This window comes from Arabidopsis lyrata, assembly GCF_000004255.2.
Source record: "Arabidopsis lyrata subsp. lyrata unplaced genomic scaffold ARALYscaffold_4, whole genome shotgun sequence".
NCBI classification, from domain to species: domain Eukaryota; kingdom Viridiplantae; phylum Streptophyta; class Magnoliopsida; order Brassicales; family Brassicaceae; genus Arabidopsis; species Arabidopsis lyrata.
The window spans coordinates 7,059,629-7,114,321 of NW_003302552.1; the positions used below are offsets into that span (position 1 = coordinate 7,059,629).

The 54,693-nt window shown below is 35.9% G+C and overlaps 3 protein-coding genes and 1 long non-coding RNA gene across 8 annotated transcripts; 1 reads left to right on the forward strand and 3 right to left on the reverse strand.

The window, feature by feature from the left end:
* Window positions 1–18,415: 18,415 nt before the first annotated feature.
* LOC9316874 (uroporphyrinogen-III synthase, chloroplastic) lies at window positions 18,416–21,645 on the reverse strand. Its single transcript, XM_021027162.1, has 9 exons — window positions 21,316–21,645; window positions 21,139–21,226; window positions 20,808–20,874; window positions 20,375–20,493; window positions 19,897–19,992; window positions 19,375–19,430; window positions 19,122–19,207; window positions 18,841–18,975; window positions 18,416–18,718 (listed from the first exon to the last, which is right to left on the reverse strand). The coding sequence occupies exons 1-9, from the start codon at window positions 21,514–21,516 to the stop codon at window positions 18,649–18,651; spliced, it is 918 nt and encodes a 305-aa protein (XP_020882821.1). The 5' UTR covers window positions 21,517–21,645; the 3' UTR covers window positions 18,416–18,648.
* Window positions 21,646–26,171: 4,526 nt separating this feature from the next.
* On the reverse strand, window positions 26,172–28,372 carry LOC9316875 (probable inactive heme oxygenase 2, chloroplastic). Of its 5 annotated transcripts, none has more exons than XR_002332371.1 (5): window positions 27,830–28,372; window positions 27,514–27,737; window positions 26,804–26,911; window positions 26,551–26,696; window positions 26,172–26,429 (listed from the first exon to the last, which is right to left on the reverse strand). XR_002332371.1 is itself a non-coding variant. In XM_021027163.1 (4 exons), the coding sequence occupies exons 1-4, from the start codon at window positions 28,269–28,271 to the stop codon at window positions 26,604–26,606; spliced, it is 867 nt and encodes a 288-aa protein (XP_020882822.1). In that variant the 5' UTR covers window positions 28,272–28,372; the 3' UTR covers window positions 26,514–26,603. The 5 variants fall into 5 exon arrangements, 1 of the variants encoding a protein (XP_020882822.1); XR_002332369.1 differs by having other exon boundaries at window positions 26,172–26,452; XR_002332370.1 differs by having other exon boundaries at window positions 26,172–26,464.
* Window positions 28,373–28,415: 43 nt separating this feature from the next.
* Window positions 28,416–29,348, forward strand: LOC110228887. The gene is made up of 2 exons (XR_002332372.1): window positions 28,416–28,524; window positions 28,724–29,348. It is a non-coding gene; the product is annotated as an uncharacterized LOC110228887 (long non-coding RNA).
* Window positions 29,349–40,236: 10,888 nt separating this feature from the next.
* On the reverse strand, window positions 40,237–44,554 carry LOC9316876 (patatin-like protein 2). Its single transcript, XM_002880763.2, has 6 exons — window positions 44,163–44,554; window positions 41,694–42,062; window positions 41,450–41,611; window positions 41,064–41,366; window positions 40,699–40,871; window positions 40,237–40,594 (listed from the first exon to the last, which is right to left on the reverse strand). Exons 1-6 carry the CDS (start codon window positions 44,292–44,294, stop codon window positions 40,456–40,458), a joined length of 1,278 nt encoding a protein of 425 aa, XP_002880809.1. The 5' UTR covers window positions 44,295–44,554; the 3' UTR covers window positions 40,237–40,455.
* Between the last annotated feature and the right edge of the window lie 10,139 nt (window positions 44,555–54,693).

A 54,693-nucleotide genomic window follows, 5' to 3' on the forward strand; every position in this document is an offset into this window, starting at 1 on the left:
ATTATGAATTCAATAGTTTGGGTCGTTTATGGGTTGCCCGGAGGAATAATGTTCAAGTGACACCGGTTTACATGAGCGGTCAGCTTGTAGCGTGTTCAATTTTGACGGATGGTGCCTCAGTGAAGGTTGTTGTCTCTTTTGTTTATGCAGCTAACCTACCAGAGGATAGGAAAGAGCTGTGAGAAGATCTTAAATATCACTTTGATACTCCACTGATCGAGAATAAGCCTTGGATAATCATGAGAGACTTCAACGAAATTCTTGACGGTGAAAAGCATTCAAATTATGAAAACTCTCCTTCTAATCCTTGTGGGATGCAGGATTTCCAAGAGACAGTGAGGTATTATTCTATTATGGACATGAACTCTCACGGTCCTCTGTTCACTTGGTGTAACAAGCGTGAAGAAGAGTTGATATGTAAAAAATTGGATCGGGTATTGGTTTATGAGGATTGGGTTCGTTTATTTCCAGTCTTATAGTGTTTCTGAAGCTGGAGGTTGTCATGTTCATCTTCGACGTCGGACTAAAATAGCAGCAGCTACTCGTCGTCCTCGTGGTCTTTTCAAATTTTTGAATGTTACCATGTCCTTACCGGAATTCCTGCCTACAGTTCAAGAATTCTGGGACAGTATGTGTGTTCTTCATCATTCCACCTCTCCTATTTTCAGATTTTCCAAAAATCTTAAAACCCTTAAAGCCAATTTTGCGTTCTCTGGGACGTAGGAAGCTAAACCAATTGTCGACTAGAGTAGACAAAGCATATGAGGCTCTATGCGACAAGCAACAAGCCACACTTGCAAATCCATCTACGACGCTGATGGAGGAGGAAGCCGAAGCTTATAAGAGTTGGGATCATGTAGCAGAGCTTGAAGAAGGATTTCTGAAACATAAATCAAAGCTTTATTGGCTTCAAGTGGGAGACAAAAATAACAAGTAGATTCATAATGCAGTTGATAGTAATATTTTAACTAAGATCAATTATCCTTAAAGTACTATCATGTCATTGCAGTATTTAAGGTGTCAATCCAAATAGGTGTGATGCTAGCAATCAAGATGCAATCAGATATCACAGAGTCAAGCCAAGCAATAACAGGTTTTGATGTTGTTAACAACTCTAGTGTTCATGAAGATAACAGAAATTCTAACAATAACAGGCAATATACTCGACCAACACAGCTTGATGCCAAACACTGGGTGTGGTCGAGTATCAGGTCGAGTAACTTAACAGAAACTGTAAACTGGGTACTCGACTGCACAGTTTGTTACCAAACTACTGGGTGTGGTCGAGTACTTCAAATGAAACAGGCTAGAAATGATAAAACTAAGCAACAAGTGACAAGATCAAGCAATCAAAAGCGATGTAAACAAAGAAATCAATTAGAAGAGAAATTCCCGAGGATGGGGTAATCGAGTAGTGAAGTCTCCTTAATCTAACAGGTGGTTAACATGCTCAACAAACTATCCATAGACAACAAGTTCAATAACCAAATCAAAGTGCCACCGCAACAGAGATCCTCAAGCAAAGCTAGTCCCAGACTCAATCACCAATGACGAGAGCTAACCTAACATGCATTACGAATCAACAAGTTAAAGTCAAAACGCTCTCTGTAACCAATAGTTAAAGTCAAAACGCTCTCTGTAACCAATACCTTGGTACAGAGCCACGAATCTCTGGAATTAGTGGTTCAGACATTACATCGAACACCTTGTGGGTGCGGAAATGTCTGGGCTCAAATTCCAGTTGATCAGAAAGAAATTAGCATTAAGAACAACTAATCCATAAGGGATCTACCAATCAAACTCAACCACCTATCGGATTAAAGATTCTAAACTATCCTAACTCATCCTCAAGAACCCTTATCACTACTCAAAATTCATAACCAAGAACACAAACCCAGAAATGCATAAAAACTTCATATTAGCAAGATCTCAACAAGATGAACAACTTTGTAGAAGAAATCAAAAGCAAATACTCAATAGATTAAGAGAAATCTGGATTAAAAAGATGAAGAATACACTAATTGTTCTGCAAAATAAAACTTAGACAAAATAAAACTTAGTCTGAAAATTATGAGAAACAACCTTTTTATAGCAAATACTAGGAAACCCTAAATCACAAGACGACAAAGTATTAAGGCGGTTTACGGAGATACTCGACCCTTGTGATCGAGTAGAGAGGTTGAATAAAGTTGGCGCCTTTGCGATTTCTTGCTCTGGGCATGTTGTGATCGAGCACTTGGGTCCAGTATGTGCTCGAGTTCTGCTTCATCTTCTTTTCTTCCTTATGCTCAATGTCTGGTTGAGTTGGGATCTGAGAAGACTCTGAAGCTTATGATCAAGTGGCTGCGGGGAGGTGGTGATCGAGTGTCTGGTCGAGTGATCTGAGGGAAGCTTGCTGGGAGTACTCGACTAACACGATCGAGTGGCTGATCGAGTGATCCAGATACACAAGGACGCCGGGTTGCTCGACCACACGGTCGAGTATGATGATAGAGGATGCGATCAAGTGTTGATGGCAGGTTGTGGTCGAGCATCTGCTTCAGTGTTGTGGTCGAGCATCAGCTTCAGTGGCCAGGATGATCGTACTCGACCTCGTGGCCGAGTATATTGATTGGTTCCGGTCCACTTCCTCCAACTTGCTCACCAATAGCTCCAAATCACCTGAAAACAACACAAATATGCAACATACATGCAAAACTATCCTAAACGTGTAAAGTGATGACAAATCATGAGAAATGGTATGAAACAGTGGTGAAATGATGCTAAAGTGACGACAAATGAATGTTCAAAACAAGTAAAATATAGACATATCAGCAGTCAAAGCAAGATTAGCTCATAATGCTATTTGAGAGATAAGATGCCATGAAGGTTCTAAAGCTACAACTCAAGATGACATTAAGACTGAAGCTGTGAGGTTCTTTGAGGAGTCCTTAACACACAAACCAGCGGACTATGAGGGTTTCCCTGCGGATCAGATTGAAGAGTTGCTGGATTTTCAATGTTCAATATCAGAACAGGACTCGTTGGTAAGTCCGGTTACAGAGGCATAGATTTGAACTGTGCTTTTCAAGATATCCGGGAATAAAGCCCCTTGACCGGATGGTTACACAACTGCGTTTTTCAAGCAAACCTGGCCTATCTTGGGGAAAGATTTTGTCACAGCGATTCAGTCTTTTTTCCAAAAGAGTTTCTTACCTAAAGGGATTGATACTACGACTCTGGCCCTTATTCCAAAAAAGAATGATGCTATAGAGATGAAAGATTATCGTCCCATATCATGTTGCTATGGTATGTACAAGGTAATATCGAAAAGTCTTGCTAGTAGATTGAAGAAAATTCTACCTTCTTCAATAGCTCCAAACTAATCTGCGTGGACCGACTTATGATGGAAAATTTGTTGTTAGCTTTAGAATTAGTTAATGATTACAATAAAGATTCAATCTCTCGACGGTGTACTGTAAAGATCAACATATCCAAGGCTTTTGACACGGTGCAATGACCTTTCTTGCTGACTGTTCTTAAGGCTATAAATCTTCCAGAAAACTTTGTTCGCTGGATTGAGCTCTGAATTGGTACTGCTTCCTTCTCTGTTCAAATCAATGGGGAGTTGGCTGGTTTTTTCCGAAGTAATAGGGGTTTGAGATAAGGCTGCTCTCTATCTCCATATCTTTTCGTCATTTGCATGAACACTCTTTCCAAAATGCTTGATAAAGCGGCTGAGGATCGGGAAATTGGCTATCATCATCGGTGTAAAAGCATGAGACTCACTCACTTGTTGATGTGATCCTAGAAAGCTCCAAGGACATGGAATGTAGAAATGAGCTTGGACCCGTTGAGCAGCACGAAACAAAGAAGCAGCTTGAACCTGAGGAGTAGCATGAACCCGGGGATGAGCTTGTAGCTGCGGATGTTCTATTGGAGAAACCGATCAAACCACCTTGGCTTGGAGAAAGAGATAAGCCAATTGGATTCAACAATGGGAGAGTGATCCAATTGTACTCTTTTCCCCTTGTTGAGTTTTGTTCCAATGGGTTTTCTCAACAAAGTTTTAATGAGGCAATTGTCTCACTCAATCTTGGCCCATTTGTTGAATCAGAAGCCCAAGGACTCTTTTGCAATAAAAGCCCACGTCCAAGAGAAGGAGAAGAGTCATTATACATTTTCAATTCAAATTTTGTCTTTAATTTCTTTTTCATTTTCGAGACAGCCTTGTGAGTCTGTTCTAGGCTTGTTAGCTTTTTATCTATTTAAACAACTATGTATCTCTCTCTGAGACTTATCTATCTTTTTATCAAAAATCTCTTTAAATTAGATCAGTCTCTCTTGGTGTGTAATAACCTTGGGAAATCATGTTCCTCTTTTGGTGTGTCATATCCAGAAAAGGACCAGTGGTATATCAGAGGCTTTCCACAACCTCTATATGACCTTTCGTTCCACCGTTCACTTGACTCGACCGAACACTCGAGTCAGACCCGATCCACCATTGTCCGATCTTCACTCGACCATTCACTCCATTCGACCACTTGACTCGACTGAACACTCGAGTCAGACCCCATCAAAAACTTGTTGTTGGTGTCTAGTAACTAGTCACAGCTTCCAATGTTGCATAAAACTTTCACTAAGCGTAAAAATCATTTGGAATCTGAATTAAACATTTTAGGCTGCGAAAATGTGTTTAAACATCATCCTAACGAGTTATTTGATTCTTCACGCACATTTGATGGGTTTTCTTTAGTGTTTGTGAAAGCTCATGAAAAACAGGTTAAAGATGCCACTTCAAGCACTAGGAAGAGTTACGATTTTGCAAATCAATTTGATTATGGATTGAAAGAGTACATGGGTCAGGCTAGGTCAAAAATGAAAGCAAGAAAAGAGAGTGAAGCAAAGACTCATCTCTTTGGAGTTTGGAACTGGAAGTACCTAAAGAAAACAACTGCCATTGCAAAAGGATACTCCACTCTAAAATATTACTTTGCTAATGTTTACTTTTGATCTATCTTGTTTTTTGTATCTACACTATTTCCTTTTGATGTAGGAGACTTGGATTTGAGATCAAATCCCTTTCAGGTGGAGGGGGATGATATGATTATGCACGAGTAAGGAGCTGAAGAAAAACTTGAAAATGAGCTTGACCACGCACCATTCAACCCGATCGAACTTGCTATTGAAAATGAGCTCGGCCACAAACCATTCAAGTCGATCGAGCTTGCTGTTGAACATGAGCTCGAGCATACGTCATTCAACTCGATCGAGCTTGATACTACACACAGAATCAACTTGATAAAGGAGCTCGAGCTTGGACCGGATGAAGCACTGATCATACAAACAGGTCCTATGACTTGTTCTAGAGCCAAGAAGTTCAAGCAAGCCATTGAAGGGCTACTTAACAAATGATCTAAGCCACGTGATTTAGAAGTTCTCTCACCGAGTTTCTTTGTGAGAACTGGAGTTGGAGTTGTTTGGTTGTTGGATAAGAAACCCATTACATATTTCAGGATGATCTTTGAAGTTGGAGAAAGACTCCCGTGTTTTATTCAAATCAAGGAGAACCCACCAGACGCATTACTTGAGCAGAGAATCATCCCCAAGGTAAGTGCCTATGTTCTCAAAAATGCTTTTAATCCAGATCACACATATATGATTCGCTTGTCGTTGTCAAAAGAGCCAAATGTAGGTTTTAAAGCAGCCTTGAAGCACATGGGAAGTACTGAAAGGAGAGAGGAATACACTCGATTCAAGCCACCTAAACTACACCAAAGTACTGAAAGGAGAGAGGAAGACAATCGGTTTAAACCCCTTGATTTAGACCAAGATCAATGATAATAGGATTTTGTCTCTCTAACAAGTATCAATTCCTAATACACATGCCATTGTAGTATATTAGGTTATCAATCCAATCTCAGTGTGACTGCAAGCATTCAAGATATGAAACAGAAAGCAAATAAGTCAAGCCAATTGTGAAAGGGTTTTGTGTGTTTCTATTGATCCTAAGCAACCAATTTAACATGCAAATACCGAATTTAAAAGCATAAAAAGAGAACTAAACAGCAAGTAAACAAGAACAAGAAGTAAACTAAAGACCAGAAACTATCATGCAAAAGCTTTGGAAAAGAAACTAACAACCTAACAATGCAGAGAAGCGCTCTAGGCCTAACAGGTCGAGTAGAACACAAAGACTAACAGAAACAAGATTTAAACAATCAATAGAGATAAAAGGTCCTGAGGAATGGGGTAATCGATTATGGCAGTCTCCTTAGTCTACCTAGGTGGTTAACAAACTCAATCAAGCTATCCCTAGACAATAGATTCGAATACAAATCAATCCACTCTCGTGTCAGAGATTCTCAAGCTAAATCACTTTCATACTCAATTCTCATTGAAGAAATATAACCTAGCAGGCATTATGATTCAATCTAATAAAGTCAATAAGCATTCTAAACATCCAATCTCTTGGGCTAGAGTATACAAATCTCTGGAATAGTTGGTTCAGACATTTCATCAAACACCTTTTGGGTGTGGAAATGTCTGAGATCAACTTCCAATTGATCAGAGAGGAAATAGCATTAAGATCTACTAAACCAGAAAGGAAATCAAGCAATTCTACACTTAACCACCTAAATATACTAAGGATTCCACACCTAATCTATCCCATCCTCAAGAACCCTAATCCACTACTCAAGAACACTGAAGAACATCATGCATAAAAACCTAGAAAACGTTTCAAACCCAGAAATCATTGAAAAGCAAGTATGTTATAGATAAGAGACAGATCTACAACTTTGATGAAGAAAAGAAATCCAAAAACTCAAAGGATCAACAGGAAAAACGATTACAAAAACTAGGGTTTATGAGAGAACAGCGGAATATCTGCTGTGTAAAAAGGAATATCCGCTGGACAATAGCATGTACCCCTATTTATAGGAAATACTCGGTTGCCCTAATTGGCTACAGGACAAAATAGAGAATCGGTGGAGGCCAACTCGACGTGACGTCGAGCCTGCGTGGTCGAGTCCGTGTCCAGACTGCTTCCTGACGTCCTACTCGACGTGTCGTCGAGTCCATGTGGTCGAGGGGGAGTGATTCTTCAAAGGGTGCTCCTTGATGGTGTCCTACTCGACCTCACGTCGAGTTGGTGTGGTCGAGTCCAACCCTTGGTGGTTTCTGAGCGCCTGCTCGACCTCGTGTCGAGTCCAACCAGTTTTCTGCATATGTCTCCATTAAAACCACCATAATTCTTGCATCAAAGCTCTTATTTGCTTGAAATCACCTCCGTTGGAAAGGTAACTCAATTTCCTATAACTTGTATGAAGAGCTCTGAAGCTAAATCGCAATTCAAGACGTCCATCTGAGTCGATCTTTGAGGGACTTCAGACTGGCTCTGAATCATCAATTATCTTCTTTGCATCCATTAAGTCCCAAATAAGCTCCAAATACCTGAAACACATCCAATATGCAATATGCTATGCCATGCAATGCAAATCGTACTAAGTGATGAAAATGATATGAAAAGGACTATGGATGCAATGAAAAAGAGATGAAACTTAGCTAAATGTACGAGAAAAGTGTGCTTAAAAGCGGTAAAATACAGAGACATCAACTCCCCCAAACTTAGCTCTTGCTTGCCCTCAAGCAAACAAATAGAACTAAGCTGGAGAAGAGGTTTGAAAGTGGAGACTCAGAACCAAAACATGCATATAGAGTAAGTGAATTCAATGTCCAGGTTGCTAATTCTAGAGTGAAAGGATGACTGATCTCTACTTAAAAACATTAGCCATCTCCTTCACATCTCAACCTAACCTCTGCCTTAATCAATTCAAGCATTCAAATCTGCACATTCCCTTTAACATTTATTAAGTAGGAACCGTGAATCATACTATGCAATGGATATGAACACATTTGGCTAAAGGGTAAAGGTTTTAGAGACAAAGATGGTCCCTTAAAGATCTGGTTTATATCGCAACAGGGGATCTCTCAAGAATGATTGAGCTTTAGTAGAATGCTAAAGGTGAGTATCAAGTTAGGCATACAAGGATAAGACCCCATCTACCCAGAATGTAATCAATATCAACCCAAATAGAGGTCCTATTTCTAATCCCAGAATCATGAACTTAACTCTACCCTTTTGCATTCAAAGCATTTACAGACCTTACTCAAATCATCCCTTTTCTTTTCTTTGCTTTCTATCCTAGGAGAAGCTTTCTTACTGCTCTGTCTAGCGGATCGGGTTTCTTTAACAACTAGGGTTCCCTTTTCTTTCTTCTTATAAACACAAGGCTTTTGCCCAATCTCTTTAAGCTATTTACAGAACCCTTTTTCCTTTACTTTAGCACACCCAAATCCTTTACTAGACTTCTCTTACTTTAGCTACTTCTCCTTAGGACTCTTTTCCCTTTTCTTTTCTTTCAATGATGAACACAACCTTTTCTTTCTTTTAAACACAACCCAAACCCATAATTAAGCACCCACCTAGTCCTATCTGGTCCAGATAACGTGAACCAGAACTACATGAGATACTATCCTTGTCGTTACAGACCCAACACTTTCTACCAAGCTCAATCGGAATAAGGCCTCACATACACACACAAATGATAAATGGCTTGAAAGAAGGTTAAGGCTAAGGGTGGGGAATAACTGCTCCAAAGATGGGAGTCAGCTACTTGGACTAGCAAGAGTGATCAAAAGGTAAAAGAAAGTCCAAGTATTTTAAGGTATCCATGAGTTTATAGCACAATGCACAGCATGATAATTATAAGTCAAAATTCAAGTTCAAATAGATAGGGAATGGCATCAGATCAAAGTGAGATTCGACTAAAAACAAGAAAGTCAAGCGTTGAATTCAAAAGATGGTGCGGTCTTACTTCAAGTTCAGTCGATTGTGCATTAGAGAATTAACAACCAGGGCACTGAGTTCTACTTAGTGAATAGGCATATTTACAAGGTTATAATCATCATAATCTCCGATGCAAATGCATGATGCAACAGCCCTAAGTGAAAGCATACTAAAACAATCCTAAAATGACAATGCAAGCTATATGAACACTCTGTTTTTGTGAAATCATTTTCGAAAAATTTCAAATTTTTATGGTTTTTCTATGCCTTAGATGCAATGATGCAAAATTTGAAATAAGAAAACAAAACGCAATGTCAAATACTCCCTGAGCCCTCCCCCAAACTTAAATTACACAGTCCTCTGTGTAACAAGCATTTGGAAGAGAGTACTCAGGGCAAACCAACAGAGAAACAAAATGAAATGTCGTATATACAATGGTGAATTGGAGTTGTTACCTCATGGATGGGTGAAGAAGGAGGTGATTGACCTGGTACTGGTGGGCTTCATGGGCTAACTCGACGTCTCATCGAGCAGGTACGTCGAGTAGGGCTTCGGTTTTGGTTTGGAGTGACACCAAGGGGCAAGCTCGACTTGTAGTCGAGTAGGGCACATCGAGTCTGCTCCTTCTCTATTCCTCTGACTCCAATTCGAATAATTCCTGAAAATCACAGACACTACAAAAACACATTAAAAATAACAAGAGATAAAGAGCTATTTATAAAGATAAACATGGGAATTCCTCCCAAGTGAGCTTGTTTAAAGTCTTTAGCTTGACTTCTCACACTGAATGAGCTTAGGGTGGATTGTAGAGAGCAAATGAGGTCTCCTCTGTCCTGCAGGTGGATGAATCATCTGGCTTAGCAGGCTCTCTTGATAAATCTGAAGTTGAGTACTCAATGGCCCTTTTCTCATAGTAAGCTTCTTGTTGAGCAACTGGATAGTCTTCTTCTATAGACCATACTGAAGTGAATTCACTCCCCTTTTTGCTGACCAGAGTGGATACTTCATCAGTTGGGACGTCCTTGATTGGGAGTGGTACTTGGTTGGCTATCCCATGGAGCTTCTTGATTTGATCCTTCAGCTCTCTCACAGTGCCTATTAGCTCCCTTATGGCTTTATTCTGCCATTTGGACCTCTCCTTGAGTTTTAACCAGCCATCTGGAGCAGAATTGCTAGATTCTAGTAGCTTATCACGATGTTTGGTCGAGCTAGAGTTCTCCAGACGAGTTGTAGGCTTGCTCAAATGTATACTCGAGTCAGCTGGTTGAGCATGTGTTGAGCTTGCTTCATATGCTGTCTTAACCACTGTTTTTGACCCAATCAAGCCTTTAAAGACCTCTGACCCTACTACTTCCTTGTGTGAATCTAGTGATTTACCACAGCTCAAAGTTTCAGTGAGAAGATATCCTGCTTCACCACTCTTAGTCAAAGAAGTTTGTTGGTGATCTTCCTCAGCAACCTCCTCTAGCTGTTCATCAGCTAGGCAATCCATTACCTTGACTACGAAGGTCTGTCCTTCAATTGTTGGCTTCCTCGTGGCATCATTGATGTCAAACTTCATTTTGAAATCATTTCCCAGATTAAGATCAATCTTCCCATTCTTAACATCTATGACAGCTCCAGCAGTGGCTAAGAAGGGCCTTCCTAAGATTAAAGGATCTTTTGGTTCATCCATTTCTAGCACTATGAAGTCTGTAGGGATTTTAGCATTTCCAATCTTAATAGGCAAATCTTCTAATAACCCATGAGGAAATCTGACAGACTCATCAGCCAGGATCAAGGAGATGTTGCAAGGTTTATACTTGCTGAAACCCAGTCTCTTGGCCACAGAGAGAGGCATGAGACTTTTAAAAGCACCTAGATCGCAGAGGCAGTTACTGAAGGCTAAAGTGCCTAGAGAGCAAGGTAGAGTAAACGAACCAGGATCTCCCAATTTCTTGGGAATGATCTTCGTTGGGATGATTTCACTGCACTCATGACTCTCCATAACCATCCCTTGCACTTCCTTAATTCTCTCCATTACCATGTCTTTAAAGAACTTGTGAGAGTCTGGTATCAGCTTATAAGCGTCGATGAGAGGCATCCTGACTTCAATCTCTTTGATGTGCCTAGCAAACATTGCTCTGTACTTCTCAATTATATCCCTCTTGAATCTTCCTGGGAATGGTATTTTGGGCTTGTAGGGTGGTGGAATGAAAGCTTTCTTCTTACCCTTATCAACAGTTGGTTTTTCGATTTGGGGACTCTTAGCTTGATCCCTAGGTACACTATCCGGGTCAAGCCTAGTGGTGTCTTCTACTTGAGTTTCATGCTGAATGAAATCCTCCCCCTCTTGAATCTCACTGTCCTCAGTGACAGGAGCTATGCTAGGTCGAGTTTGCAGCTCTCGACCACTGCGAAGGTGAATAGCATTAACATGACCTTTCTGATGCTGAATAGCTTTCCCTGGCAGTTGCCCTGGATTCTGAGGTGCAGAAGTAGAGGCAACTTGGCTCTCCATGTACTTAATCCGGGAGTTTAGAGCCTCAATCTTGACATTGAGATCATTGAAGGTGCAGTCTACTTTGTTGTGAATCTCAGCCATTTTCTTATCACCAGCTGCTTGACCGTGTAGAATCTGCTGAAGCATTTGTTTCATCTCTTGATCTTGTGCAGGTGGAGCTTGTTGGGGTTGCTGTGCAAAACCGGGTGGTGGATTATATTGTTGATAACCGCCATTAAACTGCTGCTTTGGGACAAAGCCTTGATTGTATGGTATGAATGGCTTGGACTGGTTCTGTTGTTGTTGAGGGTAAACCTGATCCTGATGGTTCGCAACATTCGTGCTCCGGTAAGAAAGATTAGGATGAGCAGGCGTGTAGGGGTTGTAGCCCTTGTTGTAGCCACCTTGGTTCTGAATGTAGCTGACTTCTGCAGCCTGAGTATTCTCCCCCTCTTGGAGTTGATAGTGCTCTTCTTCAGTGATATAGTGGACTTGCTTCTGTTGAGTAAGCAGAAATTTATCCAGCTTATCGTTAAGAGCCTGAATCATCTCCTTACTATGCTTCGCATCCGAATCTTCGATACCTCTGTTGGAGCGATCAAAATCTTCATTATAATTACCGTCGGACTGAGCTAAGTTCTCAACCAATTCCCAACCTTCTTCAACATCCTTATTCAAGAAATTCCCATTTGAAGCAGTGTCCAGGACCATTCTGAACTTGGGCAGAGCTCCTCTGTAGAGTGTACTGAGCAAAGAAGCTTTCTTGAAACCGTGATGTGGACATTGTGTAGTGTAGCCTTTGAATCTCTCCCAGGCCTCACAAAAGGATTCAGACTGTTTCTGGGTGAAACTGGAGATTTCATTCCTTAGCCTTGCAGTTCTTGAATTTGAGAAGAACTTTGTCAAGAAGGCCGTCTTACAATCGTCCCAAGATGTTATGGAGTCAGAAGGTAGTGTCTTCTCCCATTGGTGTGCTTTGTCTCCCAGCGAGAAGGGAAACAGACGCAGCTTGAAACCGTCTTCACTAACACCATTTATCTTGGTGAGGCTGCAGAGCCTGTCAAAGTTATCCAAGTGGTCTAAGGGATCCTCCATAGGCAACCCATGAAACTTGTTTCCTTGTATCATTGAGATCAATCCACTCTTGATCTCGAAATTGTTGTTCTGGACAGGAGGTGGAACGATGCCCTGTCTCTGTTGATGGTTTCTTGGTGCATCCCCAGCACCAATGTTCCTTGGTATCCCAATGCCTTGATTGTCTTGTTCTTGTGGTTCCATGGCTACTGGATTGTGCAGTTCACAACCGTCACGGGCTCTACGTTCTTTCAACTCACGGGCTAACTGGTTGATGTTGTCTTTGTAGCTGATGAGGTTGCTGGAGCCTTTAGAACGAGTTTGCATACAAAGTGGTTAGACTCGATGTGGCAGTCTCGACGTGAGGTCGAGATGGTACCTGGAGCACAAAAACAAGCAGATGAAATGAAGAGTTAGGAACCAAGGTAAAGAAAGAACTTGATCTTAAACGTTTCTGAAATCTTAAATGGAACAATGCAACACAGGACTGGCAACGGCGCCAAATTGATAATAGGATTTTGTCTCTCTAACAAGTATCAATTCCTAATACACATGCCATTGTAGTATATTAGGTTATCAATCCAATCTCAGTGTGACTGCAAGCATTCAAGATATAAAACAGAAAGCAAATAAGTCAAGCCAATTGTGAAAGGGTTTTGTGTGTTTCTATTGATCCTAAGCAACCAATTTAACATGCAAATACCGAATTCAAAAGCATAAAAAGAGAACTAAACAGCAAGTAAACAAGAACAAGAAGTAAACTAAAGACCAGAAACTATCATGCAAAAGCTTTGGAAAAGAAACTAACAACCTAACAATGCAGAGAAGCGCTCTAGGCCTAACAGGTCGAGTAGAACACAAAGACTAACAGAAACAAGATTTAAACAATCAATAGAGATAAAAGGTCCTGAGGAATGGGGTAATCGATTATGGCAGTCTCCTTAGTCTACCTAGGTGGTTAACAAACTCAATCAAGCTATCCCTAGACAATAGATTCGAATACAAATCAATCCACTCTCGTGACAGAGATTCTCAAGCTAAATCACTTTCATACTCAATTCTCATTGAAGAAATATAACCTAGCAGGCATTATGATTCAATCTAATAAAGTCAATAAGCATTCTAAACATCCAATCTCTTGGGCTAGAGTATGCAAATCTCTGGAATAGTTGGTTCAGACATTTCATCAAACACCTTTTGGGTGTGGAAATGTCTGAGATCAACTTCCAATTGATCAGAGAGGAAATAGCATTAAGATCTACTAAACCAGAAGGGAAATCAAGCAATTCTACACTTAACCACCTAAATATACTAAGGATTCCACACCTAATCTATCCCATCCTCAAGAACCCTAATCCACTACTCAAGAACACTGAAGAACATCATGCATAAAAACCCAGAAAACGTTTCAAACCCAGAAATCATTGAAAAGCAAGTATGTTATAGATAAGAGACAGATCTACAACTTTGATGAAGAAAATAAATGCAAAAACTCAAAGGATCAACAGGAAAAACGATTACAAAAACTAGGGTTTATGAGAGAACAACGGAATATCTGCTGGGTAAAAAGGAATATCCGCTGGACAATAGCATGTACCCCTATTTATAGGAAATACTAGGTTGCCCTAATTGGCTACAGGACAATATAGAGAGTCGGTGGAGGCCAACTCGACGTGACGTCGAGCCTGCGTGGTCGAGTCCGTGTCCAGACTGCTTCCTGACGTCCTACTCGACGTGTCGTCGAGTCCATGTGGTCGAGGGGGAGTGATTCTTCAAAGGGTGCTCCTTGATGGTGTCCTACTCGACCTCACGTCGAGTTGTTGTGGTCGAGTCCAACCCTTGGTGGTTTCTGAGCGCCTGCTCGACCTCCTGTCGAGTCCAACCAGTTTTCTGCATATGTCTCCATTAAAACCACCATAATTCTTGCATCAAAGCTCTAATTTGCTTGAAATCACCTCCGTTGAAAAGGTAACTCAATTTCCTATAACTTGTAGGAAGAGCTCTGAAGCTAAATCGCAATGTAAGACGTCCATCAGAGTCGATATTTGAGGGACTTCAGACTGGCTCTAAATCATCAATTCTCTTCTTTGCATCCATTAAGTCCCAAATAAGCTCCAAATACCTGAAACACATCCAATATGCAATATGCTATGCCATGCAATGCAAATCGTACTAAGTGATGAAAATGATATGAAAAGGACTATGGATGCAATGAAAAAGAGATGAAACTTAGCTAAATGTACGAGAAAAGTGTGCTTAAAAGCGGTAAAATACAGAGACATCAATCAACATCAAGACATCAGCAGTTTCATACTGATCAACGAAGGACCACCAACTGAAATATACAAGACAAAGCTAAAACCAACGATGCGTAGACCTTTCAAAGCATTCAGACTTATCCAAAACCAAGATTATACAATTGATCTCCAAGGTAAGCATAATTTGAGTTCAAGTTTTGAGTTTCTGACTTGGTTCTTTCAAATGCAGAAAAATCAGATTTGAGGTTAAATCCTTTTCAAGTGGGAGAGAATGATGTGATCCTAGAAAGAACCAAGGACTTGGAATGTAGAAATGAGCTTGGACCCGTGGAGCAGCACGAAGTAAGGAAGCAGCTTGAACCTAAGGAGCAACATGAACCCGAGGATGAGCTTGTAGCTGCGTATGTTCTATTGAAGAAGCTGATCAAACCACCTTGGCTTGGAGAAAGAGATAAGCCAATTGGATTCAACAATGGGAGAGTGATCCAATTGTACTCTTTTTCTCTAGTTGAGTTTTGTCCTAATGGGTTTTCTCAACAAAGTTTTTAATGAGGCAATTGTATCACTCCATCATGGCCCATTTGTTGAATCAGAAGCCCAAGGACTTTTTCAATAATAGCCCACGTCCAAGAGAAGGAGAAGAGTCATTCTATCTTTTCAATTCAAATTCTGTCTTTAATTTCTTTGTCATTTTCGAGATAGCCTTGTGAGTCTGTTCCATGCTTGTTCTCATTTTTCTCTATTTAAACAACTTTGTATCTCTCTCTGAGACTTATCTATCTTTTTATCAAAATCTCTTTAAGTTAGATCAGTCTCTCTTGGTGTGTAATATCCTTGAGAAATCTTGTTCCTCCTTTGGTGTGTCATATCCAGAGAAGGACCAGTGGTATATCAGAGGCTTTCTGCAACTTCTATGTGACCTTTGGTTCCACCGTTCACTTGACTCGACCAGTACTTGACTCGACCGAACACTCGAGTCATAACCGATCCACCATCGTCCGATCTTCACTCGACCGTTCATGATATAAGACTCGGTTAGGAGACTTATAAGAGCGCAGGAACTGACTCGAGTGGCGGGCTCGACCGACTAACTCGACGTGAGGTCGAGATGAATGTTTTGAAGCGTGGACGAGTGAATACGAGGAGGATCGATGGGAAACTTAAGCTGGCTGTAGCGCACTCTCTTAAGTTTCAGTGGGTGAGTTTATACGACAAGACTCAAAGGTATGAGGCCTGAAGTCGATGCGGAATCAAACAAGCTGGCTGTGACGCTCTCTCTTGTGAGATCAAAAGGATGGATGTGAAGTGGATCGATGGCACCACAGAGATGATGGAAGGATCTCTGATACAGCAAGGCAAACTCGATCTTAGGTGAATCACACAACCTAAGAACAAGCAATAGTCTCTACAAGGCGACGGCTTGAGAGGAAGAAAGTTCTACTTTATTGATATGAGAAAAAAAGCGTGAATGTTACAAAGCTGCAGGGGAACCTTATAAAGGGGTTCGTCAGCTAGCCCTAGGGCGACTCAAATAACCAAAAACGACACAGCAACAGGACTTATTGGAAATTAAAAGAAAAAGGAAAAGTACTTAAACAACAAAAATGGAAAATAAGCAAAAATAAGCTAACTACGTTGCTCACTTGCTGGGGCTCGTTCCCTGGTTTCTTGGGATGCTTAAACCACTAGGAGAACTCATTCTTACCTGCACAAATCATAAATATTGAAAATACCTGATTTTGGCTTGAAGTGAGCTTGCTTGAGGCTGAAGTGGTCTTGTCTGGGTCTGGTCCGTCCAGCTTGATTTCCTTGATGGTTTCCTCCTCTTGGAGTCCTTTAAGCTCTACTTGATGAAGATCTTCAAGAGTTTCCACGTGATTACCTTCAAGCTTGTCTTCTTGTTCTACTTGAAGCTTGTTGGATCCATTGCTTGTCTTGGACGTATCTTGCAGCTCTGAAGTGTTCTTTGTTGAAATCTTGATGTTTTTAGCTCCTACACCTGCCAATGAAATAGACTTACAATGGGTTTCGGTTGGAGTTGCTTCCTTGAGGCTGAGACGTGCAAAGTCCTCTGTTAGGTCCAATTCGGGTGCACTTGAGCTTTCTGGAGAAGTCGTAGATACTTGAGTGTTTCTGGACATCTCTCCAAGTTCCATGGTGCTGAGTAGAGTCTCTACAGCCTTGTTAAACCCTTCCTTGAGCCTTCTTGCCTTAGAACGAGTCATTGGTCCATCCTTAACTTCGGGAATGTTTGGTTTGTCTTGGTTTGATTCACAGCTTAGGTCGATGACCTCATCAGTTCACTCCACTCGACCACTTGACTCGACTGAATACTCGAGTCAGACCCCATTTGATCTACCACTTGCTTTCTGTGCTTTGTCTCAGTTGCTGCAATCCTATCCCAATCACTCAACCTATTTTGGAGTCTACGATCCGTAGGAGATTCGTATCACTTGTGTTTTGTAAATGATATCTTAGTTTTTTTTCAGATGGGAGTGCATGACCTATAGCGGGTATCCTACAAGTTTTTGATAAGTTCGCAAAAGTCTCGAGTCTAAGAATCGGCTTAGAGAAATCGACTTTGTTCATGGCAGGTTGTTCACTTCCTCATATAGATGATATAATCCAGCGTTTTTCATTTGAAGCGGGGTCTCTTCCAGTGCGGTATCTCGGCCTCCCTCTTCTCACTAAAAGTATGACTCGTTCTGATTATCTCCCCCCTCATTGAGAAAATAAGAACTCGCATAACTTCTTGGACGGGTGGGTTTCTATCTTTTGCGGGAAGACTACAACTGATAAAATCTGTCCTCTCAAGCATCACTAGCTTTTGGCTTTCAGCTTTTAGGTTGCCAAGTAAGTGTATTAAGGAACTCGAAAGTCTTTTCTCTTCTTTCTTGTGGTCTGGTGTAGAACTAAGCTTAAAAAGCGAAAGTGGCTTGGTTGGATGTTTGTAAGCCAATAAAGGAAGGTAGGCTGGGGTTAATATTACTATCAGAACTAACACTGTGAGTACACTGAAGCTTATTTGGCGACTTGTCTCAGCTAAGGACTCTCTTTGGCCTTGGCTTTACGAGAAGCTTCTGTCTGGAAGCAAGCTAACTTGAAAGATGCGACAGATCCAGAGCCTCTCACTCGCTCGGTTCTATCCAACTCTTCTCCCCCTCGGATCTCGGAATGTCATATTGATGCTTCCTGGCATTCGAAGGTTACCCTAAGTGGACATGGTTGGGTTTTAGTCGACCAAGACCGTATTGTTCATCTTGGCCTAAAGAGTTCGAGAAGAAGTCTCTCACCGCTTCACGCGGAAATTGATTCCTTACTTTGGGAATGTATGATCTCGCTAGGCATTACCACTGGCGCCTTCGCATCCGATTGCTCTGACATGATTTCTCTCCTCGACAACCAAGACGTTTGGCCAACTTTTGCAGCAGAAATGGCCTCTTTCCGGTCCCTCGTTTGTTTTTTCCCTTCTTTTAATATTAGATTTCTTCCTCGTACTTCTAATACTCGAGCAGACTGTTTAGCCAAAAATGCTCGGGCTCGAAACAATCTCTTTTCCCATGTAAGTTTGTCGGTTCCTGATTGGCTCTCTCTAACGGAGAGTCTCTTTCCGATATTTTAATAGAAATGGTGTTTGATGAAAAAAAAAAAAGACGGGTTACCAGGTGTAATCCATTTTCGTCCTGAATTTTGAATACTAAACACATGTTTTGGGTCCTAGTAATTCATAAATGATGGTACTAAACATAATAATTTTGAATTAGCTGCATCTACATAAAATTGATTTTTATTTTCATGTCTTTCGTTTTATGATGTTAGCATTCAAATAATAAGTGTATCCTGTTCTACTGTTCTACAGAAGCTATCTGAGATATCTTACAAGGGCTTGAGTATTTCTCAACACAATCATTTGGTTTCTTTTTTCATGTCCTCTAAATTACATGAACTGTCCAAATTCAAAGTCCTCCAGAGTAAAATCTATGAGAGAATGGCACAAGTGTGATTCAATTCCTGCCGCTAGAGTTACTTGAATCTGCGTGAGCACCTAGAGCTTCCATGATGCTCTCGACCCACCTGCCACACACACACAAAACCATGGAAAATCCAGGTGGCGATAGATCTCAATTCGATCGGTTATGTGACAAGAGGACTGACTCAATTCACATGTTCCACCATATGAAAAGATCATGATTTACCCTTCAAGTCCTGGTTGTTCTGGGTAGTACACGTTTTTTAGTCCTAGACGTTTTGCAGCTGAAGCAGTTGTCTCTCCAATGCAGGCAACGTAATTGCTCCATTGCTCCTCGTTTTGAATCAGATTCAGCCAGGCCCTGTCAAAATCAAGTAAGCGATGGAACAAACCCACTTGACCATGTTAGAAGAGATTATATGAATGACGTATTACTGCACCAATGACGGGTGATCAAAGAACAGACAGATGATGAGTTGCGATAGGATGACAATTGTTAGCGCTTACCGAACTGCAGAAGGTGAACCTACAGAAAGAACAGGAGCAGACACAGCCTGTTGCAGAAGCACCGTATCAACACTCTGCACCGGAACCTAGCAATAGAAAAAAAAAAAGAAACTGACCATTACAGTATCTTCAAATAAGCACATACCAAGGACTAAAACGTGTGAGCCCATATAAAAATGATGACCAAGTCAAATAATATATGCAATGAGTTACTTTTTATAGGGCTTGTCTAGTAAGTGTAACGACGGCTTACTGTTGTGTATGTATTCAGCCTGACAACTTCAAACCCACGTTTGGACAACCCTTCCACTAAGATTCATATATCCAACAGGAAGCAGAGTAAGCTGGTCAGTCATGGACTTTTACATCTCAAAAACTATTAACATAAGCTAATTTTACATAGATTTAGTCAGTTGTCCATGTGCCAAGGATTAATCCACACATCTATATGGAAAAGGACAGTGCAAAAGTTACAATGCTTATCAACTTTTAGACTACTATCACTTTGGACATAAAAGCCAAAGTAAAAAATTGTAATTTTCAAATCTATTTTCTCCATATCTAACAGTTTTACTGCATCTCCATCAATGATTTTATAAATTGGTGAAGATCTCTATTTTAATGCAAGAATTAACATGGAATTATCCAACTGCCTAATAAAACTGTACATGATATGACTTATCTATTGTATTTATATTATTCAGTCCTAATATTTTTCATCCATGTGGTCAACACAATAAGCTCTATTGAATTGAGAAAACCTAACAACACACACCAATAACATTGCCTGCTTTTAGAGAAGCCGGGTATAAGACAGAGGACCTTTTGCCAACTTTCTCTGGAAGCTCCGAAGCCAAGACTTTACCCGTTGCTGAAATAATGAAACAAAGAGAATGAACCAGCCATGCCTGTAACTTTGTATGTACGACCACTCATCCATTACCTATTCTTATATTGGCTTGATGAAAGCAAACACATAAACAAAAATACATAAACATTGATGAGAGAATGCCATGGAGAACAAATGTAGCTTGGATCATTAATAATAATTCATCATATCATAAACCTAAATATGATCTTTTATGCTCTCTGATCCATGGAAACAAACTATGAAAAGGGTTATAGATCACATCATCCATAGCCATACACAAGCATATAAACCAATGATAATGTAAATTCGTACACTATTAAATGCTTGAAGATGCACAAATGGAGTGTATAGAAACTGAGTCTAAAATAGATAGTTATGGAACCTTTTGATGGTGTAAATGCAACATGAAGCAATCCTTCTGCCGATTGCATTGCCTCTTCAAATACCCTGGCTGTTCCTGCTCCTACGACACCTATTTGCACTTTTGGGGAGCTAGCCGTCCTAAGGAAATGAGACCAATGAGGTTTAGCTCATGGGAAAAAGGGTAATTTGGAACAAGTTTTCAAACTTCTAAAGATAATACAAAATGTTTATGAATTTGTATGTAAACCTCACTATTTACAGAGTTGTATTAGAAATATGAATGAAGATTACATATATATCTGAATACCTAAATAAAAAAGCTAGACTAGTCCCATTGCCTAGCAATAACAATAACAATGACAGCTCAAGGAGTGAACTCACTAGCAACACATTCCATAACTTTGTTCTGACAAACATTTCAAATTGCACAAAATTTCACAACCAGGGCTTACTTCCAGGCCTCGAGAAAGACAGAACCTGCTTCTGGAGATGTTATGATGATCCAGTCAAAGCTCTTATCTAGCGAAATAAGACGAAAACACGATATATCAGAATACCAAAAATATGCAGTGCTATACAATTCTGGAGCCTTTTCTTAATTGCTATAACAATCTTGAATTCTGAGTAAACATAACCATCCCACAACATTTACTAAGCATAACATAGCAATAAGACGAAGCAAGAGTTTTATTCTCCATTATCAATAATCCCCAAAATGTAGTAAAGATGTCACTACTAGTTCTTAACAAACAATTTTTAGAGTCAAGCTAAATCAGAAATCACCACTTAATACAGAAGCAAGCCTATCGAAATCAGGTCCTCGCGCATGTTGAATCAAGGGAAGCTCTAAAGATGATATCCCATGTTTCTCCTGCCATTTCAACAGAGATTCAGTACAATTTCCATAGTGAAAGAACAAAATTGCATGATCCCAAATCTAATTCACTGTAAAATGCATACCAAAGCTTTGATGATTTGATTGTTCTTGCCTAATTCTCGGGTAACGACGACCTGAGGAATCGAATTGGAGCTACTAACGGAGGAAGAAGATGAAGAGAGAGACGGGGAAATTGAATTTCGAATTAGGGCAGGACAAGCGAAAACTCGTTTGCTTAGAGATAATGGAGGTTGAAGAGAGCAGTGAGAAAGGAGCAATGCCATTAGAAATAGTTCTGTGAGGTAGAGAGAGAGAGATGTTGTCGCACGGAAGCGCCGGTGAAAATGGAATCGTCGTCGCTTTTTTCCGGTGGTTTGTGAAAAACCAAAATCCTCCAAATGGATAATAATCTCATTGCCCCTGTGCTCAAATCATTCTCTACTTAGCCCCCAATATAAAAAATTTGTGTTTAATTAGTTATTTTATTTCAGAAAAATAGTAAAAGATAAATAAAACTGGACTTTTCGATTTATTTACTGATCCAACCTGATTTTGGATCTAGGTCCACATATTTTGGGTCGGATTTCGGATCTTTTAATTCCCAAATCGAGAAATACAAACCCTAACTCCCTGACGCCATTCTTTCATCTTCTTCGTTTTCTCTCCATCAGAGACTGTGAATCTCCGAATCTCTCTAACTCTAACTCTTTCGATCTCGTTTCGTCTCCTTCTTCTTCTCTCTTCTCTCTCGATACTCTTTCGTCGTCTTCTTCTTCCCTCTTCACTCGTTTCTATTGATCCAAAGATCGTCCTTTCTCTTCTTCTCCGTGAAATCCACCGTGAGAACTTCGACGTGTCTTCTCTTGGTAAGATTTCATTAGTTAGATCACTCATTTCGATTGATTTTGTTGGGTTTAATTAGGTTTTGATTTGTTCCGATTTCTTCTTCTCTGTGAGGGTTTGATATGTAGTTCTCTTTGATTTTTTTTGAAACAGATGCATTTTTGATTGAATTTCATTTGTTAGATCCCTAATTTCGATTGATTGTGTTGGGTTTAATTAGGTTTTGATTTCTTCTGAGAACTTCTCCTCTTCTCTGTGAGGGTTTTACAATTTGGATTTGAATTACAATTCGGATTTGAAATTGCCTCTGTTAATAACCATTGTGACTAGTTGTATGATTACAATTCGGATTTGATCAATTTGTTCCATGTAGATGGTTTATGAAATGAGTTAAAAACTAAAGATTATGAGATTGTTTATCCTTTGAATGTTTGATATTGAATATCATGTGTTGTTGTAGGGACTAAGGAGAATGGCTACTACTAGAGGAGGAGGATCTAGTTCTAGAAGGGAAAGATTATCTTCTCCTAGAAGATCCAAAAGACTAAAACAATCTGATCCAAACCAATCAGAGCAAAGAAGGAGGAAGAGAACGAAAAAGCGAGGGAATTGGAGCAAGAGAAGATGAGTGAATTGGAGCAAGAGAAGGCAAGGGAATTGGAGCAAGTGAAGACGAGGGAGATGGACAAGAGAAGGCGAAGGAGGTGGAGCAAAAGAAGGCGAAGGAGATTGAGCAAGAGAAGGCGAGGCATGATAAGATACAATTATTTTCTGATTTTGATGTATGTGTTTAGGCGAGGCAGCAGGTTTCTGATTTTGATGTATAAATCTAAGTGTTTAGGTACAACTGGTACGATCAGGTACAACTATGTTTCTGGGTTTATGTTTTTTGGTTAAAAAACCTATCTAATTATGTATGTATCTTTGAATCTGAATCTTAATATTTTTATGTATGAATCTATGTATTGAATATAATCTAAGAGTTTTGAACCAAAAAAAAAAAATATTAATTTTCAAAAAATCTGACAAATATGTAGGTTGTAAGGGTTTTTATTTATTAAAAAAAAACAGTTAAATATCTGAAAATATCTGAAAGAATCTAAAAATATCACAAAATATCTAAAAAAATCTGACAAATAGCTTACCTGGCGCCGTTATTTTGAAAAAAAATAATTAAAAATAGCACAAATTTGTTCTTAGTTGTACAGTTGTATCCGCATGCACATTTTTGCTCATAGTTGTACAATATAGAGAATTTAGTAAATCTAGTTGTTATCAACTCTAGTTTAATTTTTGTAGGTGGAACCGATGGTATTGTCTCATAAAAATACCATTACTATGTATCTATGTATTTATATTTATAAAAATACAAGTGTTTCAAAAATTTATAAAATTTTAGTTCAAAACTACAAAGTAACCATGAAAGTATAAGGTTGTTAGTGTATGAATGTGGGATTTTGTGTAAGAATTTCATTATTTTAGAAAAATTTGAAATTTTTTGTCAAAAACTTGTTGTGTAGTTTCATTACCATCGTGTATGCATTTTTTTAGGTTTTTCAATTTGGTTTTAATTTTTCATATTATAAAATTGGCCAAGGCAATAGACCTTAGTTGTACTTGTTGTACTTAGTTGTACCAAGACTGAACAACTTAATTTGCACAGCTACGACAAAGCAATCAACCATAGTTGTACCTGCTAAAACTTAGTTGTACAACACAAAACATATAAGTTTCATAAACAAAACCAATACAAACAATATCGTTGTTAAATTATCCTAATAAATAGCACTCATAAAACTTAGTTGTACAACACAGAACATATAAGTTTCATAAACAAAACCAATACAAACAATATCGTTTTTTAAATTATCCTAATAAATAGCACTCATAAATCAACCTTGGTCACCCGCATCGTCTCCATCAACGTCACCATCATTGGTAAACCACCTGCATCGTCTCCATCAAAGCGTATGACTGAATTCATTTTCATTGTCCCTGAAAATGAAAGAGAGAAAAATTACATATAATTTCACAACTTTCGTAGCAGCATCAACATAGTTGTACACATTTGTCCCAGTTGCATCAAACTTAGGGTTTCCGTAAATATTCTATTTAGTTGTACCTAATAGTTTCAGTTGTCCCAAATCTGCAATCCTAAAATATTTTAACAAATAACCCTATTCAAGCTACGAATTCAACTTTTCTCAACCATACTACACTAAGAAAACAAGTATACTTACCTTACAATATGGTGGGAATAGAGGAAGAAGAAGAGAAGATATATGTCTTTGGAGATGCATAATCGTAAGCTTTAATGGTAAGCTTCAATGGTGGATGAAGAAGAAGAAGAAAAAGAAAAGAGGAGATAAGAATTTGGAGATGCTTGAATCGTAAGAAGAAGAAGAATTCGCTTTTAGTTTGGAGATGCTTGAATCGTAAGAAGAAGAAGATACAAATCTTTTAATGGTGGATGGAGAAGAAGAAGAAGAAGTAGAAGAAGAAGAAGAACGTTGGAGTTGCTAAAGAAGAACGTCGGAGCTGTTGAAGAAGAAGATCGGAGCTGCTGAAGATGAAGAAGAGGAAGAAGAAAAAGAAGAAGATGAGAAGATTTATGTCGTGGAAGGTGGGTTGATTTGATTGGTTGATTTGTTAGGTTTAGATTTTAATGAGAGAAGAGAGAGAATATTTATGATTGGTTGAATAAAAAATTTGTTGGTATTAAATTAAATGTAGAATTAATAGATAAAAGGAAGGATAAAGGGTAAAATTGGTTTATGAAAAAATTGGGAAGAAGAGGGGTAGTGAGAATAAAGAGGGGTTTTTCAAAGAATGATTCTCCCCGAAGGAGCCAATGAGATTAAAATCCAATCCAAATGAAGAAGATGAATACTTTTATCTCCACGTGCGTTTTAGTGTCTTTTATAAAAAAAAAAAAAAAAAATTTACTGAGCCCAATTTTAGTTACACACTCTTTTTTAATTTCTTCAAGTGACGTTTTTGGTTAATGTTTTTTTGGTAGTCTAGTTCTACAAACAAAAAGCACAAAGCTAAAGTTTCATGGAATTTTGTTTTTGTTTTGAGGCTTCAAATTCACTCAAGTATTTGCTCTCAATTTATTATGGAGGTTGTTCACCCTATCGAGTTCTTTATGGGTCTCTACTCTTGGGACGTAAATTCTGCTTCGACAAGTTCTTGGATTGGAAAGAATTACTTAAAGTACGGGAACAAGCCTCATCATTTCCGTATCGATGTAACATCATTTAGTTTAATGTTTGACTAAAGTTTGGTTCTTGATATTTTAGGTGATATACGCCCTTAGATATTGGGATTCAGAGGAATGCCACAAATGATGACGTTGTGAACTGATCGAATTGGTGTGTTAGCAGTTTCAGAATCTCACTCAAAAAATCATGTCGCTTCTCTTTGTCACAAAGCTTTGGTTGGTAACAATTTCCTATGGAAGCACTCTTGATGGGGATTATCGAGACTCTTTCTCATCTACAAATATCATGCGTAACAAAGTATCGTGGATCTGTGTCGTCTAATTCACTCAAGCTTTTTCTCGGTTTTCTTTTGTTACTTGGCTTGCCATCAAAGATAGACTCTACCGGCATTTGAATGAAAGAATGGGGTTGGGACTAGAGTTGTGTATTTTGTGGGGAACAAGACTAAACTAGAAACCATTTTCTCGGCTCTTCTTTGAACCCGGACTAGTCGGAAACTCTCACATACATATAAACCATATGCACCTTTAAGGAGAGGAATGAGAGGAAGTAACAACATAATGGACTCTCACCTCCCAGCTAAAAAGTATCATCCAAAAGGCAATCCGAAACTAGATTATTTCACTGACATTCAAAAGCACTCACAAACTGAAAGGTCTTCCCTGTAGATGGTTTGATGTCCACCCTTCTTGAAGTCTAGGATCTGTTTCATGCAACCAATTCACACATGAAAGCTCTGCTTTATATATTTTTTTCCAATTTTATTGCTTTTGGTCCAATTCAAAGTTTTTTTTCACTCTTTTTGGTTTGGTAAATAATTCATTCTGTTGATTCATAACTGATTTATATTCAGAGAATTAGAAGCAATGATAAGTGTTCAAATCCCCAAAATTTAAGTTAAAACTGAGGAACAACAAAATCTTCACATGTTTACCAGAAAAGGAACAACAATATCTCATATCAATCCTCAGACAAAGGCCACAAGCCCACAAGTCCACAACCTTTGGCTACATTTTTCAATTAGTAATTCGGTTGCTTTTCTTTACCGCTGACTTAAACCAACAAATAACAGAAAGTTGCTCTTTCAGCCATGGAGGCTGGTGGTCATCAGCTTCAGTTCCAGCACTGTCCTGAATTAGCGAGAGCACAATGCCTGTGGTAATGCCTGTGGTAAGCCAATGCCTGAGGAGATTTGATTTCCAGTGAAGAGACAGTCGACAAAAGAAAGTTTTGAAATTATTCCAGACTTACCATAGTTAACACAGATCTGGTGCTAGGAATTGTTAATTTTTAAACCGAGATTTTTACAAGATGATCAAGCGAACTATCTGCCCCATATACTTAAACGCCTTTGCTGTTTCCTTCAAGCATTTGTTCTTCTCGTCCCGAGTCCAGTGCTTCATTTCCCAAAAGCATCACGTCAGATCAGATCAAAGGCATTAAGAGAACATTAGATTTAGCAACTGGAGGAATGAAGAGTTAAAATTTTCATTGACAATCTCACCTCCCCAAGCACGTTAAGCTTCTCACGGACGCCTTTAAGCAAGTCTTGTGCATCCCCTTCCCACCTATTGAAGTCCAGCTCCTTTCCTTCCAGAAGCTTCTCAGATACCTTAATGAATCAATTGATTGGTTACATTTGAAAACCGCGCATACAAGGGTGACTAAACAATTATGACAGTCCAAATCATGGGATATATTGATAAAAGTAAGAACCAGAACATGTTTCCATTTGTTTATGCAACAGAACCAACACAAAGAATCGTACCATTATGACAAATCTAAAAAATAAAGACGAAAGCATAGTTCAGCCATTGCTTAATACCACGTTAACCTAACTAAACAGTCGGTTAACAAGTTTGTTTGGGACAAGCTCGAACAAACTAATGGAGCAAGCTTGGTGTTGGTTCAGGATCTCATTGTTATTTATCACGGTTCTATTTGTTTTTTCTTCTGTGATTGTAAGTTGAGTCTCAATGAAGAAGAAGGGAAATCTTTTCACATTCTACCATTCTCAGTCTTATCACAACTCTCTCATACCCACCATAACCCGCAAAAATCCCGACAAACCCGACTCTCATGAATCCACTTATATCTAAAGCTAATCTATAACTCTATCAAACTAGCTGTTACCATTCAATAGGCTAGATGTGACTTTATGCAGTTGAAAAACTCTTCTACGTTACTCTATGATCACTTACCAAAGAAACTAACCTGTCTTACAATAACTTGACCACCAGCAATATGTGAAAAGTAGATACTGTAGAAATGAGAAAGAAACAAAGGTGCACTTTGCCCTGCTTGTTCTTCCAAATACTTTGCATAAGAAACTCCTATATTACTTGGTTCTGGTATAACCAAATCTTGTCCTCTAAACCATTGTAGATCCTTCTCAAGACTTTCACATCTCTCTAATCCTGTTCTCCTGAAGTAAGCATCTGCACATTTGCCAAAAACCCATTAACCCAAATTCATTACCAAAGTAGGGATCATAAAACTGTCAAATTCGAGACAAAAGTAGGGTTCTTACAAGAAACATTCTCAGATTCGTCCACAATTCGTTCAATAGTATCGAAGACAAGCTTGCTATCAACTAAGTACTTAAGAAAGCCTTCTTTGCTCGGTTTCCATGTCTCTTCCTTTACTTCATCTTCTTCTTCTTCTTGTTCAGTTTTATCACCAGAAAGATCCAGTTTTTTTCCATTAACATTGCGTAATCTCATGGCGACGAATCTCATTTCCTCAGTTATACCAATGTTTTCTCCTGGGTACTGTTTCCTGTACCTTGTTCTCTTCCTCTGTGAGGTCTTTTGCTGTGATGGTGTTGATGACGAACGACATAGATTGAGAAGATGATTATGTGGGTTTCTCTGAGTCGAAATTTCGGATGGGAAAGAGAGAGAGGTGTGAAGATGAGATAATTTATGAGGTGTAGAGAGTAATGGAGTTGGCCTGAGAAGAGAAGAAGCCATGGATTTCGACGACCAAGATAGACAGACACTCTGCCTTTACTTTGATTTCTCGCTTTTTCAGCAAAACGTTGGAAAAGGAAAAACCCTTAATTTTGTTATTAATTACATGTCATGCCATTACTAATAGTAGCTAAAATTTGTTTCGTAAATACTCGAGAATATTTGGGATATGTGTGTTTCGGGTTTGATGTTGCAGTCTCTGCGGAAGCGGTCAAGTGGGTAGATATGTGTGTTTGGTGGCTTCTGCGAAGAGGTTGGTGCCGGATTTGATTGATCGACGGTGTGCTTAGTCTATAATAAAGCCATAGTTTTCGCTATTCCCTGACCCAGATCTAATTCTCGTTTTTGTGTTCTCCATCGATTTGATGCCGCCGGCGTGGTTTGTGTGTGGTCACTCATCATCCTTCACCAAACTTTTGTCTTTCTGCTCGCTCGTTAATGCCTTGTCTCAGCCACCAGAGTCCATGTGGTTCGTCTCCTTTCTAAGCTGAGGCCTTTTTGTGTGAAGTTTGTGCTTGGTTATAAGTTTTCAGGTGTTGTCTTCTCTTTGGTGGTCGCTGTGGGATGTTAACATGATCGATTGAGTCCTTTTGTTCCCCTGAGCAAGGATCATCGAGATGGTTAGGTTTCGCTCCCTGTCTTTGCATTTCCGCATCTTTTGTGATCAGATTGCTTTTTTTAGGCTTTTATCTAGGCGCTCCATGACAGACCAACGTCTCCGCCGCATCCAGAAGTGTTTTATGAGGATCAGTTTTGACCTTTACTTGTCGGGTTATGAAGTCTTGGTTACTTGGTTTTGAGAGATCATCTCTCATCATGATGGGAAGAAGCAGATGTTATCGATTGGTTGGCCGTGGGTAGCATTGGTAAATCGCATTCTCAAGTTCTTCTAAAGAAAAGGTCTTCTTTGGTGCTTATGTCAAGTGTTTTCTTCGGATTTAAGTTTGTATGCTTCCTTAGATTTTGGTTTCGATCTCTTTCGATTTCAGCTTTAAAATTTTTTGTTTGTAATGTGTTCATGTTTCCTTTACATAGGGCTTAGTTTTCGGAGAATTCACGTTTTCTTCCGGCTTAGTTTCCCGAAGACTTTTCTTTCGTCCGTCGGCTTAGCTTCCCTTGTTTGGGATTTGTATTTCACATTGGTACCAAAACAAGCTTCAATAATAAAATTTTAGATGAAAAAGAAAAAACGATTGGTAACAATTTTTTTTTATATAGGAAATTCTGAATGTAAAAAACAATTTCGTAAAAAAATTCTGTAGAAGTTTCAATTATTATAATTTTTTTAGTTATAAATATATATTATCCAAAATATTAATTCATGTCACAATATAGTAGCAAAACAAATTTATTAATAATGAAAATTTAGAAAAATACAAAATTTATAAATATATGAATATATTCTCAATAATATGTTGATAATGAGAAAAAAATGATTATGAGGAGGAATAGATCTCAAGAGAAAAGAAAAAAATGATAATAATTAATCTATATAGCAATCTCAATAAATGTCTTTTGCGCCTCTGAACGGTTGCGTCTTTTTATCGCAACCTTTCGTTTAAATATTGGCGGTTATCTTTTTTACGGTTGTGTTTTTTTTATTTAATTTTCTCTTGAGTTTTCGTTGAATTATTTACGGTTGTGTTTGTTTAATTACAGTCATCTCTTTTCAGTTTATAGTTATATTTTTAAAAATGCATTTATTCATTTATAGTTACGTCTTTCCATTATATATTTTTCATAGCTTTTTTTTTGTTTAGTTAGTAATACTATGATTTTTTTTTTCTATAGGAAATTTTGAATGTGAAAATTTTTGTAAAAAAAATCTGTAGAAGTTGCAAATATTATTTTATTATTATGATATTTTTTATAAATAAATAAATATATATATATATATATATAGATATATATATATATATATATATATATATATATATATATATTATCCAAAATATTAATTCATGTCGCAATACAGTAACAAAATAAATTTATTAATAATGAAAATTTAGAAAAATACAAAAATTTATAAATAAATGAAAAATTCTCAATAATATGGTGATAATGAAAAAAATGATTATGAGTAGAAATAGATCTCAAAAGAAAAGAAAAAAATGATAATAATTAATTTATTAAAATGTTTATGTGATAAAATGTATGTAAATTTATAAAGAAGTTTCAATTATTTTTTGGTGATGAAAAAAGAAAGTTTTTTAAGAATAAGTTTTAAAGACGTGATTTTGAGACATCAAATAAAATAGGAAAACAAGTGGTTGTGAGAACTTTACAAAAAAAAAACCTTATTGGTAGAAAAAAAACTATTAATACTTTAAAATGTCCCCAAAGTTTTCAAAGTCACGCGCTAATTGATATGGATCCAATTGATCTCAAGTAACTCTCTCAAATAAAGAGATCGTCGTAGTACTTAAGAGTCGGATTCACAAAATTCTTTTGTTCACACAAGCCAAACAGAAAGATTGTAATTTAAAACAAGAAAAAACAATTAAATCGAGTTGTAAATAAGATGGAAAAAACGTCAGGCTTAGGGAATTTCTCAGGAAGTATCAGAATTGTAGATATATCAATATTGTTTGGATTAATTAAGAACCGTTCTAGAACTCAAATCACAAAACTATAATCAACAAACTCTCGTATGTATCTATGTCTAATAATCGGAATTTCAACTCTCGTTTGTAAATTCCTTATACTAAACGAGTATTCACGATCAGGTTTGATTTGTTCACAGAAGTATCTAAACCAAACCTATTTGAGAATAGCTACTTTTGCCCACCTAAGATAGTTCAAGAAATAAGCGCACTCTTGTGGCTAACTTATTATCCTAACATCAAATTCTAGTTACCTACTATAGAATTAGCATTAAGATCAATCAAAAGTGAAGAACTCTATAGTTTTATCCTAACAAGTAATCAATCTAACTATTCATCCAAATCCCTATTGAGAATCCCTAAGCCTAACAAGAAGACTACCTAGACATAATCATGGAAACACAAAACATGATTGAAGTAGAAATCATAAAAAAAAAAACAAGAAGAGAACATAGTTTAGAAAGATCTTCTCTCTACAGGGTTTTGAATTCTGAAAGAAAAGTTATCTCCAATTATCATCTAAAGGGTTCAAGCTTTCAGAGAACACAAAGTAAAAAAGCAAGATAAGCTTGATAGATCTAAAACAATGACCCAAAAATCTATTTATATTCTCAAAAATGTACATGGACTAATATTGCAAATAAAGAAGTCTTTTCGGCAATTCTAGAATCTTCAAAACTTGTTAATACTCGAGACTTTTCTTGGGCCGCGAACAGTGTCGACCAACACCAACTATGTTGATCGACACTAATGACTTGGTCTGACTCCAAATTCGTCTCTTCAACCTTTATTCTTTGGTTTTGCTCCAAAATGCTCTGTTATCTCCAAATTCATCATGATCACGTAAATACTTAAAAAGACTCTAAAAAGACTCTAGAAATAATATTTTAAAAAACTATGATATATGACTAATCACCCCCTAAATCAAAGGAGAAAGAGAAATGACCATGGTCTAGTGGCATACGTAAATCCACCCGAAGAACAAGCAACCACTTTATCCAGAATTGAGATCCCTTTTCTACAATACAGTTAATTAAGTTAATTAGGCTAATGAACTATTTTTTGTGGATTTAAAACAATTTACAATAGGAGTGTCGAATGAAAAAAATTCAACAGTTAAATGAGTATAATGAAGTTGTTGATTTATTTTTTTCCTATGGGGTTGTTGAATTATAGTATTTCACTAATGTAATGTTTTTGGTATTTAATTAAAATTCAACTCATTGAAAAATGAGAAGGGAAAAGAGTCGGACCCATATGGACCAATCAGAGAAAAGAATGTGCAAAAGAAATCTGCCCAATGCATGAGGTGGGGAGAGGCACTAATACTAGCCATTTGTTTTTTTATGATTCACATCTTTAACTTTCCAGATTTTTATCTCATCCTAAAATATTTGAGATCAATTATTTTATAGTATTTATTTAATATATAACTTTTCAGATTTTTATCTCATCCTAAAATGTACAGGGAGTATATATTAGGTAAGTACTCGTGTCCACGCACGTGTAGATTTTATGTTATTTAAAATTTTAATAAAATAATCAAAAAAAACTTATCATTGAATCCCGAGATTTTCAAAACACAATATTTTAGCCTATAAATATACATACTGTTGTAAAAGTTAAGGAAAGCTGCAACATCAAATACACATGTGTAAACGATCGTAAAATAATATTTTGTATGGAGCCCACCGTCACTATGCAGCATAGTAACTTATCTTTTCTACCTCTATATAAACGATCGAAATCGTTCGATGTAATTCACACCTTCACAACTCGCATTACTTCAATTATAAGAGAAGTAATAATCTCTCTCCCTCTCATCTCTTTATTATTCAGTATCCCGATCTTTCTGCGGGTATAATTTTCTCTTCATTAAATATTTATATATCCACCATAAAATCAAATACTCTTTTATAACACGTTATCAGCACGATCACTCTATGATCGCTGAAAAAAATACGGTATTATACCGGGCGGTATGTCGCCTCGTTAAAAGAAAAAATATGAGAAAAAAAAAAAAGAGAAAAGAAAATTATATAAATAAATAAAAGAAACTATATATGTATATATATGTTACTTCATGCACCATAATTAATTATTTTCTGTTAATGGTTGGCTGAGCCACCTGAAATTTTATTCACTGCTTTAAATATTTATTTCTGCTACCGGTCGGCTGAGCCGCCTTAATTTTATGTACTGCTTTAGATATTTATTTCTGTTGCCGGTCGGCTGAGCCGCCTTAATTTTATGCACTGCTTTAAATATTTATTTCTGCTACCGGTCGGCTGAGCCGCCACATATATATTTACTGTTTCTATGTGGATAATTCGTCACCATAATATCACTGTGAATTATTTGTTTATATTATGGTTTATTCACCTGTATAAATATTTTTATCTGAGTCGATAATTTTTATCTTATTGATCTCTAATTTTTCAGATTAATTTTTTTTGTTTAAATCTTTTTCCGCCAACGGTCTCAAAAAAAAATTTCAAAAATTTTTCAAAAAAATTCAACTTTTTCCAACGGCTAGGAATAGTATTTTTCAATCTATAAATTCATTCATTTTCTCATTCATTTCATCAAAACAAAATTTTTCATCTCTCTAAAAAAATCTCTCCGAAAAAAGAAGAAGAATTTTGAAGTTTTGAAGTTTTGAAGAATGTTTCGATTATTTTTAATATTTGTTTTTGGAATCATTATTATGTGTATCTATAATCTTTGCGTTGTAGATTTTACTCCGCAAGAATTTCGTTTGACCATTAGTTTACTTGTTTGTACGCTTTTTCTTTTTGTAATCGCTTGCATTATTAATGTAAACGGTTCATTTTAAATATATTTTAAAATAAATTAAATAAAGATTTCTAATAATATTCCATGTTTTTATTTTTAGAAAACAAATGGCAAACATTGAAAAGCTTAAGATCCAAGCTCTTCAAATCACTGGAGCAAATTACATAGCATGGACCACTGATGTGGAACTTCATTTAGATTCGCAGAATCTATTGGAGACGATAAAAGAGAAAAATGAATCACCTGCCAATGAAAAGGCAAAGGCGATAATTTTTCTAAGAAAGCATCTAGATGAAAATCTGATGCATGATTATGCAAATGTAAAAGACCCCGTGGAGTTGTGGAAAGCTTTAAAAAATAGGTTTGACAACCAGAAAGCAATAACTCTCCCACATGCCCTTGACGAATGGGCAAATTTGAGGTTCCTAGATTTTAACAAGGTAGCACAGTATAATTCTACCATGTTAAGAATCGTGGCTCAGTTGGAATACTGTGGTAAGAAAGTGAGCGAAGACGAAATGCTCAATAAAACCTACCTTACATTCCATAAGGAGCACTATGTTCTTGCAGAACAATACAGGAACTACAAGTACAAAATGTTTTTCGAGCTGATTGTGGCGCTTATGATAGCAGAGAAGAATAATGAACTTCTCATCAAAAACCACAATGCTCGGCCTGCAGGAACCAAAGCATTCCCTGAAGTGAATGCAACGGATGTAAAAAATCCGGAGAAAAAGGATGTAAACTATCCCGAGAAAGGGAATCAATCATATCGGGGTCGTGGTGGTCGTTTTAATCGTGGGCGTGGAAGAAATTACAACTCACGTGGAAGGGGGTCGTTCAAATGGGTTCGTCCTCAAAATGATTCAAAAGGGAAGGAACACCAAGAAAATTCCACCCAGAAGAGTGAGAATGTGTGTTATAGATGTGGATCTAAGGGACATTGGGCCCGTACGTGTCGAACTCCTCCACATCTTTGTAAGTTGTAAATGAATTCCACGAAAGGAAAAGGGAAAGAAGTCAATTTAGCAGAAAACTTCGAGGATACATCGTATCTCGATTCTCCCTCCTTTGCAAATGATTTGGATTAGACCGCTTTTGCGGTTAACTAGAGAGCTTGTATTGAGACTGCTGAAATAGTCTCTAGTTATGTCATATATATAATATTATGCTTTTGTTATTTTGAAAAATAATGTTGTTTTAACAACAATTTAATGTATAATTATTGTGTGTTTTCCTTTTATGAATAAAATTTACTTTCTTTTTATTGATGTTTATCTTAATCACAGAAATGGATGAAACAATCTCCAAGGAAATGGCTCAAGAAATTTGCATACCAGATAGTGGGACAACACACACTATTCTAAAGGACAAAAGATATTTCTCTAACTTAAAACCGACAAACATGATTGTCAATACAATATCAGGTCCTGTAGACGTGATTGAAGGAACTGGTATGGCCAACTTTATATTGCCTAATGGAACCAAGTTTTCCATAAAAAATGCCTTGTATTCTCCAAAATCTAAAAGGAATTTGTTGAGTTTCAAAGACATATACCTTCAAGGATATGATACTCAGTCTGCAACTGAGAATGAAAAGAAGTATATGTACATAACTTCTGATAAATCGGGAAAAAGGCTTATATTGGAAAAATTTCCAAAACTTCCTTCAGGATTGCATTATACTCATATAAGTGCAATCGAATCGCATCTAGTGATTAAAAGAAATCCAGAAGATTTCACATTATGGCATGATCGCCTCGGTCATCCAGGCACCTCGATGATGCGAAAAATCATAGAGAGCTCACATGGACACCCATTGAAAATCCAGGAGATATATCATGGGAATAAAAAGACATGTGCCGCATGTTCTCTTGGAAAACTTATCATAAGGCCATCGCCAGCCAAAATTGATAAAGAATCACCAAAATTCCTTGAACGAATTCAAGGAGATATTTGTGGACCAATACATCCACCATGTGGACCATTCCACTATTTCATGGTATTAATTGACGCATCCAGCAGATGGTCACATGTTTGTCTATTATCATCTCGAAATATGGCATTTGCGAGATTTCTAACTCAAATAATCAAACTGAGGGCTCAGTTTTCTGATTACCATATTAAAAGAGTTAGACTAGACAACGCTGGTGAATTCACATCCCAAGCTTTTAATGATTATTGTATGGTAACGGGAATTGAAGTAGAACATCCTGTAGCTCATGTTCATACACAAAATGGTTTGGCTGAATCTTTAATTAAACGCCTGCAATTAATTGCAAGACCATTGATCATGAGATCAAAACTCCCAACCTCTGTATGGGGACACGCTATTTTGCATGCTGAAGCACTTATCCGAATGAGACCAAGTGCATATCATAAATATTCCCCATTACAACTAGTATTTGGTCGTGAACCAAATATTTCTCATCTAAAGATTTTCGGTTGTGCGGTATATGTGCATGTAGCACCGCCACAACATACAAAGATGGGACCCCAACGAAGGTTAGGGATATATGTGGGTTATGATTCTCCATCCATTATAAGGTATTTAGAACCTCGAACTGGTGACCTCTTTACGGCACGCTTTGCTGACTGTCATTTTGATGAAAAAGAGTTCCCAGTTCTAGGGGGAGAAAACAAACAAGTAGGAAAGAATATAAAGTGGAGCGTACCATCTTTGTTACATCTTGATCCTCCTACGAAACAGTCGGAACTGGAAGTTCGACGAATTATGCATTTACAAAGTATAGCAAATCAATTACCTGATGCTTTTGCAGATACTAAAACGATAATCAAATCACATATTCCAGCTGCAAATGTTCCTGCTCGGATCGAAATTCCACAAGAACATGGAAAAGCAGACGATACACGTGAGTCTAGAACACGCCTGAAGCGTGGTAGACCAGTTGGTTCTAAGGATAAAAATCCTAGAAAGCGAAAGGAAGCTGAAAAGCTCGATACTCCCAAAATAGCTGAAAATATTTTGGAGGAGACAAATCATGAGAATAATGATGATGTAGAAAATCGTGAACCTGAAGGAAATCATGAGATTTCTATCAACTATATCCATAATGGAAAGATCTGGGATCGAAATAAAATGGATGAAGTCGATGACGTTTTCTCATACCTCGTAGCAAAATAAATTGATGAGGAAAACGAGGATCCAGAACCAAAGTCGGTATATGAATGTCAAAAGAGACATGACTGGATAAAATGGAAAGATGCAATACAAGTCGAACTTGATTCGCTCAATAAGCGAAATGTATTCGGATCTATTATACTCACACCTGAAGATGTGAGACCGGTTGGATACAAGTGGGTTTTCGTTAGAAAACGAAATGAGGAAAATGAAATTACGAGATACAAGGCTCGTCTTGTAGCTCAAGGATTTTCTCAAAGACCCGGGATTGATTATGAGGAAACATATTCCCCCGTTATGGATGCAATAACGTTTAGATTCTTGATGAGTCTAGCGGCTGATGAAAATTTAGAAATGCGTCTCATGGATGTTGTTACAGCATATTTGTATGGATCATTAGATACAGATATCTATATGAGAGTTCCCGACGGGTTTAATATGCCAGAAGCATTGAAATCTAAACCCAAAGAGTTATGTGCAATAAAGTTGCAAAGATCATTATATGGGTTAAAGCAATCTGGGCGAATGTGGTATAATCGTCTCAGTGAACATTTAACGAAAGAAGGATACGTGAACGATCCTATATGCCCATGTGTTTTCATCAAGAAAACAAAATCCGGATTTGTGATAATCGCGGTATATGTTGATGATCTAAATATAATTGGGACTCAAGATGAAATATAGAAAGCAACAAACTATTTAAAAGGGGAATTCGAGATGAAAGATCTCGGACAAACAAAGTTTTGTCTTGGCCTACAAATTGAACATTCCCAAAAGAGTATATTTGTGCACCAATCCACGTATACTAAAAGAGTGCTAAAACGATTCAACATGGATAAGGCAACTCCTCTTAGTACTCCTATGGTCGTTAGATCACTTAACGTTGAGAGTGATCCATTTCGACCGCATGAGGAAAATGAAGAGATACTTGGTCCTGAAGTACCGTATCTAAGTGCAATAGGAGCACTTATGTATCTTGCTAATTGTACAAGACCTGATATATCATTTGCCGTTAATCTTTTGGCAAGATTCAGTTCATCTCCTACGAGAAGGCATTGGAATGGGATTAAACATATCTTCCGATATCTTCAAGGGACGATAAATTTAGGATTATTTTATCCTAAAAATTCAAAAGGGCAAATTGTTGGTTTTGCAGATGCGGGATATTTATCAGATCCACATAAAGCCCGATCACAGACTGGATATGTCTTTACAATCGGAGGCACTGCTATATCATGGCGTTCCCAGAAGCAAACGCTTGTGGCTACTTCTTCAAATCATGCTGAAATCATTGCACTACATGAAGCAAGTAGAGAATGTGTATGGTTGAGATCAATAAGCCAACACATTCAATCAAGCAGTGGGATCAACGTAAACAAAGAGCCAACCATCCTATATGAAGATAATGCTGCATGCGTTGCCCAAACGAAGGAAGGATATATCAAAAGTGATAGAACCAAACATATCCCTCCGAAATTCTTTTCATACACCCAAGAACTCGTGAAGAATAAAGACATTGAAGTAAAATATGTCCGATCATCCGAGAATTCTGCGGATCTCTTCACGAAATCATTACCCACCTCTATATTCAGGAAACATGTTCATAACATTGGAATGCGTCGTCAACAAGACTTGTAAGTTATGATCCTGATCATTCGAGGGGGAGCTTGCGCGGTTGCACTCTTTTTACCTACTATGGGTTTTCCCACCGGGTTTTCCTAGAAAGGTTTTTAACGAGGCAACATAAAATATTACGCAAGAGACATAGTGACACTGGTCTCCAAGGGGGAGTGTTGTAAAAGTCAAGGAAAGCTGCAACATCAAATACACATGCGTAAACGATCGTAAAATAATATTTTGTGTGGAGCCCACCGTCACTATGCAGCATAGTAACTTATCTTTTCTACCTCTATATAAACGATCGAAATCGTTCGATGTAATTCACACCTTCACAACTCGCATTATTTCAATTATAAGAGAAGTAATAATCTCTCTCCCTCTCATCTCTTTATTATTCAGTATCCCGATCTTTCTGCGGGTATAATTTTCTCTTCATTAAATATTTATATATCCACCATAAAATCAAATACTCTTTTATAACACATACAAATTAAATTTTATATATTATAATGATTTATATAATATAATTAAAGTTGTATTTATGTCAGTTATAAATATAGGCTTATAGATTTGTTGTTTCAATTCATTTGTTGGTGTCGAAATGCATACGCTGTATGTTTATATTGTCTAAGTTTCTAATTAAAAAACATAATGCATTCATATAAATAAAATCTTCACATGAAAACTTTCTTATTTAAAATTTCGTGATATTTAATTTTGATAACTTCAGTTAGAATAGTATATTAAATAAATATTTGGCGAGAAGTATAATAGAATTAAAGAATGAAAAAAAAAAAGATAAGAATAATTGTGGGCATGACACATAAGTATCAATGATTCTCTTGTAATTTGTAGAGATATATATATGTATATTTTGTATTATATAAATAAAGACATGTTTCATTTAACTTGGATATAAACTTTGAGGTAAAAATACACAAATATCATTGGTTCTCTACTTCTAGAGGATTTTAAAACTTGTTTACGGATCCTACAAATAACTCATACGGTATTGACAATCACTTCTTAATAGATCACCCATCTTAAAATCGCTTCAGCACAAGCATGTTAACTACATAGTTCTTTTGGGATGTATGACCAAAAAAAAATAAATGTGTCTTAGTGACATAGATGACCAAATCAATTTTTTAAAAATCTTTTACATGCATCCAAATCGGAAAAACAATGTTATCTTTTTTGTTATGCATTTTAATTCATTCGGATTAAAAAATCAAATTTAAATCACATTAAAATATGTTTTGGATTTTGGATCGGATCAGCTTGTCGAGATTAAACAACCATATGACTTTCATTTATTTTTACTTATATACCGGAAAATTCTAAAAGCCAATAACACTACGAAAAATGCCAAACATATTGGTGTTCATTTATTATACTCCCTCCGTTTTTCATTGATTGATGTTTTAATTTATTTTCTTGTTTTTAATAGATTGATTTTGTATTTAATTAAAGTGGTAGTTAATAGGAATAATTAATGGTCAAACCCTTTTTAGACCTTTCAATTGATTAGCAATAAAAGTATTTATCAGAAGAAATAAAGAGAAATACCGTGAGAATACGAAGAGTTTAACATGTTGGTAGAGGAAGTAATTGGCTTTATTACAACAATAAAGAAGGTTTAGTAGGTATGTGCAGAATTAATATTTCTGTTATTAAATTATTTTTATTTCATAAAATGATTAAAAATGTAAGTATTAAATGTGTTTCTTAATATGTGTGAAATCAATCTATGAAAAACAGAGGGAGTATAAAATTGAAACTCTAAATGCCAATAAAACCAAAATTACACCAACCCTACTACTATAGATACTCTTAATAATCAGATATTGTATAGAAATTGCTACAAAGATGTTTGTATCAAAGTGCATTACCAATATGATACGAGTAATAAGATAGAGTACATGAAAACAGAGTTTTTCCGACTAAAGAAAACGATTACATATGTAGTCGCCAAATTTAGCGACTATTGGATGATTACTCAGCGACGAGTTTACGACTAGCATTATTTAGACATGTGCTCTTTAGTCTCGAATGAGTTATATAAACAAACCGACGTTTTGTTTAAACGCGTTTGGGACGGTTTTCCATGAGGAGATCTAATATCACGAAGTCTCTTCTCCTCGGAGAGGATTCCTGCTAACCTGCCCAGTGATCACCGAAAAAATGAAAAAACACATCAAACATGATACTAAAAATTTAAGTTGGTCTTATTTCTCTATGGTCTAAATTATATCATTAAACGTACATGATAAGAGCCTTCTCGTTTGTAGTCTCGTTGGCATCCTCATTGCGCCCCGTTTCTAGATTTACTCTTGACACTGGTTTCTTCAATAGTTTCTCTCCTGTCTTCACCAGATTACTCAAATTTTCCTCTGTTGCTATATCAACCGAGCATGCGTCCCCAGTTAGTGTATCATCCTAAATAAATGATTCCCAAACAGTTTGGTTAGAAAAGTAAGATTCAATGGTCAAAAAATGAGCGTGTATATATGTTTATTGTTTGTTATAGCAATTCAAAAATGTATATGATCATGAATATATGACTCGCAATGCGAATTTTCTATTGTGTATATAGTATAAAAGGAAAACTTAATGATTCATATAATTTACCTGGATACGGATATAGTTAGCCTCAGAATGGAGAGCCTGGAATACGGTAGATAGATGAAAATCAACCATATCGGAGCTTGCTTGTGTAAAGGCATCGATGATTGGCGTGGAATTATTGTGTGTCAACCAACTCAACATTCCCCAACCCGCACATTCTCTTGCATCGAATTTCTCATCGACCTTACGATCACCGGTCCCAAGCGAAAGGACGTGAAATCTTCCGTAGTCATTTGCTTTTATGGGAAAGAAATCAGTTTTACCTTTTGTAATCTCCTTTGTCACTTCTCCAATGGCCAACAAAGCCTATAGTCAAAGCATGTACGGATCATAATTTTGTTGCTCTAAAAATATAACTAAGTGACCCAAATTATAATTTGAAAAGTTACTGGGTTGTTAGCTGCAACACCACCATCAATGAGATGGAACTCCTTGACGTTCCCGGCCGAGTCTTGTGTTTGAAAGTGATGGGCAGGCAGATAAGTCGGGGCAGCTGAGGTTGAGATGCTAATATCCGCAAGTAGTGCGTTTTTGAAAGGTTTAGTTTTCACCTATTAACACCAACAATATATCATGTAAATTGTAAACCTTTTAATTATTTGAAAAGAATATATGAATTTACAATATGCAAACCTCATAGGTAGTGAAGATTGTAGGCTGAAGATGTTTAATATCAAAAGAAGGAATCACTACGTTGGTGAGTGTTTGGTCTAATCTTGTGTCTCCTAATTTTTCTTTGATAAGTTGGTGAAGGTAGTGACCGTCATACTTTGGTCCGGTTAAAGACTTCAACAAATTTTTCGCAGCCGAAAAAGGAAATTGATCTTGAGGAAAAATCTTAGGACAATGCTCAAGATAGAAGTCCTTGATCTCGTTGGCAGCAAATAAGGGACGACCTTCTTTGTTTGGGGCGGTCAGCATTGCAGTCACTAGACCGCCTGTGCTCGTCCCCGCAATCACATCGAAGTAATCTGCAAGCCTTGCTCCTTCCCCATCTAGTTTCTAAGCACATAAAAAATAGAAAAAATAGAAAAACCAAAACTTATTTGACGAACTCAATACTAATACGTTGAATTGACACAATTCAAAATTTAGTTTCATCTTAAAATTTATCCAAATTAATTTTCTTAGTCGATTATGATGGCTTTATTTATATATCAATAATTAGTTAATGTGCTTGCAATTACGAGAAAGTTGTAAGTTTCAAAGTCTAACAACGAAAGTTGTTATAAAATATTTGACATGCTTTTAGTTGCAACGTTTATTACAGAGTCCTCAAACCAATAAACCAACGTTGATTAGAGTAAAGAACACAAAGGTGTTTAGGAAGAATTATAATTAGACTCTTCTAAGAATAAAATTATACATTATATTCTTTTATATAGAGATAAAATTTCCTAATCTAAGATAAATATAAATGTAAATAATATATTTAGAGATTATGTTAAATTTCCTAAACTTAAGATATGATAAGATCCTTCTCGATCTTCATGATTTCCATATTCTTAGATGATCATCTCGATCGTCGATCTCCTATTTTCCCAATAGCCCGGCAAGCTCATACGTGGTAACACGTGTGAAATTGAACAAATCTTCAAAAGAGCGGCTTTATACCCGGCCGTCAGGTCATCATCGACATTTATATTCAGACGTGGGGTCAATGCGGCTACAAAACGCAGCCGTTAGGTCATCGACGTTTATACCCAATCGTAGGGTTCAAAGCGGCTATAAAACCCAGCCGTTAGGTCATCATCGTTTAGACCCGATCGTAGGTTTCAAGTAATAAAAAATAACTTGCGATTGCGAGGTTCGGTTGTAGCTCGCATGATTGCGAGGTTCGGATGTAGTTCGCTGTGGCGAGACTAAAGAAAAACAACTCATGAGGGCAAGAAGTTTAATGAAAAGGAGATATCATACTCGCGAGGGCGAGAAAAACATCATTGTCACCAAAGATTGAACGAACCCATCAATAGGTCCATGTTCATAAACCAATGTCTTGGTCTTCGAAAAACTAGCCACCTTGCTTACAGCAAATCAGAGAGGATAGAACCAAAGGCAGACAAGCAAACAAGAAGGAAGAGATGTGAAGCTTGTGTTAGAAGCAAGCAACACTACGTCAAACAAATTAGAGTTTTTTTTTTTTTTTAGGTAATTGAGGAAGCAAACGAACCTTAACCCATAGGATTTGGATCAAGGCTCTGATACCATGATAAATTGATGAGAGTAAAGAACACAAAAGTGTTTAGGAAGAATTATAATTAGACTCTCATAAGAATAAAGTTATAAATTACATTCTCTTATATAGATATGAGAATTTCTAATCTAAGATAAATATAAATGTAAATAATATATTTAGAGATAATGTTAAATTTCCTAAACTTAAGATATGATAACTTCTAAATCCTTCTCGATCTTCATGATTTCAATATTCTTGAACGATCATCTCGATCGTCGATCTCCGACTTTCCCAATAAAATACTAGTATCAAAATAGATAAGAATTTCCACACTCTATCAAAGATATAAGAATTCCATTCTTTCGTATATACGTTTTTCGATCAGAATAATTTCCATACTCTGAGATTATTAGAATATGTAGTTTTTAGTAATATAAGATATATAAGGTTTTGAGCTTTAATTCATAATTGTTAGATATTTTAGAAAGTCTTATGATTAAAAAAATAAAATAGTATATATGGATTTAGAAATAGAGAAACTAAAAAATATTCCATATAAATAAATAAAAAAATTCAAATATAGAGATACACTTAATCATTTTCAAGTTACCTATATAACTTTTATAATATTTTCTTTTTAAAATTTATTTGCTGTATAAATAATAAACCTTATCAATATAATCAATATTTTTTTTGCTAAGAAAATATATATATATATATATAATATAATATATAATATATTATAATATATAATATAATCAATATATTATTGTTGAATTTATCCCTAATCCATTTTTCTTCTTGATCCGTCACTCCTAATTCTTGACTATAATTACTAGTTGAAAAAGTTGCCTTAGTCTTATTTGATATGGTTTTGATTTTGTAAAAATCAAAATGGAGAAAATAAAGACACAACATAAAATTACCTGAAGCTCAGACTCGAGAAAGGAGAGAATAGTTGCAGGAATAATTCCTCTGATGCCACCACCATCAATGCTAAGAATAGTGATCAAGTTACCATAAGTAGGAGGTTGAAGAGGAGAATTCGGACTGTCCATTATTATTTTCTTAACAGGAGAAAAAGAAGCTTCAATGTCTCTCTACTTAACAAGAGAGAAAGGATAATTTTGATGCTTTTGATTTATTTTTATAAAGAGATTCTGATGCTTTTGATGATATGGTTCATGTGGTGGGAATTTACAGGCAATACACACACTCTTGACAATTCATTGAATCTTCAAACAATTTTGAAGCGAAATTAACTTGTACCTTCATCCTTTCATCTAATTTTATTTGTTAATATTTTCAAAACAGTGTTGTCTACCCAATTATGCATTTTAAGTAATACTTTTTTCTTCTTATTAGACTCTTTCAAACCTTAAAATGGGATAATTTAATTTAGTTAATCTGCTTTTCCAAATTATATTCCCTTTCTCCAACTTTTCAGCTATTTTGAAAATTCAAAGCATGTGATAATGCAGCATGAGTTGGTACCACATAGATCTTCTTTACTTTAACTAACATTCTTAACTTTTTCTTTATAGAATTTAGACTGAGACCCTCTCGCGATGTTGCAGAAAAATAAATTAATTATATATTATGTAATATTATCTCAATTATTTTTATAAAAAGATATGTTGAATTAAGTTTTCCAGAAATTAAAATTACATATAATGAGAAGTGTATTATGAGTCTATTGTGTATTCTTTCTTGATTTTTTTTTAAAAAGACTTAAAGTAAACGCGATCTATGATTGATGTTTATGAGAATTCTTAAAATCTTTAGTTAATCAAGAATGATTAAAGTTTCTTCAAATTTAAAATGATGTATTTTATAAATTTTTTTTGAAAATATATGAAAATTTTGATTATTTAAAATTAATTTATTTACATTCATTTTAAAAATAAAACTGATGAAAAATGGTAGTTACTTAAGAAAAAACTAACAATAAGAAGACATGAACTTTAGTTCCGGACAATTGTTAGTAAAATACACAACCATGTGGAAGAAAAATTGTGATAAAAATGGAATTTGTTAGTAAAATACTGACTCTTCTGAATCAAAAGTTATAATAAAAAATATTAAAATCGTTAAGAATATTATAGCATAGAGACAAGATCCTAACTAAAAAAAAATTATCAAACAAAATATCATTATTTGTTAACGATTTTAGAAATTTTCTTATAACAATTATCACACAGAGCCTTCTGGATCAAAAGTTATGATTAAAAATATTAAATTCGTTAAGAATATTATAGCATAGAGACAAGATCTTTAAGTAAAAAAACATTATCAAACAAAATATCATAATTTGTTAGCGACTTTAGAAATTTTTTTATAACAATTATAACATAAAATATATATCGAGATTTAACCTTCATAGACATTTGTTAAGTTTAGTACTACTATTAGAAAAACATAATGGTGAAAAGTAAAAAACAAAAATCAAACCAAAACTCAAAATGAGTAGATTCAATCTTTCTATATCTTTAATTATAAATATAAGGGCCCTAAATGTAAATATATATTATTAAGAAGGTTATATATATCTCCACAATCTAAATATAATGGGAAAAAAAAATTAATGTTATCTAACTATCAATTAGAAATTCACATCAGCAAAATTATTTTAAACTTGTTTTTGTTTTGCCCATCATTTCAAATTGGCTGATACAAGGAGAGAAAAGTCTGTGCCACCTGGATTCCAGTAGCATTGGCCATCGGAGTTTGAATTCTAACATAGTTTATCCGGACTCTAGGATTAGTCTTTGGGCCTAAAAAACCTTACAGATAACCTGAGTTATCAAAAAGAAAAAAAAAAAGAAAAACCATAGAAATACACCTATAGCTGTATAATAAATATGTTCAGACTATTATAAAGACTTTATCATAAATGTTTTACATGAAAATTTACACATTTGATTAGATATTTTACCAATTTGTACATAAAAAGATTGGAAAAATGGATAGAAAAACCCTCACCTTTCCTAAAAACAGGTAAAAATCCTCAACTTTTTTTTGTGGGGTTTTAAACCCTCATCTTTTCATAACCGGTAAAATAAACCCTAATATTAATAAATTCAACTTTTTAAAAACAAAATCTTTATATTAAAACAGTAAGAAATAAAAACAATTTAATTTTTAATTTTTTTTTCAAATTCGAATTTGCAATTTTTTTTTCTAAATTTTTTTTTTGCGCTATAAAAATTCATTCACAATTTAGGTGAGATTAGCAAATCATTTTTGTTTACCATTAGAAGTTATGTTATGTAAACTACAAAAAATTTTAGGATAGCGCATTTGATTTGTTTGTTGTTCGAGTTTTCAGGTTTTGTAATTTATATTATTTTTAATATATTGTAATATGTATATAGAAATATTAACTGTTAGTAAATTTTATTTAATTTGTCCGATGGAAATATTTTGATGTAGAAATTCATGTACTTTTCGTAGTATTATAAAATTTAGTTTGGTTTCACGTTAACAAATTTGTGTGATGGAGCTGAATAAAAATTTATTAACATAAACTCATATTCGGTTCAATATAAGAATTTATATATTATTCGTAACAAAATCCGTTTGGTTTCACATTGCTGAATTTTTATAACACAACCAAATACAATTAAATTTTTTATATCATGACTTAAAAAATTTCAATTTAGAAAAAGATTGTAAACTAGAATCTTAGAAGACAAAACCCAAAATAAAATTGTTATACTTATTATGGTTTAATATAACGACTTGTTTGAATTTAAATTGAGTTTATTATAATAGGGTTTATGTTACCATTTATGAAAAGATGAAGGCTTAAAAACCCAAAAAAAAAGGTAAGGATTTTGCTACCCATTTTTTAAAAAAGATTAATAGAAAAATTCTTAAGAGCTTCCCTAAACAACGTTTGAATTCTAGTTTATATAATGTAACTTTTTTTTTGTAGAACAACAACGACTATTAGAATTTGAAATATTTACTCAGATGTTAACCAAAAGTTCGAATATTACTAGAATATCATACATTTTCTAAAAATTACTCATATGTTTTGAGTATTTGTGTAATTACAATTAACACCCTTCATTAGTTTTTTTTTAATTAATAATTTTTAATTCGTTTTTAATTAAAAATAATAAATAAAAATTTGATTATCCATGTTATTAATCCACATCACCAATCTCACACTCCTCAAACTCACGTTATTTCTCCTCTTCTCTTTTTTGTCTCCAAAACCAAGAAAAGCTTTTAGATCATTTCTCCTCTTCTCTTTTTTTTTTTGTCTCCAAATCCAAGAAAAGATCTATTAATCTGCAACTAACTTGGGTACAACATTGACAGAGATCTTCAAATTGCAGGATTGGGCTGGATCTTCCTAGACCTCACAGCCACAACGCTTGCCATAGGGTCCCAAATCAAAAGCTTCGTCAGATCTACTCGCAACCACGCTCACAAAAAAAGTCATCAAAAATCAAAACCCAAAACAAAGAGATCTATGGAATTCTACATGATTCGTTACAGGTTTGAGTTGAAATCAAGAATAGCTACTCTTTTACTTTGATTTTACATGTCTCTCGTTTAATCTTCCTCTCAATCGATCTATTTGGAGACATTTCTACTTCTATCTATGTTTTGATTCATACGGTTTAGTCTTCCTCCTATGTATCTCTCAAACATATTTTTACGAATCTTAATTTGATTGTTGTTATTTGACCAATAAATTTCATATTGTCTTCTCCAAAAAATGTTGCTTTCCGATCTGTATTATAAATCAGCCGTAAAGTGATGTAACTCAGCCGTAACGTGATGTAACTCAGCCGTAACATATAATTTACACAACCTTTCGTCTTCCCTGAATGATAACTCAGCCGTGACATGTAATTTACCGAACCTTTCGTCTTCCCCGAAGCATATAACTCACCCGTAACATATAATTTACACCCATCTATCGTCTTCCCTGGAGAATATAACTCAGCCGTGACATGTAAATTTACCGAACCTTTCGTCTTCCCTTAAACATATAACTCAGCCGTAATGTAATTTTACCGAACCTTTCGTCTTCCCTGGAACATATAACTCAGCTGTGACATGTAAATTGACCGAACTTTTCGTCTTTCCTTAAGCATATAACTCAGCCGTAATGTAATTTTACCGAACCTTTCGTCTTCCCTGGAACATATAACTCAGCTGTGACATGTAAATTGACCAAACCTTTCGTCTTCTCTTAAGCATATAACTCAGCCGTGACATGTAAATTTGCAGCGAAACAATAAGAGACGCAACATTTCCTCTAACTTTATCATCGAGCACCAACTTCACAAGTTTTTCGTGCGTTGTTTTCGCATCTATCTGCACAACTCTACACCCTCTTTCATCGGTGTTAAATACGTATTTGTGTTTTTATACCCAATTACCGGAACCGGATCAACCATATCGGGAGAAGGATGAAAGAAATTGAAGAAGAATGAGGAAGACGATGAGGAATTGGAAGTTCCGGTGATGTGATAAACTCAGGTGAAGAAGACGAGTTGAAAAAATTTGGCCCTATTTTTTTGTCCTTTGATGATGATGACATGGAATGATGACATGGAATGTTGCATCCACGTCATTTTTAATTGATGAAGTGGCAAGTGAGCCACCAAACCAAAATGTAAATCAGCTTAATTAAACCAGCCATCAAACAAAACTTTAACTCAGCCGCAACATGAATACTATTACAGTAATTAAAAAACGAAAAAACGGCAGCCAAATTCAGCCGTTTACTGTCGTAACTCAACCAAAAATATTTAACTCAGTCGTGTCGTTTAATAAGTCGGCCGTCATTGCATGCTATTCTAGTAATTAATCTTTCACTACTAAGTCAGCCATAATAAGGCCGAGTTTTCCGTTAATCCAGCTCATTACGGCTGATTTATGATACTCGAACATAAATCAGCCGTAACGTCATCCCATAACTAAGCCGTCTTTGATAACTCAGCCAGCCGAAAAAAGTTAAGTCAGCCGTGTCGAAGCAATAACTCAGCCAAAAATTTGACAAATCAACCATCGGGTGAAAACTCAGCCGTAACTTAGGCTGGGTTATGCTCGAAAGTCAGCCATTTTATCATAACTCAGACAGATTTCAGTAAGTCAGCCGTAACTCCAGGCTGGGTTATACTCGTAAGTCATCCGTTTGCTCATAACTCAGCCATTTTTCTTAAATCAGCCGCAACATACCGTAACTCAGCCGTCACTGCCGCTATATCACTCGACGGCTAAGTTCATTAATACACGTCAGCGATTTCTGACGTGGCGACGCGGCTTTGCTGACGTGGCAGTGGCATTCTTTGTAATTACGTTTTTTCCTGTAACGTTTAACAGGGGCACGCTGGGTATAAAAAATATACCCGAAATATGATAGTAATAAAAAAAAGATCTGTATGTTTCTGGTAATTTCATATAAAATGTATAACATCTGAGTAAATCTCCCTTAGAATTTTCTATGGTAACTTTGGTTTCAATACGTATGTGGGAACGAAGATATATTTATAGTACCTACCGTATGCTTAGTTTAGTTTAGATAACTTTGGGTTCAATACGTACGTGTCCATTGTGTATTATTTACTATTATTATATCTCTTTATTATTAAAAGGGAAGTACAAATTGAAAAATGGTCAAATTTGGCCTCAATTTCAATTTCAATTTTGGATTTTGTTCTTTATTAATCAAAATCGTCAAGGGTAATTTGGTAAAAAAAATCATTAAACTTTAGTAGATCCGCGTGTTAATACTCGGGTGGGTTAGGAGTAATTTACTCTTAATCACATAGTCAAGTTCTTAATCGGATTTAGCATCCAAATAATACAATCTTAGTCGTTCAATTTTTTTTTGTAATTTGTAATTTTAGTTCATTTTTGGTATCTAAATATGAGGATATTCGATCCATAATAACTATATATTCTATCCCTAATAACTGCAAATTCGATCATATATTGCCTAATCCTAAAAAAATAGTAATTACTATCTCTCATAAATATAATCCTAACCATAACCAACTCTACAATATTCACCATTTATCTAAATATAGCCAATCATTCAATTATATTCCAAATTCGAATATATTTTTTAATAGTATCTTTGATTTTATACTTTGTCTCCAAGATATTCTCCTAGATTTTTAAATTATTGGAGGCAAAAACCCTAGCATCCTTCAATTCTATAAATATCAACTATTCTCATTTCCAATTCATCACTCAAATTCCTCTAAGCTTAGCATCCTTCTTATTTAGATATCACAAATGGCACAAGCAATTGCTTACCTCGATGACATCAAACCATACAAAACCACTTGGAGAGTTCAGGTCCGTGTCCTTCATACCTGGAAGACATTTACCACAAAGTTTGGTGAGACTTTCGACATGGTTTTGTCTGATGTCAAAGTAATTAGTTTAATATATTAAAATAAGTTGTCTAATGATATACTAATATATTTCTATTTGTATGGTAGGGTAAGAAGATCCATGCTTCTGTGAAGAGAGAGCATCTGAAACGTTTTGAGAGGCTCATGGTTCCAGGAGAGTGGAAGGCTATTGAAAACTTTGGCTTGACTTATGCAACTGGTCAGTTCAAAGCAATTGATCACCGTTACCAAATGGGCTTCATGGCTCAAACAAGAGTTGTGAGGATGGACCCATTGTATGATTCTTTTTACCTGTCATTGACTCCTTTCAATGATGTCTTAACTGGTGGTCTCAACCAAAACTTCTTGATTGGTACATTTTCATCTTCCCTATATTTTATTTTTATCTAATCCTTTATGCAATATATATTTACGTTTTGTTATTCTCTTTCGGTTCAAGATGTTGTTGGTCAAATCGTGAATGTTGGTGAAATGGAGACTATCGACGTCCAAAATAAACCTACTAAGAAGATTGATTTTGAACTGAGAGATCATACGTAAGGTTTATTTCATTGATTTTGTATGCATTCAAATTAAAGAGCCTTATTTTTAATCTAATATTGCTAGTAAAATTTATAGGGATGAAAGGCTACCCTGTACTCTATGGGGTTCATTTGCAGAACAAGTTTTCACTGCCCGTGAAGCTTCTGATGGTGAGATGGTCATATGTTTGGTGAGATATGCTAAGATCAAGACTTACAAAGGTATTTTGTTTTGGTATTAATATCATACATTTTGGTTTTTTAAAACTTTTAAAAATTGAAGTGATGACACTTTCTTTATGGCTTGCTTTCTAGATGTAAGGAGTATCTCCAATGCTTTCAATACATCTCAGATCTTGATCAATCCAGACATCCCTGAGATTGTTGCCTTCAAAGAAAGTTTACGAAAAGATGGGCTTGCTCTTACTCTCCTTGTGTCTAAACCAAAGCAGGAAATGATCGAGCTTCCTACAGGGGATTTCTATCTTCAGTTTCCTAAGAAGACCATCAAAGAAGTCGCTGAGATGTTCGATGTAATAGTTCTTTTTTCTTTTACATTCTAATTTGATTGCACTGATTTCTAACTAACTTTAAATGTTCCTATTTTCAGACTGGGAGGGTTAAGGTTCTTTGTACAATATATGATATTGACAGAGATTGGTCGTGGTATTATATTGCCTGTAGGAAGTGCAATAAGAAAGTGTCTAAGGTTGTCACAACTTCTTTCAAGCCACAATTCTGGTGTGATTCTTGCCGATCACCTGTGTGCAATGTGGTTGCAAGGTATGGTTCATAATCTAATGATATAATAATGATTTATTTGAAACTGAAATATCTAATTGTTTTTAACTCAACAAGTACAAGCTACATGTTAAAGTAATGGATTCAACTGGTGAGATGAAGCTGATGCTTTTTGATAGTATGGCTTCTGAGATTGTTGGCTGTCCAGCAAACAGTCTCCTTGATGGATCTTTCGATGAGGTTGAGGACCCAGAGCACCTTCCTGATGCGATCAGACATTTGACTGGTAAAACCTACCAGTATCTGGTCTGTGTTGAGATTGAAAATGTGTGGAATGGACTGGATACTTATAAGGTATCAAGAGTTCTTGCTAATGATGGTGTTGGAGAGGAAGATCTACCAGATGATTCAATTGATCAGGTATGGATTATTCTAAAGTTTCTCTGAGTTCCTACCCCCTATTATTTGAGAAGAATTCGACATATCAATAATGCTAATCTTATTATTGTTTAGACTCAGGGGAGCCTAATGCTTACCTACTCTGGAGAGCCTTCAGAGACTACTACTCCATCTTCTAAGAGGAGTAGTGACAGTTCCCTGTCACCAGCTGATAATTCTTCTACAACTAAGAAGCTTTGTCTTGAGTCAATCAACGTTGTGAAGATAAAGCAAGAGAAGGGTGTGAAGATTAATGAAGATAAAGTCGATGGTGACAAGCTCGAGGGTGTTGCTGTGAAGCAGAAGGAAGAGAACACTGATGAAGACAAAGTCATTTTGGACAAGCTCAAGGGTGCTGATGTTAAGCAGATGAACAAGAATATGAAGTAGTTGACATCCAACTATGTTTTGTCTTTTTGGAGTTGTGTTTTCAATAAGTGGTTTATGTTAGCAGTTTCCACATTTGCTTCTGTTTTCTAAAATGACAATGTTATTTGGTTCTATTGGTTTTTCTATTGGTTTTTCTTACAGTTCATATCTATTGTTTTTCCTTTATATTTTTATTTGGTTCATATTTTTAACAGCAACTAAACGACAAATAAGTTTTCTTTTGAAATAACAATACCCTGTAAAACTTCCGAAAACCAATCATATGGGGTATTGAAAACAAAACCCAAGATGAGATAACTCTGTCAAAAAAATCAATCAATGGTCAAATTGTTTTCCAAGATTTTGAAATTTTAAAAAAATAACAAAAGAATTTAATGATATTGTGCCTCTTTTTAAAAACCCTTTATGCATATAAAGGTAAGTCCTTCACCAGTTACAGAACCACCAAAAAAAACAAAGTAAAAAAAAAAAAACACATCTCAAAGACATAATGGTTTTGGTTAGTTCTTTGTCTGATTTGCAACGTAGGATGACGAATTGCATGGTTTATGTTAAGATAATGACCATATGGAATCATCCTCCAAAGAATATAGATGAAATTACAACCATGATCCTGGCTGATGTTAAGGTATTGAAGATCTAACCACTTAATTATTTCGTTATTATCTTACTTCTTAACAGATCTAAACTCATGCAATTACAAAATCTCTGATTTAGGGAAAAAGAATGGATGCTACAATTCCAACAAGAGTATACAGTGAAAATTTCAGAACAAGACTTAGAGAAGGAAAATGGTACCTTTTGTCAGACTTTAAGGTTGTACTTCCTACAAGGATCCTAAGGTACTCACAGCATCCATATGAGATTGAGTTTACCTGCAAAACATCAATGGACCATGTTAGGTCTAGATCCAGATGGAATTTCTTCCACGAATATGATTTTCATATGATCAAAATTGCAAAGCCTGAGGAAAAAAAAATTGTTGTTGGTAAGTTATTATTATTTACTTTAGTGTATTTAATTTTATGCATTATGTCTGTATTCATTTTGCAATGTATATCAAACATCTAACATACTAATTGAATTAACAAACAATTCAGATACCATTGGATTGATTCACAGTGTTGAGCCTGTGGAAATTCTGCCTTGGGTCACTAGACTTGGGGAATCAGATTTCGAGAAGAGATACATAACATTCACCATCAAGGATACATTGTAAGAGTATTTTCATAAACAAGTTTTTGTTAATAATTTTAAAATCAGAAAAGGAAATAGATCTAGGCGAGTGGAAGCATTTTAGACTAATTCTCAACTGTATATTGAAAAATATGTAGGGGACGGTTTATGAATTGTGTTGCATTAGGAAAAGATGGTGAGGATTTTCTTTTGCAGTGGGAAGAAAGGGTAAGTCGTGTGCAATACACTCATGAGAAGATAATTGCATCACTTAGATTTTGGAGGATATCTGAGTATAAAGGTAAATTTATACCCCTGTGATAAGCAACTTTTAAGTTAGTTTCCAACACTGAATGATAACCTGAAGTTGTTTTGTTGTAGGTAACCCTTGCTTGCTCGCAGAAGAGGGTTGTTCTAGGACATTTATTGACCCAAATTTCCCGGATTTTGACAAAGCTCACTATAGTAAGCTGAAATATGTTTTAGTTCTGTATATAGTTATTCTCTTCATAGTATTTTTAATATTACATTCTAATTTCTATTTACTACAGTTCTGCATTCTCTATTTGCGAAGAAGAAGAACTAAAAGAGGAGATTGTTGATTCCAACTTCTAGATCAGTATGAAGCATGGAAGTACTTTTCTTACAAATCTAGGAACATATCTTTACATGGCTATGTAATGCTTCTTTAAATGTTTCTTTAATCACTGAAAAACATAAATCAGTGTTCTTATTATGTTGGTTTGATATTTCTCAAAGAACTTTTGCTTAAGCTTTATAAGGTTTTTTCATTTGTTTTTTTT

Coding starts and splice junctions, on each gene's coding strand:
- LOC9316876 (XM_002880763.2), bottom strand. CDS start 44,294: ATGGACAGTCCGAATTCTCCTCTTCAACCTCCTACTTATGGTAACTTG. Junction 40,872..41,063: donor CTAACTATATCCGTATCCAG/GTAAATTATATG, acceptor TCATTTATTTAG/GATGATACACTAACTGGGGA. Junction 40,595..40,698: donor AACGAGAAGGCTCTTATCAT/GTACGTTTAATG, acceptor ATCACTGGGCAG/GTTAGCAGGAATCCTCTCCG.
- LOC9316874 (XM_021027162.1), bottom strand. CDS start 21,516: ATGGCATTGCTCCTTTCTCACTGCTCTCTTCAACCTCCATTATCTCTA. Junction 20,494..20,807: donor GTCTTTCTCGAGGCCTGGAA/GTAAGCCCTGGT, acceptor TCATTTCCTTAG/GACGGCTAGCTCCCCAAAAG. Junction 18,976..19,121: donor GGTTCACCTTCTGCAGTTCG/GTAAGCGCTAAC, acceptor TGATTTTGACAG/GGCCTGGCTGAATCTGATTC.
- LOC9316875 (XM_021027163.1), bottom strand. CDS start 28,271: ATGGCTTCTTCTCTTCTCAGGCCAACTCCATTACTCTCTACACCTCAT. Junction 26,912..27,513: donor GTCAAGTTATTGTAAGACAG/GTTAGTTTCTTT, acceptor TGATTCATTAAG/GTATCTGAGAAGCTTCTGGA. Junction 26,697..26,803: donor AGCTTAACGTGCTTGGGGAG/GTGAGATTGTCA, acceptor TGGGAAATGAAG/CACTGGACTCGGGACGAGAA.